This window comes from Vipera ursinii (genome assembly GCF_947247035.1).
Source record: "Vipera ursinii genome assembly, chromosome: 2".
In the NCBI taxonomy this organism is placed as follows: Eukaryota; Metazoa; Chordata; class Lepidosauria; order Squamata; family Viperidae; genus Vipera; species Vipera ursinii.
This window is the reverse complement of record NC_139513.1, coordinates 12,468,733-12,539,239: the sequence shown is the minus strand read 5'-3', so window position 1 is coordinate 12,539,239 and position 70,507 is coordinate 12,468,733. Positions and strand designations below refer to the sequence as shown.

The 70,507-nt window shown below is 46.3% G+C and overlaps 2 protein-coding genes across 8 annotated transcripts in view; one reads left to right on the top strand and one right to left on the bottom strand.

Annotated features, from left to right (window-relative positions):
* Positions 1-9,928: 9,928 nt before the first annotated feature.
* LOC310636478 (uncharacterized protein) lies at positions 9,929-53,709 on the top strand. 6 transcript variants are annotated; one of them, XM_083356361.1, is made up of 12 exons: positions 9,929-10,050; positions 16,911-16,989; positions 17,189-17,326; positions 18,715-18,794; positions 21,722-21,922; positions 25,737-25,759; positions 27,879-27,991; positions 30,503-30,553; positions 31,909-31,997; positions 38,697-38,820; positions 46,198-46,314; positions 49,894-53,709. In XM_083356361.1, the coding sequence occupies exons 4-12, from the start codon at positions 18,756-18,758 to the stop codon at positions 51,531-51,533; spliced, it is 2,397 nt and encodes a 798-aa protein (XP_083212487.1). In that variant the 5' UTR covers positions 9,929-10,050; positions 16,911-16,989; positions 17,189-17,326; positions 18,715-18,755; the 3' UTR covers positions 51,534-53,709. The 6 variants fall into 6 exon arrangements, with proteins under 6 accessions (XP_083212487.1, XP_083212488.1, XP_083212484.1 ...); XM_083356362.1 differs by having other exon boundaries at positions 27,876-27,991; positions 38,712-38,820; XM_083356358.1 differs by having other exon boundaries at positions 27,876-27,991.
* Positions 53,710-66,752: 13,043 nt separating this feature from the next.
* LOC310636514 (uncharacterized protein) overlaps positions 66,753-70,507 on the bottom strand; it is a 6,268-nt gene continuing 2,513 nt past the window's right edge. For both annotated transcript variants that reach the window (XM_083356433.1, XM_083356432.1), the window contains exons 2-3: positions 70,286-70,507; positions 66,753-68,941 (exon numbers count right to left, since the gene is read on the bottom strand). The exon at positions 70,286-70,507 is cut by the window's right edge and continues 4 nt beyond it. In XM_083356433.1, the coding sequence (XP_083212559.1) occupies positions 67,470-68,941; positions 70,286-70,409 (1,596 nt within the window). In that variant the 5' untranslated portion in view covers positions 70,410-70,507 and the 3' untranslated portion in view covers positions 66,753-67,469. The remainder of the gene's footprint in view (positions 68,942-70,285) is intronic.

Genomic DNA, 70,507 nt, shown 5'->3' with positions numbered 1-70,507 from the left:
TGGGACACTGTGACCGTCATAAATATGAATCAGTTGCCAAGCATCTGAATGTAAATCACAAGACCCTGGAGATGCTGCAACATTCCAGCTGATCGGCGCTTCTTCTGGGCTCAGCAGAAGTGCCGGGATCAGCGCCGAGCTCCAGCAGGAGCCTGGTGCTGATCCTGGCGCTTCCGCTGAGCCCTGACAGCCCTGCAGCTCCAGCCGTCTCTCGCTCAGGCTTGTGCGGTGCTGCCACCGGTTCAGCTCATTCCCCTCCCCCGCTACCACTTTTCTAGGATGGTCGTGTATGACCTGCTAGGTGCCAATGTACCACAGGTGGTACCCGTACCACTGGTTGAAAAGCCCAGCTCCAAAGCACCAGAAGGTAGGACAAGAAACAATGGACAGAAACTAAACGAGAGAAGAAACCTAGAAATAAGGAGAAATTTCCTAACAAAACAATTCACCAGTGGAACAGCTTGACTTCAGAAGTTGTGGGGGCGCCAAAACTGTTTTTAAGAAGTTTTTAAGAAGGTGACTGGGCAGCCATTTGTCTGAAGTGGTATAGGGTTTCCTGCTTGAGCAGGGGGTTGGACTAGAAGACCTCCAAGGTCCCTTCCAACTCTGTTATTCTGTTCTGTTAATTATAACCATCGTAGATAACATAAATCATCAGCAAGCAGAAATCAACACAGAAACTGTCCAGGGGATGCTGCTACAAGTGGAGAAATAAGATTTTGATATAACGTCATACCAAACCTGTGATGGAAAAAAATGTATTGATTCTACCTCTTTTTTTTTTAAATGAATCTTTATTTACATTTCGTGTTAAAATCACACCATACACCAACAAAAACAAAAAAAAACCATTTACAATATACAAAAAACGAAGAAATCAAAAAATTGAAAACCATTTCAAAAATTTCACATTATATCTACTTCTAAACTAACAATTATATTCCACTCATTAAGTCTCTTATAACCATTCAACTCCAAAGCTTATTCATTAACAAAGACTATATCACTTCATTTTTGACCAACCTCCAAGCCACCCTCATTTCTTTAATCTTTTATCCATCCAAATATACCATTTATTCCATGATAGAAATGCTGGTGTCTCTTCTTTACCCTTCAACTTCTTGGTCAATGTGTCTGCTTCTGCACAATCAAGTATTCTCCTAATTATAACTTCATCCGGCGGGGTATGATTTGCCTTCCAAAATTGAGCATACCCCATCCTTGCCGCCGTTAAGATATGTAAAACCAAATACCATATTTTCTTCTTAATATTTCCAGGCCTGGAGCCAAGCAGATACGTCTCTGGTTTAAGATCAACTAAACACCCTGTGATTTCCTCTATCCATTTTTGGATTCTCATTCTACCTCTTGTGGGCAGAGACGATCAACCAGGAGTTTGCAGTATCCACCAGGAGCTACTGGTTGCATTTGCATAGAACCAGAGTGTTGTGATTCCGTGCCAGTCTGTGATCCCGGAAGCTGAGTCCGGGGAATCAGAGGAGGAGGAGAAGGTGGGGCCTGGGGAGCCATCAGAGTTGGAGGAAGGCTCTGATGAGTCACCAGACTTATAAAGTGAGGAAGAAACTGGCCCCTCCACTCGTGGTCAAGCTGAGAGCCACCTGGGCTGGGAGGCTGATTCAGACTTGGAGGAAGCACAGCTGGAAGACCTCAGAGATGCTCGGAAACGTAGACAGGTCACACGAGTAAATCAGAGGGAGGCAATGGGGCACCTCCAGGGGAGAAGGAGAAAGCAGTGAAAAGCCATGCCTTGGGGGCTGTGTAACAAAAAGGGAATGTGTTGGTAGGGCTGGTTGCTGGAGGCAACCCTTTGCAAAGAACTTCTGTGTCAAGAGATGATGGTCTGTTTATTTTACCTGTGAGTTATTTCCTGTGTTGGCTCCTGCTCTGTTTTGTTTCTGGACAAGGTCTGTAACTTCAGTAAAAGGGGTTTATTTATCCAGTCTACTGCTAAATTAGGAGTTGCCTCGTGATGTAACAAGGATGTACGTAGGATGGGACAGAACACAGAGCCTATTGGGAGAGCAAGCAGTTGCTCACCGTGAGCTACAAAGAGCTGAAACTTCATCCAGTGGATCAAGCTAGCACTGTCAAGCCAGCACTGTGGTGACCTGGAAAGCGTGTCCTGTTTATATTCCTGCTTGTGGAGGACTCCTGTCCGCACCAAGTGCGCATTGATCAAGTTGTTAGAGGAGAAACAAGAAGGTCTAGAGCAGAGGTGGAGAACGATGGCCCTTTTATGACCTTTGGACTTCAACTCCCAGAATGCCTGAGGCAGCAGGAGTTGGTCCACAGGTCATAAAGAGGCATAGTTCCCCAGCCCTGACCTTAGAGCAGACATGTCAAACACAAGGCCCGGGGGCCAGATCCGGCCCGCGAAGTGGTTTCATGCGGCCCGTGAAGCCATCCTGGAAACAGTGAGGGAACGGCCCCCACTGCCTTGGCCCTGGCCCAGAGACCTTCCTTCTGCCAGAGACCCTCAGATCTGTCCCACTCCTGCTCGGGCCCCCATAGGCACCCTTGATGCGAACGATGTAGAGCTGGCCACGCCCACCCAGTAGGCCATACACACTCTAGCCACGCCTACTCAGTAGGCCACGCCCACCCTGGCCATACCCACCCGGCCCCTTGAGGGCAACCGCAATGCTGATGCGGCCCTCAATGAAATTGAGTTTGACACCCCTGCCTTAGAGGCATGTCTAGCCACTCTCCTCTGTGAAAATGATGAATTCCTCAGAGAGGCAGAAGTCTCTATTCACATTAAACGGTGCAAGGAAACAACAACTACTACTGGGAAAAATGAAGCCGTAGAGAAAAACTGTTGGCAGCACAGGACCAAAAAACACTCCCAAGACAAGTATCCCCTACTACTGGAATTGAATAATAATTAGAACCATTGTTAAAAAGGCACGGCAAAGAATGTTCTTCCTGCAACAACTCAGAAAGCTCAGTGTTACTTGTCCAAATAGCAAACCCCCCCCCCACAAAAAAAGGAATCTTCAAGGCTTTAAATATGAGCCAGCCGTGTGCTGCAGCTGCCAAAAAAGCCAACACAGTGCTAGGCTGCATTAACAGAGGGATAGAATCAAGATCACGTGAAGTACTAATACCACTTTACAATGCCTTGGTAAGGCCACACCTGGAATACTGCATCCAGTTTTGCTCACCACGATGTAAAAAAGATGTCGAGACTCTAGAAAGAGTACAGAGAAGGGCAACAAAGATGATTGGGGGACTGGAGGCTAAAACATATAGGGAACGGTTGCTGGAATTGGGTATGTGTAGTTTAACTCTAATGGCAGAAAGTGAAGAAGAACTAAAGAGCCTCTTGTTGCGGGTGAAGAAGGAGAGTGCAAAACTTGGGTTGAAACTAAACATTAAGAAAACCAAGATCATGGCATCCGGCCCTCTCAATTCCTGGCAAACAGATGGGGAAGAAATGGAGGTAGTGACAGATTTTATTTTCCTGGGCTCCAAGATCACTGCAGATGGGGACTGTAGCCAAGAAATTAAAAGACGCTTGCTCCTCGGGAGGAAAGCCATGGCAAATCTAGACAGCACACTAAAAAGCAGAGACATCACCCTGTCAACAAAAGTGCGTATAGTCAAGGCTATGGTCTTCCCAGTTGCAATGTATGGCAGTGAAAGCTGGACCATAAGAAAGGCTGAGCGCCAAAGAATTGAAGCCTTTGAACTATGGTGCTGGAGAAGACTCCTGTGAGTCCCTTGGACTGCAAGGCGATCAAACCGGTCAGTCCTAGAGGAGATCAACCCTGACTGCTCTTTAGAAGGCCAGATCCTGAAGTTGAAACTCAAATGGCCACCTAATGAGAAGGAAGGACTCACTGGAGAAGAGCCTAATGCTGGGAAAGATTGAGGGCAAGAGAAGAAGGGGATGACAGAGAATGAGGTGGCTGGATGGAGTCACTGAAGCAGTAGGCGTGAGCTTAAATGGACTCCAGAAGATGGTAGAGGACAGGAAGGCCTGGAGGAACATTGTCCATAGGGTCGCCATGAGTCGGACACGACTTCGCAACTAACAACAACAACAGTTTAACGAAGAGAAGGACGAGGGGTGACATGATAGCAGTGGTCCAATATCTCAGGGGCTGCCCCAAAGAAGAGGGAGTCAAGCTATTCTCCAAAGCACCCGAAGGCAGGACAAGAAGCAACGGATGGAAACTAGTCAAGGAGAGAAGCAACCTAGAACTAAGGAGAAACTTCCTGACAGTTAGAACAATTAACCGGTGGAACAACCTGCCTACAGAAGCTGCGAATGCTCCAACACTGTAAGTTTTTAAGAAGAGACTGGGCAGCCATTTATCCGAAATGGTATAGGGTTTGCTGCCTGAGCAGGAGGTTGGAGTAGATGACCTCCAAGGTCCCTTCCAACATTATTATTGTTATTATTATTATTATTATTATTATTATTATTATTATTATTATTATTATTATTATTATTATTATTATTGCCACAAGAGAGAAGCTTTATTGAATACACATCTCGGAGCTGAAAAAGCAAAACCAGCTGACTAGTTAAACAATAGCTTTCCTTAACCCTTACCCACCAGTTGTTCACGTTGCCCAATCATAGATCTTTGGTTTGTTATGGGAATGGTCCACTTCTCCATTAGACACCTGCGCTAGTGACCTTGGCATTCTTGCAGGCTCTCGGGGTCTGTGAACGGCTTCTTAGAATCCCGTTTCCTCCCTACGCTTTCTGCCCCTCCCCCTTCTTTCTATGGCAAGCTGAGTAGCGATAGAAGTTAGCAGGCATCTTAAGTGACACTCAGACTGCCCAAGGAGCTGCTGATACCGTTCTATGGAGGAATTATTGAGTCTGGCTTTTGTACCTCAGTAACTGTCTGGTTTTGCACAGCAACCAAACAGGACAGACACAGACTTCAACAGATAGTTAGGACTGCAGAAAAATACAATTGCAACCAGCCTACCTTCCACTGAGGATCTGTATACTACATGAGCCAGGAAGAGGGCTAAGAAAACATCTACAGACCCTTTACATCCTGGACATAAACTGTTACAACTCCTTCCCTCAGGACGCTACTATGGGGCATTGTATGCCAAAACAACTAAACACAAAGATAAGTTTTCTTCCCCTGTGCCATTACTCTGCTGAACGCCCAATTCCCACAACACTGGCTTAAGCCTAAAGATATTTACCCGTGTAGTAGGTCTGTATTGCTATTATTATTCTCATCTTTCACATTCTCCTATTTGTAGCTAATGATATATCATTTTGTTGTTTGTATCTTATGATTTATTATTGTATCCTACAATTGTATCCTACCAGCCTGATTAATGTTTTATCACTTTGTTGTATGTATGTACACAGAGTTTATGCACCAGAGACAAATTCCTGGTGTGTCCAACCACACTTGGCCAATAAAGAATATTCTATGTTCTGTATCCTCCCCCTGGAAGAAAACAAGGTAGACACCTGGAGTAGGTGTCTTCATCAAGTGTTTGGTGACAGGAAGAAAAGTAGCTCAAAGCTCAAACTGTCACAAAGAAGAAGAATCTGCTAAGTTCCCCAAAGAGAAAATGGTAGGTGGTGGTGATTGGTGACTCACTTTTCAGAGGAACAGAAACAGCAATTTGTAGACTGGACAACCTATCAAGGGGAGTATGTTATTTCCCAGGTGCAAAGATCAAAGATGCAACAGAGAGGCTTATCAAATCTACTGATTATCATCCTTTTCTCCTTTTCCATGTTGGAATGAATGATACAACAACAAAAACAACTGAAAACCATGTCAGGGGACTGTGAGCAGCTAGGCATGAAGGCAAAAGACTTAGGAGCACAGGTGGTGATCTCATGTATACTTCCAACTGAAGGTCAACATCCAATGAGGCAAGAGAAGATTCTAGAAGTAAATCACTGGCTCTCCTGTTCTATCTTGCAACAAACCCTTTCTTCCACCAAGTCCAAACACAGATCTTATCTCTTTCAGGTAAAAATCTCAACACAAAAACCATAGCCTTTTATTTGATCCGGTCTTTTTTGTGTGCACAAAGATTATTCGGAAGAGTGAGTAGAAGGATGCAAAGATGTGCATGAAGCTTTTTCAGTCTGATGTGATAAGATCTAAGTGGTGATCCATAAACAGGCTATTAGTCTGTTCGTAGAACTGGTTAGCTAGTTTTTTCCAGAGAATCCCCATTTCATGGGGTGGGGGGGAACCCTTCACTTTGCATTTAGATATTTCTACTTTGGGCCCCTCATTTTTTGGGCTTCATATCCTAGCCCTAAAATTCCTGGAAGGCTACTTGATAACCTTATCAAGGAACTCAAATCAGGCCAGCATTTTATTCAGGGGTTAGCTTCTCCTTAATGAACACTGGCTGTTGTGGTTAGGAAGCTGGGTTGGAGGTTAGCAAATCTGCATTCAAGACCTGAATGCTGCCATGGGTGAGGTGACCTCCCATCCTTTGCTCCAGCTGCTGTCAGGGACATGAAAGGAGCCCCCAACTGGGCTAATCCCTTCAACCCGGAAGCACCTCAGTGCTTCTAACATGAGTGCAAACATCTCCTTTCCTGTTGCAGATAAGTTAGCTAGAAAGTTTTGCATACTTAATTAGCAATAGCAATAGCACTTAGACTTATATACCGCTTCACAGTGCTTCACAGCCCTCTCTAAGCGGTATAGAGTCAGCATATTGCCCCCAACTATCTGAGTCCTCATTTTACCAACCTCGATGGAAGGCTGAGTCAATCTTGAGCCGGTCAGGATCGAACTGCCAAACTGCTGGCAATCAGCAGAAGTAGCCTGCAATACTGCATTCTAACCACTGCACCACCACAGCTCAGCCTTACTATCAGCCTTATAAGTTAGGGACAGAAGGCGAGGATTGTAATATTTTAGTAATTCTGGGAGGACCACCCTCTACCAGGGCTTGGAATACTTCGTTGTTTGTTGCCTATTGCTTGCTAATGATCATGTGCCTTGGTTTCCCAAAAGTGTATTTAAACGATGCCAAGTTGTGTGTTGGGTGCTCTCGATTTGTGATGTAATCCCGAGAGCTCACCTCTTTGTGCTGTGCAGAATAAACAGGTTGCAATTTCCTGCCTTGTGCAATAATTGGCTGCTTCGCACCAGACGAAAAACAAATTCATCATTTGGCTGGGCCAGTTCACGGCCTTGCCGTCCTGTTTGGGAGGAACATCGGATCTGTTCCCAAGGCGGGTTTCTTTGAAAGAGTGCCAGACAAAGGCGGTTGGCTTGAAGCAGAGGAGAGGTTTATTTCCGAGAGCACCATAGAGGCAGAGGGCCAGATCAGCTATCGGAGGTGGTCACCGGAGTCCAATTTCACTAGGTAGTTTCTCTGATGGTTCCTTTGTTCTTTGGAAGCCCGTGAAATTTAATAATTCTTAGAAAACGTAATTGACTGATGGTTTTAAAAAGGGCCAGACTCTCTGTTCAGGTGCAGTTTTCCCCTGCTTATTTCCTGTGTAATTAGAGTATTCAATAGAAGTAATTATCTCATAAAGGAAAGGGATCTTTTGTGGATTAATGGGTGGAAACTCTGACACCCTGAGTGGAACGTTCACCTGAACAGGCTGGCGTCTTTTGCGAATTTGAACCCTTTTGTCAAGTTTGTTCCCTTTGTTTCCCATGTAATTCTTATCCTCTTTGAGCTGGAAATGATGGGTAGGTTTAAATTAAGTGGAACAGAGGAAAGATTGAATATTAGGGGAGGGTTTGTTTTTTTCTTTCTCTTCCTTCCTTCCTACCTTCCTTCTCTTTCTTTCTTTCTTTCTTTCTCTTTCTTTCTTTCTTTCTTTCTCTTTCCTTTCTTTCCTTCCTTCCTTCCTTTCTTTCTTTCTTTCTTTCTTTCTTTCTTTCTTTCTTTCTTCCCTTTCTTTCTTTCTTTCTTTCTTCCTTTTCTTTCTTTCTTTCTTTCTTTTCATTCTTTCTTTCTTTCTTTCTTCCCTTTCTTTCTTTTCTTTCTTTCTTTCTTTCTTTCTTTCTTTCTTTCTTTCTTTCTCATTCCTTCCTTCCTTTCTCTTCCTTTCTTCCTTCTTTCCTTCCTTCCTTTCTCTTCCTTTCTTCCTTCTTTCCTTCCTTTCTCTTTTGCTTTTCTTCCTTCCTTTTTCTTTTTCCTTTCTTTTTTCGTCCTTCCTTTTCCTTTCTTGCTTTCTTCCTCTTCCTTCCTTCCTTCCTTCCTTCCTTCCTTCCTTCCTTTCTTTCTTTCTTTCTTTCTTCCCTTTCTTTCTTTCTTTCTTTCTTCCTTTTCTTTCTTTCTTTCTTTCTTTCTTTTCATTCTTTCTTTCTTTCTTTCTTTCTTCCCTTTCTTTCTTTCTTTTCTTTCTTTCTTTCTTTCTTTCTTTCTCATTCCTTCCTTCCTTTCTCTTCCTTTCTTCCTTCTTTCCTTCCTTCCTTTCTCTTCCTTTCTTCCTTCTTTCCTTCCTTTCTCTTTTGCTTTTCTTCCTTCCTTTTTCTTTTTCCTTTCTTTTTTCATCCTTCCTTTTCCTTTCTTGCTTTCTTCCTCTTCTTTCCTTCCTTCCTTCCTTCCTTCCTTCCTTCCTTCCTTCCTTCCTTCCTTCCTTCCTTCCTTCCTTCCTTCCACAAATCATATGAGGAACCTACACCCTTGTGTTTGGTATAGACATTTTCAAACGCTCTGTTGCTCTGTGAAATATTATTCATCCCAAAGTCCTATTTACACAGATTCATGATGAGTGTCAAACTCTCACAAAGGTAAATCATGTGTTACGCTACAACATGTGTTGAAATCAAATGAAATAAAGAGCGAGCTAGCCAACTAGTAAAAGTGTATTTCAAGATAAATAAAATGTCAACCTCTGGCACATCAACCTCAATATTCTGCCTCCAGACAGTGACTGACTACAGATCCCTGAATGTTCACTAGCAGGATACGAAGGCTATTAAAAATAGTCGTCAACTTACAACCATCTGTTTAACAATAACAGCAATAACAATAAAGTTGGAAGGGACCTTGGAGATCTTCTAGTCCAACCCCTTGCTCAGGCAGGAAACCCTATACCACTTCAGACCATTCGAAGTTACATCGGTACTGAAAAAAGTGACTTATGACCAATTTTCACGCTTAAGGACCCTAGTGGCAACCCCATGGTCACGTGTTCAGAATTCGGTTGCTTGGCAACTGACATGTATTTATGACAGTTGCAACATCCCGGGGGGCGGTCATGCGATCACCGTTGGTAACCTTCCCAGCCAGTTTCCAACAAGCAAAGTCAACGGGGGAAGCCTGATTCACTTAACGACTTTATGATTCATTTAGTAAGTGCAGTGATTCACTTAAGAACTGTGGCAGAAAAGGTAAGGCTCAGTTGTGGTCGTAATTTGAGGATTAACTGTACCGAAGTTGAGATATGTTGAGCCTTGGTGGAGCAGTGGGCTAATGCCTCCTTAAGTAACACCAGCTGCCTGCAATTAGTGCAGGTTCGCATCCCACCAGGCTCAAGGTTGACTCAGCCTTCCATCCTTCCGAGGTAGGTAAAATGAGGACCCAGATGGTTGGGGGCAATTAAGCTGACTTTGTAATAATGCCGCTTGGGGGGGTGTGTGAAAGCCCTAATAAGCAGGCATATACATAGAATGAAGGCTACTGCTAAGCTTGTAAGCCGCCCTGAGTCTTCGGAGAAGGGCGGGATATAAATGGAATTAAAATAAAAAATAAAAAATAAAATATATTGTTCCTGTGTATGGAAGTGCCATATTCCCTAAGCTGCGGTACTACAGGTAGTCCTCGATTTATGACCACCAACTGGTAAAACATTGGTTGAGTTTTCCCTCTGGCCACCAGGGGGCGGAATCAAAAAAATTCACATCACTGTTTTGTTCCCTCTCTCTCTGTGTCTCTCTCTCTCCTCTATGGTGCCTCTGTTGAGATGAATGTCAGTTTTGCAAGAAGTTTGCAGGCTGCATCCGGTGTTTGCTGCCAGTTATCTGTTTCCATTGTGAAAGTGAGCAGCTGCTGCTGCTGCTGCTGTATCCCAGCGTGGAGAGAAGAGACCAAGAAAAAAAGGTATTTCTTTCCCCTTTTCCTTTCTTTTTTAAAACCTCGTCTCTTTCTTCTTTTCACGAGCCGGCTGGATCCCTCCAAACAGGTTGCAGCATTATTTCAAGAATTTCTGTTCAGAAAACGGAAGGTGATGCAGTTTGAGCATCTGAACGGCTCTTAGAAAGATTTCTTTGCTGTTCGTTAGGGTGAAAATCAAAGCATCATCTCCCTTTTTTTTTAAAAAAAAGTTTCTAGTCCTTAAGATGGTTCTTGGTCTCAGAAACGGGGCTGTCTCCTGGCGATGAATAAACATATCGTCCTGTTGTAGCCTGCTTGCCAAGGAAAAGGCTCTTTGTGTTTTATGTAAATATATTTGTGGCAAAATTGGCTTTACCAAACAAACGAAAAAGGAGATTGAACAGTATTTCTATTAAATAAAGCACAGTCCAAGACTTCTTATATTACAGGTCAGTTGGTGTATTATACTAATCCATCATTTTAAGTCAGGTTTAGTGAATTGTACACAGGTAGCTGGTTTATATAATAAGCCATGATAATTCATGGTATAGCCCATGTGTATTAAATCAGATTAGTAGTGCAAAACTATATTATACTCGAGCAATGTTTTACAAACTTTTAACAGCCAGGCATAATTTCCAGTCTGTATAACTGGTAGTTTTTTCTTTCCTCTAACATCCTCTAAAATCATTCTCCACTTTTCCTTCTTCCACACAAACATGGGTGAAAATGTAATAGCCATCTCTCCGGCAAATATTCCATGGATTTGATATTATAATTTGCCAGTTTTGAAAAGAGGGGAAAGAAGTTAGATGATTTCCATAAAAGGATCTTTGGACTGTGGTGGACTTCTAACAATTTCTATGCTATAGAACAGCATTTTTAAAGTCCTTTGTAAAAAAATCATTTAACCCTCATACACTGGCACCATAAAAAGCAAAGGAAAAATGGGCCATCGATTGGAGTGATAACTGAAGTGCGAGTTATTGGGAAGACTTATTTTAAAAACAGCAGCCCACTAGGGGAAAACCTTTGCCAGCTGTTCCAGCTGCTGATGCAATTGTTGCATCAAGATTGACAAGACTGATCTGGTGGGATCCAAAGGAGCAACACAATAAATCTCATGGGAACAGAAGGAAAAGAAAGATTTGGTTGCTAAATATTTTCAGTATTTATGAAGGAAGAACTAAAAGCTTCCTCCTCTAATATCTTTATATTAAGTTAAAATTTATTAAATATATTTATTTTGTTTATCATAAAAAATAAACACAAAAATAGAAAAACAAAAAAATGCATCCATCACTAACAATGAAAGAGAAAAATGGTGTACAAAAAAGGGAAAAAAAACGAGTAACAAGTATCAAATAAATTTAAGATTAAATATATAGAATCCATCCTGGCTGGATGCTGGAAAAAAAAGAGAGAAGACAAGTAAAACTAGACAATTTTATAAGAGACTGGAAGTCGTTTCTGGACTTTCTATGTGTTAAGTACAATAACAGATGGTTAACAGAGGGGTTCAAAGATTAATATTTAGCCTAACCTATTGACTGTTCTTTTTTAAAGTATATATACTTGCACATATTATGATTAGATGTTGGGTCGATTAGATAGAAACTCCCTCACTTGGAATATTTCTTTATTTAATGTAGGGTTGTTGGGGTTTTTTTGTTAAATAGGGATGGAAAAGCTTGTAACTATTTGTAGACCCACTGTGTAAAGGGAAGAAGAAGTTAAAATTTACAAGCAGCTAGGCCTTGATTTGTTGTTGTTGTTAGCTGCGAAGTCGTGTCCAACCCATCGCGACCCTATGGACAACGTTCCTCCAGGCCTTCCTGTCCTCTACCATCTTCTGGAGCCCATTTAAGCTCACGCCTACTGCTTCAGTGACTCCATCCAGCCACCTCATTCTCTGTCGTCCCCTTCTTCTCTTGCCCTCGATCTTTCCCAGCATCAGGCTCTTCTCCAGTGAGTCTTTCCTTCTCATTAGGTGGCCAAAGTATTTGAGTTTTAGCTTCAGGATCTGGCCTTCTAAAGAGTAGTCAGGGTTGATCTCCTCTAGGACTGACCGGTTTGATAGCCTTGCAGTCCAAGGGACTCGCAGGAGTCTCCTCCAGCACCGTAGTTCAAAGGCCTCAATTCTTTGGCGCTCAGCCTTTCTTATGGTCCAACTTTCACTGCCATACATTGCAACTGGGAAGACCATAGCCTTGACTATACGCACTTTTGTTGACAGGGTGATGTCTTTGCTTTTTAGTGTGCTGTCTAGATTTGCCATGGCTTTCCTCCCCAGGAGCAAGCAAGGCCTTGATAGTAAACTGCTAACATGCAAGAATGATCAGGAATGTTCATCAAAGCAAAGGTGATCAAAAGTGCTTGTTCAAGTGAAACTCCAGATATATTATAGGACAAGGCAACAGCTGGGGAAAAGAGGAACTTGGGGGCGATACGATCGTTGTTACTGGGATAAAATGGGCCGATTGCTGCTAGAGAGAGATAGTTCTTGACTTACAGCAGTTCGTTTAGTGGCTGTTCGAAGTTGCAACCCTGATAAAAAGTGACTTTTGACCATTTTTCAGATGCTTGGCAACTGACTCATATTTATGATGGCTGCAGTGTCTCGCAGTCACCGGATCACCTTCTGACCTACAAAGTCAAAGGGGGAAGCCGGATTCACTTAACAGCCGTGTGACTAACTTAACGGCTGCAGTGATTCCCTTAACAAATGTGGTGAGAAAGGCCTTGTCGTGGAGAGTCTTTGGGCGCTGCAGGGCTGCTGGGGCGAAACAAGCCCAGAAGAGAAAGGAGGAAGATGGCGGAGACAGGAGAGGCTATAAAAGGAGGCAGTTTTGGCGGGAAACGGAGAGAGAGAGAGAGAAAAAAAAAGACTTCTGAGAAAGAGTCAGTAGAGAAAGGGATTTTCTCAGAGAAGCAGTGTGTGAGGCAGAGAGGCAAGGCTTTTGGGCAGGTGTGTGAGGCAGACAGGAAAGGCTTTGGGGCAGGTGTGTGAGAGAGAGAGGCAGAGAGGAGCTTTTGGGCAGGTGTGAGAGAGAGAGGAAGAGAGGAACTTTTGGGCAGGTGTCTGTGTGAGGCAGAGGCAAGGCTTTGGGGCAGGGGTGTGTGTGAAGCAGAGAGGAAAGGCTTTGGGGCAGGTGTGTGTGTGAAGCAGAGAGGAAAGGCTTTGGGGCAGGGGTGTGTGTGAAGCAGAGAGGAAAGGCTTTGGGGCAGGGGTGTGTGTGAAGCAGAGAGGAAAGGCTTTGGGGCAGGTGTGTGTGTGAGGCAGAGAGGAAAGGCTTTGGGGCAGGTGTGTGTGTGAGGCAGAGAGGCAAGGCTTTGGGGCAGGTGTGTGTGTGTGTGAGGCAGAGGCAAGGCTTTGGGGCAGGTGTGTGTGAGGCAGAGAGATGAGGCTTTGGGGCAGGTGTGTGTGTGTGTGTGTGTGAGGCAGAGGCAAGGCTTTGGGGCAGGTGTGTGTGAAGCAGAGAGGAAAGGCTTTGGGGCACATGTGTTTGTGTGAGGCAGAGAGGCAAGGCTTTTGGGCAGGTGTGTGTGTGTGTGTGAGGCAGAGAGGCAAGGCTTTGGGGCAGGTGTGTGTGTGTGAGGCAGAGGCAAGGCTTTTGGGCACGTGTGTTTGTGTGAGGCAGAGAGGCAAGGCTTTGGGGCAGGTGTGTGTGAGGCAGAGAGATGAGGCTTTTGGGCAGGTGTGTGTGTGTGAGGCAGAGGCAAGGCTTTTGGGCAGGTGTGTGTGAGGCAGAGAGGAAAGGCTTTGGGGCAGGTCTGTGTGTGTGAGGCAGAGGCAAAGCTTTGGGGCAGGTGTGTGTGTGTGTGTGTGTGAAGCAGAGAGGCTTTTGGGCACGTGTGTTTGTGTGAGGCAGAGAGGCAAGGCTTTGGGGCAGGTGTGTGTGTGTGTGTGTGAGGCAGAGAGGCAAGGCTTTGGGGCAGGGGTGTGTGTGTGTGTGAGGCAGAGAGGCAAGGCTTTGGGGCAGGTGTGTGTGTGTGAGGCAGAGGCAAGGCTTTTGGGCAGGTGTGTTTGTGTGAGGCAGAGAGGCAAGGCTTTGGGGCAGGTGTGTGTGTGTGTGTGTGTGTGAGGCAGAGGCAAGGCTTTGGGGCAGGTGTGTGTGTGTGAGGCAGAGGCAAGGCTTTTGGGCAGGTGTGTTTGTGTGAGGCAGAGAGGCAAGGCTTTGGGGCAGGTGTGTGTGTGTGTGTGTGAGGCAGAGGCAAGGCTTTTGGGCACCTGTGTTTGTGTGAGGCAGAGAGGCAAGGCTTTGGGGCAGGTGTGTGTGAGGCAGAGAGATGAGGCTTTTGGGCAGGTGTGTGTGTGTGAGGCAGAGGCAAGGCTTTGGGGCAGGTGTGTGTGTGAGGCAGAGAGGAAAGGCTTTGGGGCAGGTCTGTGTGTGTGAGGCAGAGGCAAGGCTTTGGGGCAGGTGTGTGTGTGTGTGTGTATGAAGCAGAGAGGCTTTTGGGCACGTGTGTTTGTGTGAGGCAGAGAGGCAAGGCTTTTGGGCAGGTGTGTGTGTGTGTGTGAGGCAGAGAGGCAAGGCTTTGGGGCAGGGGTGTGTGTGTGTGTGAGGCAGAGAGGCAAGGCTTTGGGGCAGGTGTGTGTGTGTGAGGCAGAGCCAAGGCTTTTGGGCAGGTGTGTTTGTGTGAGGCAGAGAGGCAAGGCTTTGGGGCAGGTGTGTGTGTGTGTGTGTGAGGCAGAGGCAAGGCTTTGGGGCAGGTGTGTGTGTGAGCCAGAGAGGAAAGGCTTTGGGGCAGGTGTGTGTGTGAGGCAGAGAGGCAAGGGTTTTGGGCAGGTGTGTGTGTGAGGCAGAACGGAAAGGCTTTGGGGCAGGTGTGTGTGTGTGAGGCAGAGAGGCAAGGCTTTGGGGCAAGGGTGTGTGTGAGAGGCAGAGGCAAGGCTTTGGGGCAGATGTGTGTGTGAGGCAGAGAGGAAAGGCTTTGGGGCAGGTGTGTGTGTGAGAGAGGGGCTTTTGCAAGCAACGGGTGAGGAGAAAGAGAGAGGAAGCAGGGCCGACCAGCCACCTGACCATTAAGGTAGTGGTGCATATTAATAAATATTGAGAAATTCATCATACATTTGTCAGTGTAAGGAGAAATTCAGCAAAGGAACAGCCATCAAAAAATTACTTTTTTCCTTCTTCTTTTTTTTACAGTTTGTAACATTTTATTAGATTGTAGAATAAAATACAAAAATACAAAAGCAAAGAGTAGGACACAGTGGGGAGGAAAAAGGGGGCAAAAGTGCGGGGGAGAAGGGAAAAATAAAAGGCATTGACTTTTGACTTCCTCTGTTGCAGTAAAAGGAAGCATTAATGCTGAACCTCAACTTTTTACTTTTCCATAATATTATAAACTAGCCATTTCTACAACAACAAATGAATCTAACCAGTAAAACCCAAAATCCCCCCCACCTTTTTTTTTCAGTCATCAAGTTTTTGAGACCTGGCTAAGCACTGTTGGTTCTCAAATATTGTCATGATCTAAAAATGGTACAATCTGTGAAAAGGTTGAAAAGTCGTAACCTTTTCAACCTTTTCACAGATTGTACCATTTTTAGAACATGACAATATTTGAGTGCCAACAGTGCTTAGCAAGGTCTCAAAAACTTGATGTTCTAGTCCAACCGCCTGCTTAGGCAGGAAACCTATACCGTTTCAGACAAATGGTTGTCCATTTGTCTTCTTAAAAACTTCCAGTGTTGGAGCATTCCCAACTTCTGGAGGCAGGTTGTTCCACTGATTAATTGTTCTGTCAGGAAATTTCTCCTTAGTTCTAGGTTGCTTCTCTCCTTGATTAGTTTCCATCCGTTGCTTCTTGTTCTGCCCTCAGGTGCTTTGGAGAATAGCTTGGCTCCCTCTTCTTTGTGGCAAGGCCTACTGGGAGCCCTATTTTTGGGAAAAGGTCTATTGAGAGTGATCCCCCTGTGTCCTTTTCCTGCGCAGAATAGATTCTTTGCAATCTCCACGGTGTGTGTTTCATTGGGCGCGGCACGCCAGGTGTGAGCCCAGCTTTCTAAGGCAACGTTTAAAAGAAAAAAGCTCCTCATCTATTTGGTGAGTTAATGGCACAGGATGAATCCCTGCTAAATCTGGACAAAAGCCAAACTAATCCTGCTTTCTTTTTTCTGCAGGATCCAATCTGAGTCGGTCACCAAAGATTTGTTCTTCCAAGCTTTTGGGCTTGTGCTAGAGGTCATCATCAGGGAACTTCTCTGTCTCCAGAATATTTATTTATTTATTTTATTTTATTTTATTTTATTTATTTATTTTATTTTATTATTATTTTATTTTATTTTATTTTATTTATTCAATTTATATACCGCCCTTCTCCCGTAGGACTCAGGGCGGTTCACAAGGTTTTTAAAAACAGATACAACAATTACAAAACTTAAAATCGATTAAAAAGAATTATATAAACCTTGCTATAAAACCCCAGTTAAAAAACAGTTAAAATCCCAATTAATATGCTCAGACCTGGCCAGAGAGCTCAAATATGCACGCTGGCCTGTTCTATTCATTCGTCTACATCTTAATCAATAACTAGATGCTATACAGAACCGGGATCTATATAAATACAACGCGTAGAACCGCCCAGAGTGCTTATTCTGGACAGAGAGAATTTCCCGGATGATGGGCTACGCAGCACAAGCCCAAAAGCTTGGAAGAAAAAAACCTTTCTTCACCGACTCAGATTGGATCCTGCAGAAAAAAGAAAGCAGGATTAATTTGGCCTTTATCCAGATTTAGCAGGGATTCATCCTGTGTTCTTAACGTTGAAAGCTTGGTGACCAACTCAGATTGGATACTGCAAGGTTATCCTGAGACGCATATATTTACTTTCTTTTTCTTTTCGTTTTTTTTTTCTAACAGTGATTCGTCTTCTCTTGATCTCAACTTCACCTCTTGAATTTAACAGCTCTTGATCTCCATATCTCCGTCTCCTCCACAGGTATTTCCTAGCACTGTGACTGGGGGGAGGGGGGAAAGTGATCCAGCAGAGAGAAGAAAAAAAATGGGGCGGGGGCTGGAGTAGCATCTTGAGACTTCCTGGGAAACTTCCGAAAAGTAGAATCCGAAACCCCCCCCCCTTTTTTTTTTTAAGGGAGGCGAAATCACCACTCTGTTTTCTGTGTCTTCCATTGTTCAAGGAAAATAGCCAGGCAGGGCATTATCCAAGGCACCGGAGCAGAAGGAATGAGCTGCCCTTATTCAAATCGATCAGTTGATTCCAGTTCCGCCCAGGAATCACCTGACTACTCTCATCGCCGCACTGATTGATCAAGCAGGTTAGATTGTACGGTATGGACAGCAAAAGAATTTGCCTAGTAAAAAGGGGAAATCTTTATTTTAACACTGCAACAGTGACAGAGAACCTAAGGCTGCCTCTGGAGACCAGACATTATAGCTCAAAAAGCCAATGCAATCCTAGGCTGCATTAACAGAGGGATAGAATCAAGATCACTTGAAGTGTTAGTACCGTTTTATAAGGCCTTGGTTAGGCCACCCTTGGAATACTGAGTCCAGTTCTGGTCACCATATTGTAAAAAAGATGTAGAGACTCTAGAAAGAGCAGAGAAAAGAGCAACAAAGATGATCAGGGGGCTTGAGACTAAAACATATAAAGAACGGTTGCTGGAATTGGGTATGTCTAGTTTAATGAAGAGGGACGCGGTGGCTCAGTGGGTTAGGACGCTGAGCTTGTCGATCAGAAGTTCGGCAGTTTGGCGGGTCGAATCCCGAGTGCCGCGTAACAGAGTGAGCGCCTGTTACTCGTCCCAGCTTCTGCCAACCTAGCAGTTCGAAAGCACGTAAAAATGCAAGTAGAAAAACAGGGACCACTACGGTGGGAAGGTAACAGCGTTCCGTGCGCCTTTGGCGTTTAGTCATGCCGGCCACATGACCACGGAGACGTCCTCGGACAAGCTTTGAAACGGAGCCGTCCTCTTCGGCTTTGAAACGGAGATGAGTACCAGCCCCTAGAGTTGGAAACGACTAGCACGCATGTGCGGGGGAACCTTTACCTTTACCTTTAGTTTAATGAAAAGAAAGACTGGTGGTGACACGATAGCAGTGTCCCCATGTTTGAGGAACTGCCGCAAAGAAGTAAAACTATTCTCCAAAGCACCTGAAAGCAGGACAAGAAGCAACGGATGGAAACTAATCATGGAGAGAAGCAACCTAGAAGTTAAGAGAAATTTCTGAAATTTCCTGAAGTTAGAATTAGTGAAAGGAGTTTCCTCCAGAAGCTGTGGGTGCTCCGTCAGTGGAAGCTTTTAAAAAGAGACTGGACAGCAATTTGTCTGGAATGGTACAGGATTCCCTGTCTGAGCAGAGGGCTGGACTAGAAGACCTCCAAGGTCCCTTCCGTTATTCTGTTATAGGGATACGGTAAAACAAAAATAGATCGCTGGACCATGTTGCGTTTCAGCTGCAAGCAAAAAGCAGTTTTCAAACTCAGGATGGCTTGTCGAGTTGCAGGCATTATCCACACAAACAAGCAAAACCCGGATATTTTAATGTCTTATATACAAATGGATTAAAGAGTGTCCCCCGGGTTGATATTTAATTCCTCAGAAGCTAAGGTTCAGGGTTTCCTTTTAAAATAATTGCTTTTAAGAACAGAATTCAGCTGTAGTGGGCAAAGGATCTTTAATCTTTTCACGTTTCATCCCAGATCTTCAAGGGCTGCAAGATAATGTGAAAAAGAGCAGAAAAATGAAGCTCCCTTATCTAAGGAAAAGTGAGGATTTGCTGGTAAGACCGATTGTAGCGTTGTGAGTTTTGATCTTCTTCGAATTTTTACACCCTTCTCGTTGCAAGGCTGCCCCGAGAAAGGCCTGTTGGTCCAAAATTTGCTACGAGGTGAATAAAAACTAATTGGGGGATCACAGAATAGCCATCCAGAAAGAGCTGGATTCAAAAGATGGGGCCTGGAGGGGCTGGTACAGATAGTCCTCGACTCACAAACAAGCGGGACTGGAAAATTCACGGTTAAGCAGTACGGTTGTTAAGTGAAGCGTCCCTTCAATGAAGCGAAGCATCCCTTTTAACAACCTTTTAAATTTGTTTAATTTGTTTATAGGTCAGATTTAGAAAACTGCCCATCTCATTCAAAGAGCAACTCATTTTGGCCGCGGTAATTGAGTCGTTAAGCGGGATGTCACATAATCAACAATTTATGACCTTCCCTGCCCCGGGCTTCCTTGCATTGATTGTGCTTGTCCCTGGAAAGGTCGCAAATGGCAGTCGTGTGTGACTCCAGGACGGGGCAACTGTTGTAAGTCCACACCATTTGCCAAGTGTGGGAGTCGCAGTCACAGGACAGGGAGAAAGGACTTGGCCCTGTGTCACTTTGTTCAGACTATTGTAACTTGAAACGTTCGCTAAACAAAACGGCCATAAGCCAAGGACTGCCAGTACTGATCTCTGGCACACCCAAAGGGTTTGACCCAAATTGAGTCCAACATTTCTATGGCTAAGCGAGACATTTGTAAAGTGAGCATTGCCCCACTTTGCAACCTTTCTCTCACAACTATGTGAGTCGCGTTAGTTGTTGAGTTAGTCACAGGGCTGTTAAGTGAATCTGGTTTCCTCCTTGGCTTGGCTTGTCAGGAGGTCGCAAAAGGGGATCACATGACCCCGGGACACTGCAACCATCATAAATAAGGATGTTTTTTAAAGTGTGAATAACAATCATGTCCCTTGTAAGCTGAGGACTACCTGTATTAGTTGGCCCAAGGTATGAAGAAGAGGTCCTTATATTAGGGCAGGGGTACCCAAACCCCGGTCTGTAGACCGGTACCGGACTCTGGCGTGCCAGCAACCGGACCACACAAACAAGGAAAGCCCCACCTGCAGGATGCAGGCAGCACACAAAACGATGCCCTCTCCGGTCCGTGGAAATACCTCTCTACACAAACCGGTCCCTGGTGCCCAAAAAGTTGGGGACCTCTGCGACAGGGGACTTCAGCATTTCACGATCAAATCCAGAAAGATTTTGAAACCTTAAAACAGAGGTCCCCAACCTATATAGGCTGTGGCCCACTACCGGGCCTTGGCCTCTTGGCCACCGGGCTACATGAGTGGCTGGCCAGTGTGTACAGGCGTGTGCATGCTGTCAACCCCCTTGCGCCGGTGCTAGCCGAACCGCAAGCTGCGCGCTGGGAGCTAGCCGAGCCACGAGCCGGCGCTAGCAGCCCCATTTGCGGAGCGCGCACGCTCATGGCCCTGTTAACGCTCACATGCATGCAGCCACATTCCTTTTCCTACCTAGAAAGGTTGGCAATCCCTGCCTTAAAGGCAGAAATCTCTGCCTCCAACCCAGTAAAATGGGACAGTCCTGTTTGTTCTGGGTCACAATTTTCGGACTGGATTCAGTGTGTTGTACAATCATTCATTTTGCAGCTCTATTCAGGTAGTCCTTGGCTTATAGCTGGTCGCTTAGCAACCATTTGAAGTTACAGCAGACCACTAAGCCTCCCAAAGGACTTGCAACCCAGTTTCAAAGTTTTAATGGCCGCCGCCCACAAACCAGTCACGTGACCACATTTCAGATGCTCAGCAACTGGACTGTGTTTACAGCCATTTGACGTATCCTCTCGCATTTCCTTTCTCTCTCTTTTTTTTCCCTTTGAACTTTTTTTCTTTTGAACCCCTTCACTAAGGACCCTCAGCTTATTTTATCTCCCTTCCTCGGCCTAGGAAGCCTAGCTGAGAGTGTGAATCTCGACCAGCTTTTTGGATGTTTGAATAGAGCAGGGGTCGGCAACCTTAAACACTCAAAGAGCCTTGGTGGCGCAGTGGGCTAATGCCTCCTTAAGTAACACCAGCTGCCGTCAATTAGTGCAGGTTCGCATCCCACCAGGCTCAAGGTTGACTCAGCCTTCCATCCTTCCGAGGTAGGTAAAATGAGGAGCCAGATTGTTGGGGGCAATAAGCTGACTTTGTAATAATGCTGCTTGGGGTGTGTGTGAAAGCCCTAATAAGCAGGCATATACATAGAATGAAGGCTATTGCTAAGCTTGTAAGCCACCCTGAGTCTTCGGAGAAGGGCGGGATATAAATGGAATTAAAATAAAAATAAATAAAATAAAAAATAAATAAATACTTGGACCCGTTTCCCAGAGGGGAAAAAAACCACTGGGAGCCGCAAAACTCGCGCACGCAAGGCAGGGGAACTTGATTGAAGAGTTTAATTAAAAAGAAATAGAGGCTGCTGTGCATGAGTTCTCTCTCTCTCTCTCTCTCTCTCTCTCTCTCTCTCTCTCTCTCTCTCTCTCTCTCTCTCTCTCTCTCCTCTGTCTCTCTCTCTCCCTCTGTCTCTCTCCCTCCGGTCTCTCCCTCTCTCCGATCTTCTGCTCACCTGGCAAGCTGGCTTCACACTGTCTGGACAAGCTGACACACATTCTTATTGGGCTGGCTCTCCCGCTGCTTCCTGTGGAGACACAGCAAAGGCAGGAGCCCCGCCCAATAAACTTGTCAGCTTATCAGAGAACAGAGTGAGTTACAGAGAGAGAGAGAGAGAAGGGAAGCACAAGTGCCTCTCTCTGTCTCTGTCTCTCTCTCTGCAAATGGCTGGGAGCTGCAGAAGAAGGCTGAAAGAGCCGCATGCGTCTCCAGAGCCGCGGGTTGTCGACCCGTGGAATATGGTAACGTAATGTTCTGCCGCTGTGTCCTTGCAGAGAAAAACGGAATCGGAGCGGGAGAATATTGTCTGGGAATGGAAGGACCTGCAAAGGTTTGTCCGAGATCAGGAAGAGCTCTTGCTAAGGCAGTTGGAAGAGCTGGAGAAGGAGATCGTCACCAGGAGGGACGAGCACCTTTCGAGAAACGGACATGGCAGAGCCGGCCGGGGGAAAGGAGAAAAGGAACCTCCTGCCAAGGTGGGAGACTGGAAGCCTGCTGCGAAAAATGAAATGGGATTCTTTGGGGCCTCCTTTGTTTCCGCTTGAAAAAATCCATCTGAGGCGTACAGAGGTTGTCCTCAACGTACGACCGCAGTTGGGCCCCAAGTTTCCGTTACTAAGCAAGACAAGCTGTTAAGTGAGTGTTGCCCCATTTGGCGACCTTTCTTGCCACAGTCGTTAAGTGAATCGCTGCAGTTGTTAAGTCACATGGTCATCAAGTGAACCTGATTTCCCCACTGACTTTGCTGATCAGAAGGTGGTTTTTATGACCTCATGACACTGCAACCGTCATAAATGTGAGTCAGTTGCCAAGTGTCTGAATTTTGATCGTGTGACCATCCGGATGCTACCACGGTCGTAAGTGTGAAAAGGAGTCTCTTAAGTCACCTTTTTTCGGTGCCGTTGTAACTTTGAATATGGTCCCTAATTGAACAGTTGTAAGTTGAGGACTGTCTGTACCATATCACTCCACCTCTTTGAGGAGAGCAAGCCAGAGCAGAGGAAAACATAGCTGCAAGTTCCATTGCTGATCCCCACCATTTTTTCAGTGCTGTTGTAACTTGGAACAGTCACTAAAGGAATAATTGTAAATTGAGGACTGCTTGTAACCCTGGGCTAGTTATAAAAATGCCTCCTTCAAAATAATTCTTAAGAGGCATCATTTAGCCAAGGGGTCCCCAATCCCCCGTCCGTGGACCACTACCGGACCGCAGCATGCTAGCAACCGGTCCACACAAAACAAGCAAAGCCCCATTGGTGGGATGCAGGTAGCACAAAAAACCACACCCCCTCTGGTCTGCAGAAAAACCTCTCTCCACGGAACCGGTCCCTGGTGCTCAAAAGGTCAAGGACCTCTGATTTAGCCAATGTATGTGACTTCAAAGGGACGCGGTGGCTCAGTGGGTTAGGACGCTGAGCTTGTCGATCAGAAGGTCGGCAGTTTGGCGGGTCGAATCCCGAGTGCCGCGTAGCAGAGTGAATGCCTGTTACTCGTCCCAGCTTCTGCCAACCTAGCAGTTCGAAAGCATGTAAAAATGCAAGTAGAAAAATAGGGACCGCTACGGTGGGAAGGTAACAGCGTTCCGCCCTGAGTCTTCGGAGAAGGGCGGGATATAAATGGAATTAAAATAAAAAAAAATAAAAAATAAAATAGTCATGCTGGCCACATGATCACGGAGACGTCCTCGGAGAAGCGCTGGCCCTTCAGCTTTTGAAACAGAGATGAGCACCGGCCCCTAGAGTTGGAAACGACTAGCACACATGTGCGGGGGAACCTTTACCTTTAACCTTTATGTGACTTCAAATCCTTACATACAGTAGTGGCCAAAATTGTGGAAACCTTTTGGGAAAATGTATGGTAGAAATGCCATCTTTGGTTAAGTTTCCACCATTTTTTCTTCTAATTTCTTTATAACTGTAGCCTTGTTCACTTAATAATACTATTTTACATCGCTTTCTGGGCAACCGGTCAACTTTTTGCACTGTAACTTTAATTTTATTACGTTTTAGAAGCTCACTAAATGAAAGAACACACCAAAAAAAACCCAACCAACTTGATAAGCGATCACATAACACAGAGACAAATGTCCTCCTCTCAGCTTCAATACATGACATCCATAACTGAATCCTACTGTGATCTGATTGGCTCATTGCCAAAGCAAGATGACACCTGATTGGCTCTCTAAATACTCGTGCTCATTGGCTACAATCAGATGAAGGAAAGCTACCTGATATCAACCTAAGCAAGTTCTGCTTCCTTTTTCTGGTTATTTGGCTATAACTTTTTATAGAATACAGCACAGATAATTGAACAAGCTTTGTTGCATTACATCCTTGATTAAATTATCTTTCCATTGATATATAATTTTATGGTACGACTTCCCCCCAAAAGTGGTGTTATTAGCCATCAGACCTTAAAAATACACTTTTCCCAAAAGGTTTCCACAATTTTGGCCACTACTGTAGAGTCAAGCTGATTGTTGCAGTATCCCCAGGGTCACGTGATTTGCATTTGGATGCCTGGCCACTGACTCCTATTTATGACGGTCGCAGTGTCCCGGGGTCACATGATCCCCTTTTGCAGCCTTCTGACGAGCAAAGACTGGACAGCCATTTGCCTGAAATGGTATAAGGTTTCCTGCCTGAGCAGGGGGTTGGACTAGATGACCTCCAAGGTCCCTTCCAACTTTATTATTATTATTATTATTAAGTCCACGAGCAAGCCAGATTAACTGAACAATCATGTTGTTCCTAACGTCACAATTGCAGTGATCCACTGAACCGCCATGGCACGAAAGGTCATAAGGCTCAATTGTGGTCGTAAGTCAAGTAAAGTGGAAAAATACCGGGCTGTTTGTTTGAAATAAGAAAAACCAGGGTGTTTTGCAGAAGTGCTGAATGTGCATAAGATATTCCTGTCCTCCAGACAGATGCTGAGCTAAGATAGCCATATCCTGTTTTTGCAGCCATATGTACTCCCCTGCAACTGCTATCTGTAAACTGCCATTTGGTAATGCATAGGATATAACCAAATAAGGAGTAATGTACAGCCAGGAAATGAGGGGTATAAATATGTCTGGTCATGAGCCCCTCGGGGTTCAGACCCTTGTGCTCCAATTTGCTTTCTGAACCTGCGCAATAAATTTTCCTTCTCTGAAGAGCTGGCGTGAGTCTCTTCCTTCCACAACAGTTTCATGGCGACCACGAAGGGACTGCATTGCGAGGCGATGTTTCGCTGAGGGCAGCCTGACCCCTTGGACCCGACAGGTGGCCACTCCTGAAACATTCTCCAGGCGCCACAGGGGTAAAACCTCCGGGAGACAGCAGTGACACCTCTGCGGGGCCGACGGTGCTGACGGCTAGTCCAAGATCCCTTGAGAGAAGGAAAGGAGGTCTGAACTGAATCCTGGCCAGGACGTGTGTGAAGACTACCTCTCTAGGTCTACCGATCAAAATGAGTTTGGTGGAGCATTTGTCAGGAAAATATTTTGAAAATTATTGGGTTATTTCACTAATTATGGGAACAATTAATCACATTGCTCTGTTGTTGCTTTAATAAAAACTAGTCCTGTGTTTGTATCAAATATTCACTTTTACTTAAGGGGAAAATGACAAATGCTGTTCAGTAATTTTTTAAAAAGACGCTTGCTCCTGGGGAGGAAAGCCATGGCAAATCTAGACAGCACACTAAAAAGCAGAGACATCACCCTGCCAACAAAAGTGCGTATAGTCAAGGCTATGGTCTTCCCAGTTGCAATGTATGGCAGTGAACGTTGGACCATAAGAAAGGCTGAGCGCCAAAGAATTGAGGCCTTTGAACTCTGGTGCCGGAGAAGACTCCTGCGAGTCCCTTGGACCGCAAGGCGATCAAACCGGTCAGTCCTAGAGGAGATCAACCCTGACTGCTCTTTAGAAGGCCAGATCCTGAAGTTGAAACTCAAATACTTTGGCCACCTAATGAGAAGGAAGGACTCACTGGAGCAGATCCTAATGCTGGGAAAGATTGAGGGCAAGAGAAGAAGGGGACGACAGAGAACGAGGTGGCTGGATGGAGTCACTGAAGCAGTAGGCGTGAGCCTAAAGGGACTCCAGAAGATGGTAGAGGACAGGAAGCCCTGGAGGAACGTTTTCCATGGGATCGCGATGGGTCGGACACGACTTTGCAGCTAACAACAACAACAAATTTTTTAATGGGGAAATGGTTACAGAAATAAAGAACCTAAATTGTTCCCAGAAGACATTTGTGCCTGATACATTTTTCTTCTGTTTTCTTTTTTTTTCTTTGCTGCAGAATCTCAGAAGAGCAACCAAGGGGTACGTTTATATAATTGTCAAGGTGTTGTATTCATTGGGTTTGCCTCGGAAGGATCCCTTAACTCTTCTGTTGTGTAATTTGCATTGACTACATGGTCTGCTTTAACTGTATTTTCCTTGTTTTGCCTTGTATTGTTAGCTTAGCAGCCTGGAGGTAATTTGCTTTGGCTAGGCAATGATGTAAATTTCATAAATCACATCAAATAAATAAACAAGGATTAGAGGAAGGTAAGAAGGAAGTTTCCCTGGCTGAAAAAAAATATTCAGTATCAAATGCTGCCCAGAGTCTTTGCTCTGAATGGGCAGCCATTTCTAATCACATTAACAAACAAATTGGTTTTGCCTGAGGGAAGGAAGAACACATGATTGTCAGAGTAATTCCTACAATCAATATTAAAAGTTTATTTTAACAGAATAACAGAGTTGGGAGGGACCTTGGAGGTCGTCTAGTCCAACCCCCTGCTCAGGCAGGAAACCCTATACCATTTCAGACAAATGGCGGTCCAGTCTCTTCTTTAAAACTTCCAGTGTTGGAGCATTCACCACTTCTGGAGGCAGGTTGTTCCACTGGTTAATTGTTCTAACTGTCAGGAAGTTTCTCCTTAGTTCCAAGTTGCTTCTCTCTTTGATTAGTTTCCACCCGTTGCTTCTTGTCCTGCCTTTACTATTAACTTCTACCCTTCTAAGAAGCATTAGGTAGACCTAATGACCCGTATACAGGCCTTCTTCCACTCACAACCACAATTAAGCCCAAAATATCTGTTGCTAAGCGAGACAGTTGTTAAGTCAATTTGTCCCATTATACAACCTTTCTTGCTACAGTTGCTAAGTGAATCCCTGCAACTGTTAGGTTTGTAACCCGGTTGTTAAGTGAATCTGGCTTCCCCCATTGACTTGGCTTGTCAGGAGGTCAGTAAAGGTGATCGCGTGACCTGCAAGCGTCATAAATATGAATCCATTCTCAAAGACATCTAAACTTTGATCACATGACCATGGAGGCGCTACAACGATCGTAAGTGTGAAAAACGGTCGTAAGCAGTGGTGGGATTCAACCGGTTCGGCAGAACCGGTAGCTAAATTTTGTTGAGTTTGGAGAACCGGCTGAATGCTTTCTTCCAGAAGTCCGTTCTAGGCCTCGGAGGCCCGGAGGAAGCCTCCCAGGCTTAGAACAGCTCGCCGGAAATGCGTGGATGCCACTTCCAGACGTTCGTTCTAAGCCTCGGAGGCTCAGAGGAAGCTTCCCAGGGTTAGAATGGCCCACCGGAAATGCGTGGATGCCACTTCCAGAAGTCCATTCTAGGCCTTGGAGGCCCAGAGGAAGTTTCCCAGCCTTAAAACGGCCTGCTGGAAATGCGTGGATGCCACTTCCGGAAGTCTGTTCTAGGCCTCAGAGGCCCAGGCCCTGCATCCACGCAGAGAACTGGTTGTTCAGGTATTTGAATCCCACCCCTGGTCATAAGTCACTGTTTTCAGTGCCGTTGCAGCCTTGAATGGTCACAAAACGAATGGTGGTTAAATCAGTGAGTAGCTGCACCCCTTTGGCAAAAAGCTTTACGCTGGCATAAGGAGTGTTTCTGTGTGATAAATCCAGTACAGGAGGGATTTGAGTTGATTAGAGAGAGGGAGTCAAAACAGACCAGAAATGAAAACTAGGAAATCGGTACAGGTAGTCCTCAACTTACGACAAACCACTGACGCCCAACGTTTTTGTTGCTAAGTGAGACATTTTTAAAGTTGAGTTTTGACCCATTTTGTGACCTTTCTTGCCACCGTTGTTAAGTGAATCATTGCAACTGTTAAGTCACACGGTTGCTAAGCGAATCTGGTTTCCCCTTTCGACTTTGCTGGTCAGAAGGTCACGAAAGGGGATCACAGGGCATGGCAACCGTCACAAGTATGAGTCAGTTGCCAAGTGTCTGAATTTTGATCATGTTACCACGGGGATGCTGCGAAGGCCGTAAGTGTGAAAAACGGTCCTAACTCACTTTTTTCAGTGATGGAACGTCGAACGGTTGTAAGTGGAGGACTAGCTGTATAAGAGCTTGGAAATCAGCCAGAAACTGTGGTTTGAACCCTAAAAGGCACGCACGTCTTTTTTTCCCCCCCCTTTCATCAGCAGGAAGAATGGGCTGCATTTTAAGTGCAAGAGAGATTTCAAGGAGCTGGAGTACAGGTTCAACCGTTTTTCGAGAAAGAGGATTGAACTAAAAGAGGTTTTATGTACATTTAAAGGTGAGTTCAGACCAGTGAAGGAGATGTTGGTCTAGGAGCAGAAAGACCCGGGCTTGGTCCCTTTGCAGCCACAGAAACCCCTGGGGAATTTGGGGCCAACCCCTCCCAGTCCAAAAATTAAGGGCGGGATAGAATAGAAATAGAAATAGAAATAGAAATAGAAATAGAAATAGAAATAGAAATAATAGAATAGAATAGAATAGAATAGAATAGAATAGAATAGAATAGAATAGAATAGAATAGAATAGAATAGAATAGAATAGAATAGAATAATTAGAATAGAATAGAATAGAATAGAATAGAATAGAAATAGAACAGAACAGAATAGAAATAGAAATAGAAATAGAACAGAGTAGAATAGAATAGAATAGAATAGAATAATTAGAATAGAATAGAATAGAATAGAATAGAATAGAATAGAATAGAATAGAATAGAAATAGAACAACAGAACAGAATAGAAATAGAAATAGAAATAGAATAAGGAAAGAGCAAAGTAGAGTAGAGTAGAACAGAACAGAACAGAATAGAATAGAATAGAATAGAATAGAATAGAAATAGAACAGAACAGAATAGAAATAGAAATAGAAATAGAAATAGAATAATGAAAGAACAAAGTAGAATAGAATAGAATAGAGATAGAATAGAATAGAATAGAATAGAAATAGAATAGAAATAGAATAGAATAGAATAGAATAGAATAGAATAGAATAGAATAGAGATAGAATAGAATAGAAATAGAATAGAAATAGAATAGAATAGAATAGAATAGAATAGAATAGAATAGAATAGAATAGAATAGAATAGAGATAGAATAGAATAGAATAGAAATAGAATAGAAATAGAATAGAATAGAATAGAATAGAATAGAATAGAATAGAATAGAATAGAATAGAATAGAATAGAATAGAATAGAATAGAATAGAATAGAGCTGGAAGGGACCTTGGAGGCCTTCTAGTCCAGCCCCCTGCTCAAGCATCTCAGACAAGTGACTGTCTAGCTAGCCTCTTCTTGAAAATCTCCAGTGATGAAGGGCCCACAATTTCTGGAGGCAAAGCTGTTCCACTGGTGGATTGTCCTCACTGTTAGGAAATTTCTCCTTAATTCCAGGTTGCTTCTCTCCTTGATCAGTTTCCAACCGTTGTTTCTCGTCTGGTGCTTTGGTGAACAAAGTGACCCCCTCTTCCTTGTGGCAGCCCCTCAAATCCTGGAACGCTGCTATCATGTCTCCCCTAGTTCTTCTTTTCTTTAGACTGGCCAAACCCAAAGTCCCACGGCCTTTCTTCGTATGTTGCAGCCTCCAGGCCTTTGATCATCTTAGTTGCTCTTCTCTGATTTTTTTTCCCAAACTCTCAACATCTTTTTTTGTGATATGGTGACCAAAATGGGCTGCAGTGTTCCAGATGTGGTCTTACTAGGGTTTTATAAAGCGGTACTAATACTTCGCATGATCTTTTTGACTCTCTGCCTCTGTTTATACAAGCCAGGATTGCGTCAGGTTTTTTGGGTAGTGAGGAAGAGGGTTGGACTAAGAGTGGGGAAGCCCAGGCTCTGGTTCCCCCCTCAGCCACTGAAACTTCAAGGGGGATTAGGGCTGGTTTCCCCCATCTAAGCCCAGGAGCACTGGCATTACAGCTAGTCCTCGGCTGTCGACCACAACTCAGCCCACATTTTCTGTTGTTAAGAATGCTTTGCTCCATTTTTTAACCACCATTCTTTATTTTTTATTTTATTTTAATTCCATTTATATCCCGCCCTTCTCCGAAGACTCAGGGCAGCTTACAAGCTTAGCAGTAGCCTTCATTCTATGTATATGCCTGCTTATTAGGGCTTTCACACACACACACCCAAGCGGCATTATTACAAAGTCAGCTTAATTGCCCCCACAACAATCTGGGTCCTCGTTTTACCTACCTCGGAAGGATGGAAGGCTGAGTCAACCTTGAGCCTGGTGGGATGCGAACCTGCAATAATTGCAAGCAGCTGGTGTTACTTAAGGAGGCATTAGCCCACTGCTCCACCAAGGCTTTACATAGTTATTAAGTGACTCACTGCAGTTGTTAAATTAGTAACACCAGGGCTTTTTTTCTCATAGAATGCTCAGAACAGAGTTCCGGCACCTTTTTTGGATGGAACCTTGTAGGGTAGGCAAGGAGGGTTGTATGACATGATGTGAGTTCCGGCACCTTTTTCTTTTACAAAAAAAGCACTGAGTAACACGGTTGTTAAGCGAATCCAGCCTTCCCATTGACTTTGCTGGTCAGAAGGTTGCAAAACGGGATGACGTGACCCCAGTACACTGCAAGCGTCACGAGTATGAGTCAGTTGCCAAGCTTCTGAATTTTGATCATGTGAACATGGGGATGCCGCAACGGTCTTGAGTGTGAAAAAATGCTCATAAATCATTTTTTCAATGCCGTTGTAAATCGAGGACTACCTGTAATCCTTTATAAGATCAAACTGGGGGTGACGGGATTCTGATCTGTCTCCTCTCCTCTTTCTCCCCTTTCAGAATTGCTGAAGTTGGAAATGGAAGAAGAGGCAGACACATATGTTTTACCTGGTAAAACCATATGAACCTACTTTGTGTGTGTGTGTCTTTTTTGTCGTGGTTTTGCTGGTATAAGCAGGTCAGAAAGTGAAAGCACCAGGTGCAGAGTTCCAGAAAAGTTCTTTCCCCCCCCAAAAAAAAACAACGTGCAAAGCTGAACTGTTGGTGTAATCAAAAGATTGAAGGGACACGGTGGCTCAGTGGGTTAGGACGCTGAACTTGTCAATCGGAAGGTGGGCAGTTTGGTGGGTCGAATCCCGAGTGCCGCATAGCAGAGTGAGCGCCTGTTACTCGTCCCAGCTTCTGCCAACCTAGCAGTTCGAAAGCACGTAAAAATGCAAGTAGAAAAATAGGGACCACTACGGTGGGAAGGTAACAGCGTTCCGTGCTAGTCATGCCGGCCACATGACCACGGAGACGTCCTCGGACAAGCGCTGGCTCTTCGGCTATGAAACGGAGATGAGCACCGGCCCCTAGAGTCGGAAACGACTAGCACGCATGTGCGGGGGAACCTTTACCTTTACCTTTAATCAAAAGATACCGCTATTCCAGATACCGCTTGTCTTAGATGAAGCATTTATAAACCTTTCTGTGTCATAAATCTTCTTGAGAATCTGGTGAAATCTGAGGTCTTCTCAGAGAAAATATATTTAAAGGCATAAAGTAAAATACACAGGCTTACGTTGTGTTACAAAGGAGACCAGTTATGCTCAAACCAGTTATCAAAATATTTAAGTATCTTTCTTTTAACGGTTCTATGAATCGATTAATTCAATAGGAAACTAAAACCAAGGAGGTAAATAATTCTAGACTGTGAGATTTATTGGAGTTAAATATTTTTTAGAGACTAGGAGGAATTAATTACTTTGTTCCCTACATCTCTTATCAAACGAAAGGCCAAATTTCAAGACAGGGCTTACTGAAAAATAAAGCTAGATTCATTTTTTTTTTAACGTCAGCGGTTCTCAGTCTTAGCAACTTTAATATGGGTGGGCTTCAGTTCCCAGAATTCCTCAGCTGACTGTGGAATTCTGGGAGTTTGAAGTCTACCCACCTTCAAGTTGCTAGATTGAGAGAGCCACTGGTTTGGGTGGAAAGTTGAGACGATGGTGCTTTCATTCACTTTCGTTTCCTGTCATATCATTCCTTTTCGCCTGGACCGTTTCTTTTATGATTTTTCCCCCCTTTTCTTATTTCCTCATTCCTCCCCCCCCCCCCGCTCCCCACCAATTTGCAAGTATCTGACCTTTTCTTTTAATTACGTCTCTTCTACCCCTGTGTTGCAGCGGGAACCTTCTGGGTGGGTGAGTGGAGACAGATGGATGGAATGAGCTTCTGAACAATATTTTTACCCTTTTTTCCCTCAGGAGTCCAAGAAAAATCCACAGGGTACTTTCGCTTTCTCCAATCCTGCAGGAGGACTGGAGGGGGCCTGGCTTTGACCCAGCAGGCTCAGGTGAGGAGACGTTCCAGGTGAGAAAGGGGAGGAGCCAGTGATGGCGAAGAAGGAATCTTGGGGTGGCTGGCAGATCTTGTAGCCTGGTGACTCTCTCAGGGCTCTGCGAAATCAAAATTGGAGTTACTCCTCGACTTACGACCATTCACTTAGTGACCGTTTAAAGTTACAACAGCGCTGAAAAAAAAAGTGACTTACAACAACCGTTGCAGCATCCCCACGGTCACGTGATGAAAATTTGTATGCTTAGCAAATGATTCGTATTCGTGACGGTTGCTGTGTTCTGGAATCGTGTGACCGATCCCCTTTTTACGGCTTTCTGACAGGCAAAGTCAATGGAGAAGCCAGATTCAGTTAACAACCGTGTGGCTAACATAACAACCGCAGTGATTCGCTTAACAACTGTGGGGAAAAAAAGCTGTAAAGTGGGGCAAAACCCAATAAACGTTTCACTTAGCAACATAAATTTTGGGCTCAATTGGAGTCGTAACTCGAGGACTTACCTGTATTTGCCCAACTGTGTTAAAAAAAAAATATTACAATCCCATCAAATAATCCCAAGAAGCAGTAGTGGCAGTGAATGTGGCAGTGTTAATTTTTAATACAATTAATCATCATAATAGTAAAGTTGGAAGGGACCTTGGAGGTCATCTAGTCCAACCCCCTATTCAGGCAGGAAACCCTATGCCATTTCAGGCAAATGGCTGTCCAGTCTCTTCTTAAATACTTCCAGTGTTGGGAACATTCACCACTTCTGGAGGCAGGTTGTTCCACCGGTTAATTGTTCTAACTGTCAGGAAGTTTCTCCTTAGTTCTAGGTTGCTTCTCTCCTTGACTAGTTTCCATCCGTTGCTTCTTGCCTTGCCTTTGGGCGCTTTGGAGAATAGCTTGACTCCCTCTTCTTTGGGGCAGCCCCTGAGATATTGGAACACTGCTATCATGTCACCCCTCACCCTTCTCTTTGTTAAACTACTCGTACCCAATTCCAGCAACCATTCCCTATATGTTTTAGCCTCCAGTCCCCCAATCATCTTTGTTGCTCTTCTCTGTACCCTTTCTAGAGTCTCGACATCTTTTTTACATCGTGGTGACCAAAACTGGATGCAGTATTATTTTTATTTATTTATTTTATTTTAATTCCATTTATATCCCGCCCTTCTCCGAAGACTCAGGGCGGCTTTACAAACTTAGCAGTAGCCTTCATTCTATGTATATGCCTGCTTATTAGGGCTTTCACACCCCTCCCAAGCGGCATTATTACAAAGTCAGCTTAATTGCCCCCAACAATCTGGTATTCCAGGTGTGGCCTTACCAAGGCATTGTAAAGTGATATTAGTACTTCACGTGATCTTGATTCTATCCCTCTGTTAATGCAGCCTAGCACTGTGTTGGCTTTTTTGGCAGCTGCAGCACACAGTTAGCTCATATCTAAGTGATTGTCCACTAGGAGTCCAAGATCCCTCTCACAGTTGCTACTATTGAGCAAGGTACCCCCTACACTATACCTGTACATTTCGTTTTTTCTTGCCTAAATGTAGAACCTTACTTTTTTCCCCGTTGAATTTCATTTTGTTAGATAGCGCCCAGTGTTCAAGTCTGTCCAGATCCTCCTGTATTTTAAGCCTGTCTTCTGGAGTATTGGCTATTCCTGCCAACTTGGTGGAGCAGTGGGCTAATGCCTCCTTAAGTAACACCAGCTGCCTGCAATTAGTGCAGGTTCGCATCCCACCAGGCTCAAGGTTGACTCAGCCTTCCATCCTTCTGAGGTAGGTAAAATGAGGAGCCAGATTGTTGGAGGCAATTAAGCTGACTTTGTAATAATGCCACTTGGGGGGGGGCGAAAGCCCTAATAAGCAGGCATATACATAGAATGAAGGCTATTGCTAAGCACATTGGTTTGTGCTTAAATTGTAAGCCGCCCTGAGTCTTCGGAGAAGGGCGGGATATAAATGGGATTAAAAAATTTTTTTTATGAGTTCCCCATCTATCCCCTCGTCCAAATCATTGATGAATATGTTGAAGATCACTGGGCCCAGAACAAAGCCCTGGGGCACCCCACTACACACTTCCCTCCATGTAGATGCGGTTCCATTGTGTTTCCATTGAGTACGGCCAGTCAGCCAGCTACGAATCCATCTGGTGGTGATGCTGTCTAACCCACAATTAAATACAACTAAAATTGTATTAACCAAAAGTTACAACCAAAAGCTCTTTTGGAGTTCTTCATAAGTTTTAAAAGTGAGGAAGGGTCCTGACAGGAAAAATGGTTTTAAGAAAGTAGTAAAGAAAGTAGCGAAGAATGAAGTAACCCCTGTGGATAAGATTCTCCCCCCAAGAAAGATTCATAGTACACCGATAATAAGAGTCAATGACTTAGCAGCATTTTGCTAAGGAAAAGAATGATATCTTTGAAAAGAAATGCAATTGTTTTATGGTTCCCAGAGGTGAAAAGAAAAAAGAAAAAAAAAGGAAGGGACTTGTGGATTCTAGTCTTGAGTTTTGGGAGATCCCAGTAGGTTGTGGCCAGATACTGATCGATAGGGCTGGGATTTTGATTGGACAATGTCACCACCATGGGACCGTTTTGGGAGGAACGTACGGGTGCTAGGTTTCCATAGAGCAGGGCTTTTCAACTGGTGGTACGCGTACCACTAGTGGTACGCAAGCACCTGGCTGGTGGTATGTGTTCTGTTCCCCCACCCTCAAGGTACAAACAAACAGACAAGCAGGTACTAAGAAAAATGGTTAAGTCTTTATATCACAATATAATTGCTGTCCGATAAAGTCTTGGCAGCAAGCTACCCACAGTCAGCCAAAAATAAGCTAGTTATCTCAAACGTTCGCTGACATGAGATAACTGCCAACAAGTAAGTCCAAGAAAATCCAGGCAAACAAACCAAAATCAGAGATGAAGAAGCGTAGTCACAAAATCCAGACCAGGGTTCACACAGGTAGAGAAATCCGACAGACATGACCAGAAGCAGTGTTGAATTAAATTGTTCGTCACAAAGTTCTGAGAGCACCCACACCCCCTTTTTGTACCTTATGGGGTGTGGCTCAATGACTCAGCTACTCCCTGCCCCTCCTACTCACCCTAAGTTGCTGCAAACGCTTGGCCCTGCGTCTTTCTCAAGGGTCTAGCCATGAGTCATCTTCACTAGACTGTATTTGCTGCAGCTGCTCGAGCTCCATCCCAGCCTGGCACCCAGCCTGGCTACTCCCAGGCTGCTCCTGTCGGCCTTCAGATGGAGACGGAGGCCTTGCCAGAGAGGAGGGCCCCAGAGAGGGAGGCCTTGCCAGTTCCTCCCCATCATCCTTAGAGTCCTCTTCCTCGGTTAGGACAGGCGTGGGGGTCGGGGCCACAACACTATGCGTAGGACGGGTTGAACAGCACTTTAAAAAAATGTAAAAAAAAATGTAAAAAAGCACGTTTTTTTACTAACCTGCTTTCAGCTGCATTCTCTTTCTCCATTCGCTTCTCAGCCTTCGCCACTCATTTGTGGGACAAAAAATAAAAGTTCCATGAGACTTTATAACTTCTCCTGAGATCTCGCGAGGAGTTAGAAAGTCTCATGGAACTTTTTTTTCTTTTTTACCGATACTCCCACAAACATGTGGCGAAGGCTGAGAAGCAAACGGAGAAATGGAATGTAGCTAAAAGCAGGTTAGTAAAAAAAATGCTTGGGGGAGGTGAGGGCATCTGGGTGAGGGTGCCAACCTTACCCTGCATGGTGGTGGGAGGGTTAATGGCATGCGCGGGGGCCCCAGGAGGAGCTGTGCAAAACAGGTGGAGGGGAGGCCAGGCAGATTGCGGGTGGTGGCAGCGGTGGCGGCACAGCGCGGAAGGCGAACATGCACGTGAGCGGGACAGATTCCAAGCGCATTCCGAGCCCCCTGCTCGGGGCTTTCAAGCACCTTCCGAGCGCCCCACATGGGGCTTCCGAGCGCCTTCCGAGCCCCCTACTTGGGGCTTTCAAGCACCTTGCGAGCGCCCCACGTGGGGCTTCTGAGCACCTTCTGAGCCCCCCGCGCGAGGATTCCAAGCACTACGTGCGGGGCTTCCAAGTGCCTTTGAGCACCCCGCGCAGAGCTTCTGAGTGCCTTCTGAGTCCCCTGCTTGGGGCTTCTGAGCGCCCCATGTGGGTGGCTACTGAGCACAGCTCAGCTGTAGCTGCACACACCGAGCCTGGCTTCTGAGCGCCCTGCGCTCCCTTGTCCTTCAGCGAAGGTTGCTAACGAAGCGCAGGTGGCCCAAACAGCCCTGCGCTCTTGCATCCGAGCCCAACACACGGGGCCCTCTTTTCCCAGTTGTGCTTGCAGTCAGAGATCAGGCCTCACACAGAGCCAGGCATGAGAGTCTTTGTCCCTCCAACCGCTGGCAAGAGGGCCGCCCAGAACAAGGAGGTTGGCTCCGGCCCACAGAGGCGCCGCCAGGGATACCCGTAGCCTCCCGCAGGCCGTGCTGACAGTGGCCAGAGTCCCACCCCTTGTGAGAAGGCGGAGAGGCAGCTGGCTGCTTTTCCCTGCTGGGAATGGAAGTGGGAATTGTTCGACTTCAGGCACGGTTACTGAAGCTTAAGGAACTGCCTTCCTACCATACTTCCATGTTCTTCGCCTCTCTGCTTTGTTCCGCTGGAGAAATCCCTGTGTTTGCAAAAGAGGCATAAGTGATGGCCCTTTTGCAAGCAGGAAATCTTGCAGGTCTCCTCGCAAGGAAGGAAACCCCAGATGTGGGGCAAGCCAGGGAAAGACTGTATGTGTGTGTGTGCGTGCGGGGAATCCCCGGCTGCAAATCCAAGATTTCCTGCTTGCAAAAGGGCGATCACTTCTGCCTCTCTTGCAAAGACAGGGATTTCTCCAGTGGAGGATGCCAGCAATACAGGGTGGGGCTGCAGGCAAGGAAGGGAAACCCCTTCTCGGAGCATCCGGGTTTGGGGAAAACCCCTGCCCCACCCCCTGCCTTCTCCTTTTTTCTGCAAGTTGGAGGAGGAAGGAGGAGGCGCAGAAACAGCGGGCGAGATTGCAGCCCAGCCCAGAGAAGGGGAAGAGCCAGTTGGAGAATGCATCCTTCTCCCCACCCCCACCCCTGGAGGGAGAAGTCCCCCTTGCATGCCTGCCACCCCGGCAGTGCCACATAACAGGTTGAGGACAAAAAACTCCTGACCCAAAAGAAGATGGGCGAAGAAAATGGGCAGCCTCGAAGAAGAGGGCGCTATCTAACGAAATGAAATTCTGTGGTGAAAAAAGTAAGGTTCTACATTTAGGCAGGAAAAATCAAATGCACAGGTATAGTATAGGTGGTAGCTTGCTCAATAGTAGTAACAGTGAGAGGGATCTCGGAGTCCTAGTAGACAATCACTTAAATATGAGCCAGCCGTGTGCTGCAGCTGCCAAATAAGCCAACACAGTGCTAGGCTGCATTAACAGAGGGAGAGAACCAAGATCACGCGAAGTATTAATACCACTTTACTGTGGAGTGCTCCTTAACAGCCGGGGAGCGCGCGCGTGCGCAGGACTGCCCTGCCGGCTCCCGCCCGACGCCGGACGGCTCTGCCGATGCTGCCTCAAGAAGGAAGAGCGTGAGGCGCTTGCCATGGCTCCCCGAGGACTCCTTAGGAGCTGGGGAGCACGCGCGTGCGCAGGACTGCCCTGCCGGCTCCCGCCAGATGCCAGCCTGCCCTGCTTCCTTCACAGTGAGAGGGGAGGGCGTGCCTTCCCAGGCTCGCTGATTTTCCAGCGTATAAGATGAAAAATCTTGAAAATCATCTCAAAAATTGGGGGGTCGTCTTATACGCCGGAAAATATGGTAAGGAGCGGTTGCTGGAATTGGTTATGTGTAGTTTAATGAAGAGAAGGGTGAGGGGTGACATGATAGCAGTGTTCCAATATCTCAGGGGCTGCCACAAAGAAGAGGGAGTCAAGCTATTCTCCGAAGCGCCCGAAGGCAGGACAAGAAGCAACGGATGGAAACTAGTCAAGGAGAGAAGCAACCTAGAACTAAGGAGAAACTTCCTGACAGTTAGAACAATTAACCGGTGGAACAACCTGCCTCCAGAAGCGGTGAATGCTCCAACACTGGAAGTTTTTAAGAAGAGACTGGACAGCCATTGGTCTGGAATGGTAGAGTGTTTCCTCCCTGAGCAGAGGGTTGGACTAGATGACCTCCAAGGTCCCTTCCAACTTTATTGTTATTGTGGGAGCCTTCTCTTCATTTCACCCCTGTCCAGCTGCATCGTCAAGTATCGCTTGGAGAGTATCCTGGGAGCCACCAGATTGCTGGGCCCCCTCATGCTGTTTTGCTTTGAGGACCTTATGCACTCTTTCCCCAAGGGGGCTTTAGCACTGCTCCAACATCTCAGCTCCAGCTGTTGCCCTCCAGGTTGACTTTCTCCCATCTCAACTTCCAGGCAACTCAAAGGGCAAAAGATGGGATGGCTGGAATTGGAGAAGGTTTGTGGGTGGTCCCTTTCCTATTTTCAGGAAGTCCTGCTGCCCCCCACTTCCCTGAACACGGCGCTCTCTCGTCTAGTTGATTTCCCAGGTAGACCGTCCTATCAGCAAACTTGGGAATGCAGCGAGTGCTTGTCTCTGATTGGCCACCTCTCTCAATCCACCAAGCTGGTGCTTCTTTTGATTAAATGGCTCACTTTTGCCTGGTTTCTTCCCTGGCTGAATACGCTTCTGGTTGTTTCCTTCTAGCCCGTTTCCTTTCAGGAGGTCGCTGTCTGCTTCTCCGAAGGAGAATGGTCTCTCTTGGATCCCGGTCAAAGAGTCTTGTACAAGGAAGTGATGCAGGAGAATTATGAAAATGTGACCTCTCTCGGTAAGAATCCCTGGGTTTTTGTTTCTTTCTTCTACTTCCAGATCTGTTGGGTTCCAGCTCCTTTCGTAGCCATCTAATTGGCTGAGGTAACATCCTGGAAATTGCTCAGCAGAATCATAGAATCCTACGATTCGAAGAGACCCTTAAGGTGTCAACGCTGCTAACATCGAATGTTCTTGCTTGACAAACCTTATTGCATTCTACAAACCTTATTGCATTCTTTGACCAAGTGACAAAACTAGTGGACCAGAGGAATGCTGTAGATTTAATTTACTTGGATTTCAGTAAGGCATTTGATAAAGTAGATCACAACCTACTACTTGATAAGATAGAAAAATGTGGGTTAGACAGCATAAACCACCAGATGGATTCGTAGCTGGCTGACAGGCCGTACTCAGCGTGTGGTCCTCAATGGAACCGCATCTACATGGAAGGAAGTGTGTAGTGGGGTGCCCCAGGGCTCTGTTCTGGGCCCAGTGCTCTTCAACATCTTCATCAACGATTTGGATGAGGGGATAGATGGGGAACTCATCAAATTTGCAGACGACACCAAGCTGGCAGGAATAGCCAATACTCCAGAAGATAGGCTTAAGATACAGGAGGATCTGGACAGACTTGAACACTGGGCACTATCTAACAAAATGAAATTCAATGGTGAAAAAAGTAAGGTTCTGCATTTAGGCAGGAAAAATCAAATGCACAGGTATAGTATAGGTGGTACCTTGCTCAATAGTAGCAACTGCGAGAGGGATCTCAGAGTCCTAGTGGACAATCACTTAACTATGAGCCAGCAGTGTGCTGCAGCTGCCAAAAAAGCCAACACAGTGCTAGGCTGCATTAACAGGGGAATAGAATCAAGATCACGTGAAGTACTAATACCACTTTACAATGCTTTGGTAAGGCCACACCTGGAATACTGCATCCAGTTTTGGTCACCACGATGTAAAAAAGATGTTGAGACTCTAGAAAGGGTACAGAGAAGAGCAACAAAGATGATTGGGGGACTGGAGGCTAAAACATATAGGGAACGGTTGCTGGAATTGGGTATGTGTAGTTTAACGAAGAGAAGAGTGAGGGGTGACATGATAGCAGTGTTCCAATATCTCAGGGGCCGCCACAAAGAAGAGGGAGCCAAGCTATTCTCCAAAGCACCTGAAAGCAGGACAAGAAGCAATGGATGGAAACTAGTCAAGGAGAGAAGCAACCTAGAACTAAGGAGAAACTTCCTGATAGTTAGAATAATTAACCAGTAGAACAACCTACCTCCAGAAGCGGTGAATGCTCCAACACTGGAGGTTTTTAAGAAGAGACTGGACAGCCATTTGTCTGAAATGGTATAGGGTTTCCTGCCTTAGCAGGGGGTTGGACTAGATGACCTCCAAGGTCCCTTCCAACTACTTCTTCTTCTTCTTCTTCTTCTTCTTCATCATCATCATTATTATTATTGTTATTATTATTATTATTATTATTATTATTATTATTATTATTATTATTATTATTATTATTATTATAGATGAAGATTTGTCTGAAATGGTATAGGGCAGACATGTCAAACACAAGGCCCACGAAGTGGTTTCATGTGGCCCACGAAGCCACCCTGGAAACAGTGAGGGAACGGCCCCCACTGCCTTGGCCCTGGCCCAGAGACCCTCTTTCTGCCAGAGACCCTCAGATCTGTCCCACTCCTGCCCAGGCCCCCATAGGCACCCTTGATGCAAACGATGTAGAGCTGGCCATGCCCACCCAGTAGGCCATACGCACTCTAGCCATGCCCACCCAGTAGGCCACGCCCACCCTGGCCATACCCACCCGGCCCCCCGAGGGCAACCGCAATGCTGATGCAGCCCTCAATGAAATTGAGTTTGACACCCCTGGTATAGGGTTTCCTGCCTTAGCAGGTGGCTGGACTAGATGACCTCCAAGGTCCCTTCCAACTTATTATTATTACTTATTATTATTATTATAAGCAGCTGTTTCATATGTTAAAACTTCTGTATTGCTTTAAGAGATAGGGTTAAGGCTGGGAGGAGGAAGATTGTACCTCAAGGCCCTCTGAAATTAAAGAAGATAAGAACTTGGGTTGTCTAACGGAAGAGAAACTAATTCTTTAAGTTAATTGGAGAATATGATTAATGACAAAAATAGGTGGAGAATTGTGTTTAATATATTGTGCAAGGGGGCGGAGATTTCAGATTCCAGCTTCCTTCAAGCAAGCATTTGCCAAGTGTATTGGGCTAATAAAGGACCTTTAAGGTAAACAATGCCTCAGAGTCACTTGAAAAGCTCATACGTCGGAAACTTGACGTAAGGGTTTTCTAGTCCATAAGGGTTTTCCGTCTTGTCCTTGGGGCACTGTGGAGAATTAACCCCAACCTTCTTCCCTTCGAATATTGCAAGACTGATGTCTCTCCTTAGCTTTTGCTTTTTTCAGCCGTTCTTCATCGGATTTACAGGGAGTCCTTGCCGTGCTTTTTGACCTCTTTGCGAATGAGCTAAGTGTTGTCCTGTTTGGCGAGCAAATTTCCTAAACATACCATATATACTTGAGTATAAGCCGAATTTTTCAGCCCACTTTTTGGGCTGAAAAATCCACTTCGGCTTATACTCCGGTGAACAACAAAAAAAAAGAACTTCCACCCCCCAGTTTGGAGAGCTGCTGCTTTCGTCAAACAAGGACGAAGGCAGCAGCTCTCCAAACGGGCAGCGGCGGTTTGGAGAGCTGCGCGCGCAGCTCCGCCGCCACCTCTGCAAGCCTCCGCTGAGAGAATGGGGCGGTGGAAGCTTGCCACCCATTTTCTCGGCGAAGACTTCTTTCGGGGGATCCAGCCTCTGCCGCCCCTTTCTCTCAGCTGCCCAGATGAGAGAAAGGGGTGACAGAGGCTGGATCCCCCAAAAGAAGTCTCCGCTGAGACGAGAGAATGAGGCATTGGAGCGCTTCGCGAAGTATGGGGCGGTGGAAGCTTGCCGCCCATTTTCTCGGCGAAGACTTCTTTCGGGGGATCCAGCCTCTGCCGCCCCCTTCTCTCAGCTGCCCAGCTGAGAGAAGGGGGTGACAGAGGCTGGATCCCCCGAAAGAAGTCTCTGCTGAGACGAGAGAATGAGGCGTTGGAGCGCTCCGCCAAGTATGGGGCAGTGGAGGCTTGCCGCCCATTTTCTCGGCGGAGACTTCTTTCGGGGGATGCAGCCTCTGCTGCCCCCTTCTCTCAGCTGCCCAGGCAGCTGAGAGAAGGGGGTGGCAGAGGCTGCATCCCCCGAAAGAAGTCTCCGCTGAAACGAGAGAATGGGGCGGTGGAGCGCTCCGCCGAGAGAATGGGATGGTGGAGGCTTGCCACCCATTCTCTCGGCAGAGACTTCTTTCGGGGGATCCAGCCTCTGCCACGCCACCGCGCCAACAGCAAGCCACCCCATTCTCTTGGCGGAGCGCTCCACTGCCCCATTCTCTCAGCGGCTTGCTGCCCCATTCTCTCGTCTCGGCAGAGCCCAGCTGAGAAAAGGGGGCGACAGAGGCTGGATCCCCCGAAAGAAGTCTCCACCGAGATGAGAGAACGGGGTGGCAAGGCGCCGAGAGAATGGGGCGGTGGAGTGCTCCGCCGAGAGAATGGGGCGGCTTGCTGTTTTCTCGGTGCAGCACGGCAGAGGCTGGATCTCCCGAAAGACGTCTCTGCTGAGATGAGAGAACGGGGTGGCAAGCTGCCGAGAGAATGGGGCGGTGGAGCGCTCTGCTGAGAGAATGGGGTGGTGGAGGCTTGCCGCCCATTCTCTCGGCAGACTTCTTTCGTGAGATCCAGCCCCTGCTGTGTTGCACCGAGAGAACAGCAAGCCGCCCCATTCTCTCGGCGGAGCACTCCACCACCCCATTCTCTCGGCGGCTTGCCACCCCGTTCTCTCATCTCAGCAGAGACGTCTTTCAGGGGATCCAGCCTCCAGCTGCTGCATTTCCCAGCCTTGGCTTATACTCGAGTCAATAATTTTTTTCAGTTTTTTGGGGTAAAATTAGGGGTCTCGGCTTATACTTGAGTCGGCTTATACTCAAGTATATATGGGTACTCTTAAAATCCAAGAGTTTGGGGGAAATGAAGAATCCCTGTTTCTGCCCAGAACGAATTGACTTAGATTTTTCCCTTGTTGGAGAAGGAATGGCAGAATGTGGGGATGGAGCCAAAACTGGAATCAGCCTAGAATCAGTACATAGCCACAAATGGTCTTAAGTCCAACCCCTCTTGAATTCTGTTGAACCTTATCTAGTGCGAAAATAGTGCTATCTGTTAACTTGACTAGATTCCTGTGCATAGGCATGAGCAATAAGTCAATTTAATTGGAATTTAACGGGTGGCCCTGATATTTCGAGCCTGACATTATCCTTTCCAGACAGAATTAGGTTTCAGAGATAACTACAAGGGTGCCTACAATAAAATCTTGATTGTTGTTGTTGTTAGCTGCAAAGTCGTGTCCAACCCATCACGACCCCATGGACAACATTCCTCCAGGCCTTCCTGTCCTCTACCATCTTCTGGAGCCCCTTTAGGCTCACGCCTACTGCTTCAGTGACTCCATCCAGCCACCTCATTCTCTGTCGTCCCCTTCTTCTCTTGCCCTCAATCTTTCCCAGCATTAGGCTCTTCTCCAGTGAGTCTTTCCTTCTCATTAGGTGGCCAAAGTTTCAGCTTCAGAATCTGACCTTCTAAAGAGCAGATCTCCTCTAGGACTGACCGGTTTGATCACCTTGCAGTCCAAGGAACTCGCAGGAGTCCTCTGCGGCACCATAGTTCAAAGGCTTCAGTTCTTTGGCGCTCAGCCTTTCTTATGGTCCAGCTTTCACTGCCATACATTGCAACTGGGAAGACCATAGCCTTGGCTATACACACTTTTGTTGACAGGGTGATGTCTCTGCTTTTTAGTGTGCTGTCTAGATTTGCCATGGCTTTCCTCCCCAGGAGCAAGCGTCTTTTAATTTCTTGGCTACAGTCCCCATCTGCAGTGATCTTGGAGCCCAGGAAAATAAAATCTGTCACTACCTCCATTTCTTCCCCATCTATTTGCCAGGAATTGAGAGGGCCGGATGCCATGATCTTGGTTTTCTTAATGTTAAGTTTCAACCCAACTTTTGCATTCTCCTTCTTCACTCGCAACAAGAGGCTCTTTAGTTCCTCTTCACTTTCTGCCATTAGAGTGGTATCATCTGCATATCTTAGGTATGGAGAAGTATTATAAAAAAGGTCCTTGTTCACGAGTCATTTTCCTGCCCCCCCCAAAAAATAGTAAAGAAGTGGCACTCTGAATACTATTTCTTTTACCTTACTGTGCAATTTGTATCCCCTTAGAAAGCCAATCAGTGGCCTCACTTACAACTGTCAGACCTGCCACCACTTAAACTTCTAAATAGAAAGAATCCTTGGCTCCATTTGCTGAGAAAGGCATAGTTTTATTACAAGTCAAGTGTATTGCAGTAGTGCTTAGCCATAAATGAGAATCTCGCACCAAAATACCTAAGTTTCAAGGTTGACTCAGCCTTCCATCCTTCCGAGGTAGGTAAAATGAGGACCCAGATTGTTGGGGGCAATTAAGCTGACTTTGTAATAATGCCGCTTGGGGGTGTGTGTGTGAAAGCCCTAATAAGCAGGCATATACATAGAATGAAGGCTACTGCTAAGCTTGTAAGCCGCCCTGAGTCTTCGGAGAAGGGCGGGATATAAATGGAATTAAAATTAAAAAAAATAAAAATAAAAATAAGTTCAACGTTTCCCTCTCTTATCTGCCTCCCATCGCTGAAAACCTCCTCCCCTCAATGACCAATCAGGTTCAAGCAAGATGTTTTCAGAACGGTCATTTCAAGCATAGGTTGGTATGCAGCTGCCTTCCTCTCCCAGCTGGTTGAAGTGACCTTTAAGTAGCATCTCGGGGACATACAGAAGTTACTTTCGTTTGCCCCCAAGCATCCACCCTCCCCAGAGTTCATGGCATGGTAGCGAAGCGTAAGGTGACAGGGGACAAAAGACATTTAATACTACTTTTATTCTATACTCGCGTTGCCTTTACATTGCTGTTGCTCATTTTTTTTTATTGAAAAGTTTTACAGTACATTTTATCTTTAACAATCCCCCCCTCCCCCCACCCCTACCTAACCCTCCCTATCCCTCCCCCCCATTCCCCCTCCCCCCCCCACTTCCCAGAGCTAAGTACAAGGTATAAAAACAAAGAACAATCATAAACATCCATATGCTAAAAACAATAAACTATTAACTCTATCGCCCTCTAGCTCATATAAAATGGCTACAAGCAATACTAATGTTACATATAAAAAGAAAAAAAAGAAAAAAGAAAAGGAAACTTATTCAAATGCTAAATGAAACTTTTTAGTCCCATATTTGTTCTGAATATAATCAATCCACTTTTTCCACTCCAGAATATAACGTTCTTGCGAATGATCTTTCAAGTAAGCCGAAATCTTTGCCATTTCCGCCAGGTCAGAAACTTTTAAAGTCCATTCTTCTATAGTCGGCAGTTCCTCCTTTTTCCAATATTGACCTATTAATAGTCTTGCTGCTGTAATTAAATTCAACATCAACTTAATGTCCACAACAGTAGCATCTGTAATTATGCCCAGCAAAAACAATTGCGGACAAAACTTTATCCTTTGCTTAAAGATCTTCTGCATATTCCACCAAATTTTTATCCAAAAAGCCTTAACCTTTTTGCAGGTCCACCATATATGAAAATACGTTGCATCTTCACCACCACATCTCCAACATTTTGGCTGGTAATTCGGATACATACTTGCAAGCTTTTTAGGATCTAAATGCCATCTATAAAACATTTTATAAAAGTTCTCTCTTAGGTTTTGGGCTTGCGTGAATTTTACGTTCCTCACCCAGATCTTTTCCCAAATATCCATTGTAATAACTTCTTGGATATTCTGGGCCCATTTTATCATACAGTCTTTAACAAGTTCTGTTTCTGAGTCAATATCAATGCGAGATAAATCCGTTTAATATGTGCTGGACCCTGATTTCTAATTTGCTTTATCAAATTTTCATCAGTCATTGAGAAACCAATTTTCTGGTCTTCTTTCCACCTGGCACGTAATTGAGTATATTGGAACCAAGTTTGAACAATCTCCTCATCTCGCAAGAGATTGTACGGCTTCAGACACCAGACGTTCCTTTCCAAACTTAAGATCTCCTTATACGTAGTCACATCATGTTTGAAGCCTACATTTATGTTTTCTATTGCATGTTTCGGGATTGCCCACAACGGCATCTTGCAATCTAACTTATGTCTATACTTCTTCCAGTTGCTCATTTTATGCTCAGACATACAGAAGGATGGTTCAATAAAACGATCTACATTTTATTTTCTCGGATTTTATTTTTGTACTAGTTCTCTCGCTCACCGGTTTGGGTCCAAACTCCTGGATGGAGGAAGAAGACCAAGCTGTTTTGGGTCTACGCTCTCAACTTTCTGAGAAAGGGGACAATCAGGAAGTCGGCATTGCAGGTGGGAAAAATAAAGCTATGGATCATGTTAACATCAGCTTAGGGTAGACTGTCCCCAAGAAGACAGGAATCTGTCCAAAGGCTGCGCTTGCAATTGTTTGAATGGGAAATGATGGGGATCAGCAAAGGAACTAAGTAAGGGTCTACATTTAGGCAAGAAAAAACAAATGTACAGGTATAGTATAGGTGGTATCTTGCTCAATAGTAGCAACTGTGAGAGGGATCTCGGAGTCCTAGTGGACAATCACTTAACTATGAGCCAGCAGTGTGCTGCAGCTGCCAAAAAAGCCAACACAGTGCTAGGCTGCATTAACAGGGATAGAATCAAGATCACGTGAAGTACTAATACCACTTTACAATGCCTTGGTAAGGCCACACTAGTTTTGGTCACCACGATGCAAAAAAGATGTTGAGACTCAGAGTACAGAGAAGAGCAACAAAGATGATTAGGGGATTGGAGGCTAAAGCATACAAGGAATGGTTGCTGGAATTGGGTAGGTCTAGTTTAATGAAGAGAAGGGCGAGTGGGGGACAGGGTAGCAGTGTTCCGATATCTCAGGGGCTACCACAAAAAAGAGAGAGTCAAACTGTTCTCCAAAACACCTGAAGGCAGGACAAAGAAGCAACGGATGGAAACTAGTCAAGGAGAGAAGCAACCTAGAAATAAGGAGAAACTTCCTGACAGTTAGAACAATTAACCAGTGGAACAACCTGCCTCCAGAAGTTGGGAATGCTCCAACACTGGAAGTTTTTAAGAAGAGACTGGACAACCATTTGCCTGAAATGGTATAGGGTTTCCTGCCTGAGCAGGGGGTTGGACTAGATGACCTCCAAGGTCCCTTCCAACTCTATTATTGTTATTCTTATTGTTAACCTGCAGCTAACAAAGGGTGTTTTCCTCTGCTCTGGCTTGCTCTAATTTTGCATGGGAAGTAGGATGTTTCAAACTCAAAATCATATCTTTCCAATTCAAAGTGTCGATGAAGTTTCTCAGTGATTTTTTTAAAATTTTAATTCCATTTATATCCCGCCCTTCTCCGAAGACCCAGGGCAGCTTACAATTTATGCACAAATCAAATGTGCTTAGCAATAGCCTTCATTCTATGTATATGCCTGCTTTTTAGGGCTTTCGCCCCCCCCAAGCGGCATTATTACAAAGTCAGCTTAATTGTCCCCAACAATCTGGGTCCTCATTTTACCTACCTCAGAAGGCTGGAAGGCTGAGTCAACCTTGAGCCTGGTGGGATGCGAACCTGCAATAATTGCAGGCAGCTGGTGTTACTTAAGGAGGCATTAGCCCACTGCTCCACCATGGCTCTATTTTTTTATAAGGATGTGCAGAGTGATAAGGATGTGCAGAGTACCTCTTGAGCTAACAAGAGCTTGCACAGAAAAAAAGAATACTGAGAGTAGTCAAGTTTACGCAGCAACCACACAGATACACTGAGGTGTGTAAAAAAGTTTTACTTGTGGAATTATACAATAGCACAGTCCAAGAAAAAAAAATCAGTCCAGGTCATAAATGAGTAAAGAGATGATAGCAAATAACATTAGTCCAAGATTATCCAATACAAAGTCTTCTTACCAGTTGGTAAGTCAAAACACAGTTCTTCAGGTTTAGCAAACAGTAGCAAACCCACAAACCACAATAATCAGTAAGTAACAGCAAACGTAACAGAGAGAATAACAGAGAGAAAGAAGCTATGTCTCTAGCTCCCTCTTATGGCCATTGGAAAAACAGTGTTGGCCAATCATCACACATTTAAAGTGATACAATACAGTTTCTATTACAACAATACAATCATAGTTTATATATATATATTGCCAACCCAACCAGTTAGGCCATAGTCATCTACCTAACACTCAGTCACCCAGCTAAAGTTGTCTGGAAATTGAGTCATGGCAACTGGACTTCTTTTCGTGTTGATTCAAAACATTGCGCTGCTTATCCAAGAAGAAGCTGCTTTTCTGAAGAAGCTACTTGGATAAGCAGCAAAACATATTGAACCGACAAGAAAAGAAGTCTAAAACAGAACAGAATAAAAGAGTTGTAAGGGACCTTGGAGGTCTTCTAGTCCAACCCTCTGTTCAAGCAGGAGACCCTATACCAGTGACGGCGAACCTTTTGGAGACCGAGTGCCCAAACTGCAACCCAAAAGCCACTTATGTATAGTCGGGTGCTGGGTGGGTGTGGCCCATTGGGTGGGCGTGGTAACGGCAGACTGGGTGGGACTAAAAAGTTCAATCAATCAATTCCAACTTTCCGAGATCTTTTTTTTTCCTGCGAGAAGTTGAAATTGATTGATTGATTAAAACTTTTTTTTTTTTGGACATGGCGTCAGAGGCCTAAAGCGAAAAGGTTTGATAAAACCCAGCTGAAGGCCTAGGACTGGGGCGACGGCACGCGTGCCCACAGAGAGGGCTCTGTGTGCCACCTGTGGCACCCGTGCCATAGGTTCACCACCACGGCCCTATACCATTTCAGACAAGTATCTGTCCAGTCTCTTCTAAAAAGGCCCTAGTGATGGAGCGCCCACTACTTCTGAAGGCGAAGCTGTTCCACTGGTTAATTGTTCTAACTGTCAGGAAATTTCTTCTTAGTTCTAGGTTGCTTCTCTCTTTGGTTAGTTCCCATCTATTGCTTCTTGTCCTGCCCTCAGGCTCTTTGGAGAATAGCTTGACTCCCTCTTCTTTGTGGCAGCTCCTGAGATATCAGAACACTGCTATCCTGTCCCCCCTCGCCCTTCTCTTCTTTAAACTACACCTACCAAATTCCTTGGACCATAAGAAAGGCTGAAAGGCTGAGCGCCAAAGAATTGAGGCCTTTGGTGCTGGAGAAGACTCCTGCGAGTCCCTTGGACTGCAAGGCGATCAAACCGGTCAGTCCTAGAGGAGATCAACCCTGACTGCTCTTTAGAAGGCCAGATCCTGAAGGTGAAACTCAAATACTTTGGCCACCTAATGAAAAGGAAGGACTCACTGGAGAAGAGCCTCATGCTGGGAAAGATTGAGGGCAAGAGAAGAAGGGGACGACAGAGAATGAGGTGGCTGGATGGAGTCACTGAAGCAGTAGGCGTGAGCCTAAATGGACTCCAGAAGATGGTAGAGGACAAGAAGGCCTGGAGGAACGTTGTCCATAGGGTCGCGATGGGTCGGACACGACTTCGCAGCTAACAACAACAACACACCAAATTCCAGCAGCCGTTCCTTATATGTTTTAGCCTCCAGACCCCTAATCATCTTGGTTGTTCTTTTCTGCACTCCTTCCAGAGTCTCTACATCTTTTTTATAACATGGTGTCCAAAACTGGATGCAGTATTCTAAGTGTGATCTTACCAAGGCATTAGCAAAGTCCATTCGCCATGGCTCAACTTCCAGACTGATTCCAAGTGATTTGAATTTAAAACACTTTGCATACCCTTAAGAAATAGCTGGAAGTGATAAGCTCTGATAGTCTAGTGTGAATGAGCTAAATCGCTTTCAGCTCCTATATGAGATTTGGGTGTCAACTAAATCCTGGGGTGACCAATGGGGTGAACTTACTCACTGAGTTTTTCCCCCCCCTCATTGTTTATGGTAGTATCCCAGGAGCAAGAGAAGAGCAAGGAGAAGGGAAAGACAGAGAAAGAGATGGAGAAGGAGAAGTCAGAGAAGGAGAAAGAGAAAGAGAAGAGGCAGACGGAGATGGAGAAAGAGAAGGAGAAGAGGCAGACAGAGATGGAGAAGATAGAGAAAGAGAAGGAGAAGATGGAGAAGGAGAAAGAGGAGAAGAGGCAGACGGAGATGGAGAAGATGGAGAAAGAGAAGGAGAAGATGAAGGAGAAGAAGAGGCAGACGGAGAAGGAGAAAGAGGAGAAGATGGAGAAGGAGAAGAAGAGGCAGACGGAGAAGGAGAAAGAGGAGAAGATGGAGAAGGAGAAAGAGAAGAAGAGGCAAATGGAGAAGGAGAAGATGGAGAAGATGGAGAAGGAGAAGGAGAAGAAGAGGCAGACGGAGAAGGAGAAAGAGGAGAAGATGGAGAAGGAGAAAGAGAAGAAGAGGCAGATGGAGAAGGAGGAGAAGGAGAAGGAGAAGAGGAAGATGGAGATAGAGAAGATGGAGAAGAAGAAAGAGAAGAGGCAGACAGAGAAGGAGAAGATGGAGAAGGGGAAAAAGAAGGCGAAGAGGCAGACAGAGAAGGAGAAGATGGAGAAAGAGAAGGAGAAAGAGAAGGAAAACAATCTCCAGCCAGCAAATGTTGAGGAAATGGTAGCTCAAGGTGCTTTGAGAAAAGACGTGGGGCTTCGCCCAGAGGAGCCCACAGCTTATCCTCAACGCAAATCTGAAAGACGGAGGGAAGCTGGACAAAGGACCAGAGAAGAGAAATCAATTCTTTCTCCCATTGACCACCAAAATACCAGCGAAGTCCTCCTTCGGCCAGGAATCGGCAAAGGAAGGAAACCAAAAACGTGTCCCAAATGTGGGAAAGTGTTTAATCAGGGTATCCCCTTTCTGAAACACAAGCAGATGCACCAAAGGACCACCCCCTATCAATGTTCGGATTGCGGGAAGGTCTTCAGCCAGCCGTCCCATCTTACCGAACACAGGAAAGCGCACAAAAAGGAGAAACGGTTCAGCTGCTCCGACTGCGGGAAAACCTTCCACCGGAGCTCCCATTTCTATTCCCACCAACGGACCCACCGGGGGATCAAACCTTTCAAGTGTTCGGCTTGTGGGAAAAGCTACACCCGGATGCCCGACCTTCGGAGGCACCAGAAATCCCACACGGGTGAGAAGTCGCACGAATGTTCCGACTGCGGGAAGAGCTTCGGCTTGTACTCGTCCCTCGTCAAGCACGAGAGGATCCACACGGGAGACAAGCCGTACAAATGCTCCAGCTGCAAGAAGAGCTTCTGCCAGAGGACCCACCTCATTGTGCACAGGAGAACCCACACCAAGGACAGGCCCTTCAAATGCTTGCTTTGCGAGGCCGGCTTTGTTCAAAAGGCGCACCTGATTTCTCACCAGAGGTCCCACACGGGAGAAAAGCCCTTTCGTTGCCACAGCTGTGGCAAAAGCTTTAAGCGCAACTCCACCCGCGTGAAACACGAGAAGAGGCACGAGGAGGAAAGCGTGGAGCCTTCGCTTCCTCGCAGCCTCTCCCCGTCACGTGGCCCTCCAAGACCAGACTGGAGGTCCAGACTGAGAAATGTGGGAAGACTTGAAAAAGCTGCTGCTTAGCCCACTTCTTAGCAAAAAAAAAGAGACGGAAACGAGAATGGCGAGTCTGACCGAGGGATAGCTGGGACAGGATTTCCCAGTTAATTTTGGGAAACCTGAGAGGAACAGTGGGAGACCTCAAGTAATGTCTGGAAAAGTCGATGCTAGAGGAAGAGAAGGGTTATGACCACGGAGAAGTCACGGTTGTCCCAATGGTGCTTTTTTCAGGAGGCGACTGGATTTTCTTGTTTTTCTTTTTGCAGACGCTTCGCTTCTCACCCGAGAAGCTTCTTCGAAGAAAACAAGAAAGTCCAGTTGCCTCCTGAAAAAAAGCAGCTTTGGGACAAGGGTTAGGGTTTGCCTTTCTTCTCTCCTGGGTCACTTCCTGGATCAAAATGGTGCGTCTTCCCTGCCAAACTGCAAAGAGATGCAAAGAGCTGAGGAAAAGTCCTGGAACAGGTGTCCTCCGCTCATTTTTCCACCGCAAGTCTCCTACCAGCTTTGTAGGATTTAAATCGGGGAAATTACTTTGTGGAGAATGGGTTAGACGACTCTGCTCAGATCCGTCTTGAAGAATCTCGGGTTGATCTTTATGCACAAATTATCTCCCAAACATTAAGCGACTCGGTGATTGACTAGGATGTGGATGGAAGGAAGGAGAGGGAGGAAGGAAGGAAGGAAAAGGAAGGAAGGAAGGAAGGAAGGAAGGAAGGAAGGAAGGAAGGAAGGAAGGAAGGAAGGAAGGAAGGAAGGAAGGAAAGTGAAGTCCCATCCGCACACATGTGGAGTCCAGGCAGCGCATGAAACCACACACACACACCCCTTAACAACTGTGCAAGAAAGGTCATAAAATGGGGCAAACACACTTAGCAAATGTTGCACTTAGCCACATCAATTTTGCCCTCAACTGTGGTCCTAATTCAAGGACTACTTGTACGTTACGACATCCTATGCATGTACAAAAGGGAGAGAGAGCTGCTGCTTTCCACATTTGGGCCCTGCATGGACCTCCGGAGTCTCTTGTGACTTTTGGTGTTTGGTCTTCCCAACACCACTAAACAAATAACTGGCTTGGATTCAACTCTGGAGTTTATTTCCTTCAGTTTGACTTGAAGGGACATGGGTACCCAGCCACCTTGATCTCGTTTACTGTGTTGGGTGAATCCCATGAATTGTGACTTATTCAGCACGCCAGGGTTCAGCCGTGGAGTAGCACGATACGTGACTGTATCCTATTTATTCATTTCATCCTAACGTAATGAGTAGAAAGCAGTTTTCTGGTCTGGCACTGAGTGGATAGAAGTCTTCCTTCTGCTCAGCTTTTGAGGAGGCTGAAAGGCTTCACAGCTTTATAGCTGCATCTCTTTTGAAAAAAAAATAATACTGTACGTGTATTCTGTTGCTGGATTTTTTTTTCACAAGCAGGCCAGTTTTTTAGAAGAAGGAATGTTTTGACCTGTAGAAATTGCAATAACTTGATTCTAGTGGCCTTTTTTGTATGAACTGTCATAGAGAAGATGTTAGAAAAGTTGGGATTTAGGCAGCTAATTCTAAATGACATGAGGACTAGATTCAGGCTTTTTTAAATTTCAAATTCAAGGGCCCGCATATTAGATCTGAAGGAGGCTGGCACGAAGCAAAACCAATGGATTTACTGCTCAGGGTTGGAGAGTTATTAAAATGCCATTTTTAAAATCTAGCTTTCAATTGGACCGCTCTTGAATGTAGCCACTCCCTTGTGATGAATCGGAACATACTGTAGCTTGAATTAATTATAAATATCCGATGACCATTTCATTATATGCGTTCTGTACGGTACGTTTTTAATTGTCCCATATTTCTCTGGGACGTGGTGGCTCAGTGGGTTAGGACACTGAGCCTGTCGATCAGAAGGTCAGCAGTTTGGCGGGTCGAATCCCGAGTGCCGCGTAACAGAGTGAGCGCCTGTTACTTGTCCCAGCTTCTGCCAACCTAGCAGTTCGAAAGCATGTAAAAATGCAAGTAGAAAAATAGGGACCACTACGGTGGGAAGGTAACAGCGTTTCGTGCGCCTTTGACGTCCAGTCATGCCGGCCACATGACCACAGAGATGTCCTCGGACAAGCACTGGCTCTTCGGCTTTGAAACGGAGATGAGCACCGGCCCCTAGTCGGAAACGACTAGCACGCATGTGCGGGGGTACCTTTACCTTTACCTTTACCTATTTCTCTGGTAGCATCTTGTAAGTGAAGGATCCTTGTTACGATGCCAGTTCGTTGCCTCTTGGTAATTATATGAGTTTGTGCCTTGATCCGAGGCAGTCGATTCAAGGATGTGTACAGAATTGTCCTCGACTTACAACATTTTGTTTAGTGACTGTCCAAAGTTACAACAACAGTGAAAAAAAGTGATATGACCGTTTTTTGACACGACCGTTGCAGCATCCCCATGGTCAGGGGTAGGTCACCTTAGCCCTTTTATGACTTGTGGACTTCAATTCCCAGAATTCCTCAGTCCATAAAAGGGCCAAGACCCCTGCCCTATACCAGGGGTAGGCCACCTTGGCTCTTTTATGACTCGTGGACTTCAACTACCAGAATTCCTGAGCCAGCCACACTGAGGGGAAAGGGAGAGGTTTCCAAGCTGAGCCATGCTGGCTCAGGAATTCTGGGAGTTGAAGTCCACGAGCCATAAAAGAGCCGAGGTGGCCTACCTACCCCTGGTCTAATGGTCATCTGATCAAAATACATATGCTTGGCAACTGGCATGTCTTTATGAAGGTTGCAGTGTCCGGGGGTTGTGTGTGTGTGTCACACAATCCCCTTTTGCGACTTTCTGACAAGCAAAAAGTCCATGGGGAAGCCAGTTTCACTTAACAACCGGGCTACTGACTTAACTGCTGCAGTGATTCACATAACAACACCATGGGAAGAAAAGTCGCAAAAGTGGGGCAAAGCTCACTTGACAAACTGTCTCACTTAGTCACAGAAATGTTGGGCTCAATGGTGGCTGTACGTCAAGAACTGCCTGTACACTGTAACTTGAATTAATTATAGTATCCTATAATCTATTTCGTTATAGGCGTTGTGTACAGTTACGTGTCTTCTTGTTTTCACCTTGTCCATGTTTTTAAGTGTACTGTACTTCTCTAGTAGCATCTTGTAAGCACAGGATCCTTGTTACGATGCCAGTTGCTTGTCTGTTGGTAAATAAATGGAGTTTCTGCCTCCATCCGAGGCAGTAAATTGAAGGGGGTGTGCCGCTGTATTCCTTTCTGTTTCTTTTCTCAGCTAAATACAGCATCTTCCCATTAGAATAACAGTTCGAGCCTTTGGCACCTCTCCATATGTCAAAGACACACTGTTGTGCTCCAGAGAATGCCTCTGCAGTGTCTTTACACCACAAAAAATTCCCGAACGTCCCTTAAAGCAGTGCTCCCCAATCTTCCCAGCTCTGTGGGACTAGCACAGGGGTAGGCAACCTTGGCTCTTTTATGCCTCAGGGACTTCAACTCCCAGAATTCCTGAGCCAGCCACGCTGAGGGGAAAGGGAGAGGTTTCCAAGCTGAGCCACGCTGAGGGGAAAGGGAGAGGTTTCCAAGCTGAGCCACGCTGAGGGGAAAGGGAGAGGTTTCCAAGCTGAGCCACGCTGAGAAGAAAGGGAGAGGTGTCCAAGCTGAGCCACGCTGAGGGGAAAGGGAGAGGTTTCCAAGCTGAGCCACGCTGAGGGGAAAGGGAGAGGTTTCCAAGCTGAGCCACGCTGAGGGGAAAGGGAGAGGTGTCCAAGCTGAGCCACGCTGAGGGGAAAGGGAGAGGTTTCCAAGCTGAGCCACGCTGAGGGGAAAGGGAGAGGTTTCCAAGCTGAGCCACGCTGAGGGGAAAGGGAGAGGTTTCCAAGCTGAGCCACGCTGAGGGGAAAGGGAGAGGTGTCCAAGCTGAGCCACGCTGAGGGGAAAGGGAGAGGTGTCCAAGCTGAGCCACGCTGAGGGGAAAGGGAGAGGTTTCCAAGCTGAGCCACGCTGAGGGGAAAGGGAGAGGTTTCCAAGCTGAGCCACGCTGAGGGGAAAGGGAGAGGTGTCCAAGCTGAGCCACGCTGAGGGGAAAGGGAGAGGTTTCCAAGCTGAGCCACGCTGAGGGGAAAGGGAGAGGTTTCCAAGCTGAGCCACGCTGAGGGGAAAGGGAGAGGTTTCCAAGCTGAGCCACGCTGAGGGGAAAGGGAGAGGTTTCCAAGCTGAGCCACGCTGAGGGGAAAGGGAGAGGTTTCCAAGCTGAGCCACGCTGAGGGGAAAGGGAGAGGTTTCCAAGCTGAGCCACGCTGAGGGGAAAGGGAGAGGTTTCCAAGCTGAGTCATGCTGGCTCAGGAATTCTGGGAGTTGAAGTCCATGAGTCATAAAACAGCCAAGGTGGCCTACCCCTGGCCTAGGCCGCTTTATGACTCGTGGACTTCAACTCCCAGAATTCCTGAGCCAGCCACGCTGAGGGGAAAGGGAGAGGTTTCCAAGCTGAGCCATGCTGAGAGGAAAGGGAGAGGTTTCCAAGCTGAGCCACGCTGAGGGGAAAGGGAGAGGTTTCCAAGCTGAGCCACGCTGAGGGGAAAGGGAGAGGTTTCCAATCTGAGCCACGCTGAGGGGAAAGGGAGAGGTTTCCAAGCTGAGCCACGCTGAGAGGAAAGGGAGAGGTTTCCAAGCTGAGCCACACTGAGGGGAAAGGGAGAGGTTTCCAAGCTGAGCCATGCTGGCTCAGGAATTCTGGGAGTTGAAGTCCACGAGTCATAAAACAGCCAAGGTGGCCTACCCCTGGCCTAGGCCGCTTTATGACTCGTGGACTTCAACTCCCAGAATTCCTGAGCCAGCCACGCTGAGGGGAAAGGGAGAGGTTTCCAAGCTGAGCCGTGCTGGCTCAGGAATTCTGGGAGTTGAAGTCCACGAGTCATAAAAGAGCCAAGGTAGCCTACCCCTGGACTAGCAGCAGAAGGGGGGGGGAGATAGAGGATGGTTTTGTGAGCACGTGCGCTGCTTGCCACAAATGCAGCTTCGTGCTCATGCACTCACCCACTGCTTGTGGGGACCAGTGGGCTGTGGCCTCTCTCCAGGCCACGGACCTATGATGTCTCCCTTGGGCAACTCCCCAGATTCCTCCTTCAAGTCAGTTCAGAGGAGGCTGAGCGCATTCCTGGCACGTCAGGAATTGATTTCATTAAGGGCTCTGAATGGCCATCCAAAAGATATTTGGGGGAGGCTGCAGCTGGGGAAAGTTGCAGTGGCAGACGGCCAGCAAAGATCCGAGAACAATATGTTCCAATATCTCAGGGGCTGCCACAGAGAAGAGGGAGTCAAGCTATTCTCCAAAGCGCCCGAAGGCAGGACAAGAAGCAACGGGTGGAAACTAACCAAGGAGAGAAGCAACCTGGAACTAAGGAGAAACTTCCTGATAGAACAATTAATCAGTAAACAACCTGCCTCCAGAAGCTGTGAATGCTCCCAACAGTGGAAGTTTTTAAGAAGAGCCTGGACAGCCATTTGTCTGAAATGGTATAGGGTTTCCTGCCTGACCAGAGGGTTGGACTAGATGACCTCCAAGGTCGCTTCCATCATCATCATCATCCTCATTATTATTTTTATTAATATGAGAACAATTAATCAGTGAAACAACCTGCCTCCAGAAGCTGTGAATGCTCCAATACTGGAAGTTTTTAGGAAGAGACTGGACAGTGATTTGTCTGAAATGATCTAGGGTTTCCTGCTTGGCCAGGGGGCTGGACTAGATGACCTCCAAGGTCCCTTCCAACTACTACTACTAATTATTATTATTATTATTATTATTATTATTATTATTATTATTATTATTATTATTATTATTATTATTATTATTCAAATCTGGAGAGGACTCAGTTGAGGTCCTCCACTCATCCCTCTTTCTTTTAAAAAGTTGAAGAGGGGAAGGGAAATGCCTTTTCACCTTTGCAGAGATGCTTTTTGGTATCCCTCCTTTACGTATTAGCGTGAAATTTAATCAGACATAAATTTCACTTATAAAAACACAAAAGAACTTGTATCAAAGAAATGAAATCTACAAATTCAATCAATGGACCTATACATCGGTGTCAATTATATAAATGTAAATTGCGTATCAATCAATAATAAAAATTTATCAACGTAAATATATCCGATATAAATACAAAGCAAGATGAATTATATAAATATAAATCGATTTATTTATTTTATTATAAACCAATAGAAAACGTGTCAGTTTAAAACAAACACTCAGCATTCACAGATCTCTGGCAGCTAATTCTCTCCCTGTCCCATCCCGCCCCCACCCGTAGAATCATAGAGTCGTAGGGCTGGAAGGGACCTTGGAGGTCCATCCTGCATAACTGCTTTGTCCAAACTTCCGGCCCCCTCCCAGCAAAACTGCACCCTTTGCATCTTGCATCTTATTTTTGAAGGGGCGCATGGCAGCCCAGCACTATTATTCCAAAGACATCCGGGCATTTTCCAGGCTGACTTCCGCTGCCGCAGCGATGCTGCCAGAGCGCAGACGCAGGAATGGGAAGCCCGAAAGGAGACCAGCAGTCACACCGGCGTTTCTGTAGTGTAGTGGTTATCACGTTCGCCTCACACGCGAAAGGTCCCCGGTTCGAAACCGGGCAGAAACAGCCCTTGAATTTTTTTGCTTTTCCCCTTATTATTTCTCCTTTCCCTAACTTAGAATGGTGCCCCGTCAAAATAACGAGAGGAATCATCATTTCAACTTCGCTAACCACGATGATTCCTCCAAAACAGAGGTCTTCAAACTTGGCCCTTTTATGACCTGTGGACTTCAATTCCCAGAATTCCTCAGCCAGGCACACTGGCTGAGGAATTCTGGGAGTTGAAGTCCACGAGTCAAAAAAGGGCCAAGTTTGAAGACCCCCTGCTCCAAAACGAAGCAGGGTTTTTCAGCCACTTTCAGGAGACGTTCAAGTCCAGCACATGTAAAAAAAGCACTCGGGCTGGTGGAAGTCTGGGAGTTGAAGTCCCCGCAGGTCAAAGTTGCCAAAGTTAGGAAACACTGATCTAAACTGAGAAAAAAATCCTCCATTGGTTTGCTTCATCTTAGCCTGCTGTACTGCTAGACCGGGGGGGGGGGGGTGTCTTCAAACGTGGCCCTTTTATGACTTGTGGACTTCAACTCCCAGAATTCCTCACTCAGCATACCTGGCTGAGGAATTCTGGGAGTTGAAGTCCATGAGTCATAAAAGGGCCCAGTTTGAAGAACCCCCCCCCCCCCCCCGGTGTAAGCAAAGAAAGACAGAACAGATCCCTGCTGTGACGAGCACACAGATGAAACAGCGGAATGGATGTAAAAGAGAAGAGAGAGACGAATGAATGTGAGAATGAAGAGGAAAGAGGTCGGAGGGAGGAGAGGGAGGGAAGAATAAGAAGGGGAGGGGGGAGATGGAAGGAGGGAAGGGCAATGAAGCCAAACAGAGAAAGTCAAGAGCAGGGGTCTTCAAACTTGGCCCTTTTAAGACTTGTGGACTTCAACCCCCAGAATTCCTCAGCCAGCATGCCTGGCTGAGGAATTTTGGGAGTTGAAGTCCACAAGTCATAAAAGGGTCAAGTTTGAAGACCCCTGGTCAAGAGCTTTATGGCGAACTACCCAACATTAACTTCATAAGGATGTAGCAATGTACAGATCTGTCCTGGGGTGGTTGACCACTGTAGTACACAGTGCTTTTTTTGTAAAAGAAAAAGGTGCCGGAACTCACACGTCATACAACCTGCCTTGCCTACCCTACAAGGTTCCATCCAAAAAAGGTGCCGGAACTCCGTTCTGAGCGTTCTATGAGGAAAAAAGCCCTGGTAGTACATGGCAAGATTTCAGTTCAAATCCAGCCTCTCCCCAATCCCAGCCTTGCACCTCAACATCTGAACCACACTGGCTTCTTTTGTTGTTGTTGTTGTTGTTAGCTGCGAAGTCGTGTCCGACCCATCGTGACCCCATGGACAACATTTCTCCAGGCCTTCCTGTCCTCTACCTTCTCCTGGAGTCCATTTAAGATCACGCCTACAGCTTCAGTGACTCCATCCAGCCACCTCATTCTCTGTCGTCCCCTTCTTCTCTTGCCCTCAATCTTTCCCAGCATTAGGCTCTTCTCCAGTGAGTCCTTCCTTCTCATTAGGTGGCCAAAGTATTTGAGTTTTAGCTTCAGGATCTGGCCTTCTAAAGAGCGGTCAGGGTTGATCTCCTATAAGAGTGACCGGTTTGATCGCCTTGCAGTCCAAGGGACTCGCAGGAGTCTTCTCCGGCACCATAGTTCAAAGGCCTCAATTCTTTGGCGCTCAGCCTTTCTTATGGTCCAGCTTTCACAGCCATACATTGCAACTGGGAAGACCATAGCCTTGACTATACGCACTTTTGTTGACAGGGTGATGTCTCTGCTTTTTAGTGTGCTGTCTAGATTTGCCATGGCTTTCCTCCCCAGGAGCAAGCAAGGCCTTGATAGTAAACTGCTAACATGCAAGAATGATCAGGAATGTTCATCAAAGCAAAGGTGATCAAAAGCGCTCAGCCTTTTTTATGGTCCAGCTTTCACTGCCATACATTGCAACTGGGTGCTTTAAATGCCTCTCACTGCAGGGCTGGAGAAGATCAGCGCTAACCTCAAAGAGGTCTGAGGTTTCTTGGGGTCCAAAGAACATGGCAAGAAGAGTTGAACCTCTCTCCCTCTTTCTGCTGGCACTGAGATCCTAGAGCAGCCCAATGAAAAGGAGCCCGTCTGGGAATGCCTTCTCTTTCATTAAATCCCCTTGGTTGGCAGCCCTTTACTCTCCCAGGCCCAGGGGAGGATCAGAGAGGGCCACTCAGAAATGGGGCAGGCTTACCTATGTTGGAAAGTTTGGGGTATGGGGGAAAGAGAAGTTGGAACTGAATGCATGAGCTAATATTTTTACACAGGTACCTACCACTGGTTTAGCAAGGAGCTTGGTGGCACAACCTTGTGCAAAATTGAGGCACACTGCGACAAAAGAGTTCCACGCAGCTGGTTTTTTGAACAACGCTAACCCCAGAAATCTTACCATTGCTTTGCGTTGTGGAACTGCCACACGGTACTTCTTCCGGGTCATCAAAATGAGTCTACGCACCACAGCGAGCTTAAACAGGAAATTCAAAAACTGGAACGGTGCCATCCTCATCATATTTTTGATAAGGTAAAGGTAAAGGTTCCCCCGCACATGCGTGCTAGTTGTTTCTGACTCTAGGGGCCGGTGCTCATCTCCGTTTCAAAGCCGAAGAGCCAGCGCTTGTCCGAGGATGTCTCCGTGGTCATGTGGCCGGCATGACTAGACGCCAAAGGCGCACGGAACGCTGTTACCTTCCCACCGTAGTGGTCCCTATTTTTCTACTTGCATTTTTATGTGCTTTCGAACTGCTAGGTTGGCAGAAGCTGGGACGAGTGACAGGCGCTCACTCTGTTATGCGGCACTCGGGATTCGACCCGCCAAACTGCCGACCTTCTGATCGACAAGCTCAGCGTCCTAACCCACTGAGCCACCGCGTTCCTTGATTAATTCTATTCTGGTTGGATTGTTGCCTACTCAAGTTTAGAGGTATTTTGGGGGGGGGGGAAATGGCATCCAACCACAGAAAACAGGGGTCTCCAACCTTGGCAACTTTAAGACTTGTGGACTTCAACTCCCAGAATTCCTCAGCCAGCAAAGCCAAGATTGAGGACCCCTGGCCTAAAACACATTGACCTAAATGACCAGGCTCAATTTATCCTACCCGAGACACATTATTAATAGACCCAGCTGTCTTAAAGCCCAGAATACTGGGCTTGGAACTTTGCTCTTACATATGTTGACAGCAGCAAGATTATTGTATGCACAGAAATGGAAGGACATTTCGATTCCCACTATGGATGAATGCCTACAGAAGCTGATGGGAGTTGTCAGAGATGACTAAATTGACCATTTTGATTAAAGTAAAGAATATAAGCGTTTTTGTTTCTACTTGGGAGACCGCTTCTGGATTTTGTGCTTGAGGTGGGGAAAAAAAACAACTTTTGATTTTAGGTTTAACTGATTAGATTGATTTGTTATAGAAATGGCTGGTTTATACTATTATGGAAAAGTAAAAAGTTGGCTCTAAATGCTCTGCTCTATTCTACTTCGACAGAGATCAGAATTCAACGCCTTCTCTTTTCTTTTTCCCTTCTCCCCCTCACTCTTCTTTCCCTTTTCCTTCCCCGCGGTGTCCTATTTGCTTTTGTATTTTTGCATTTTATAATCTCATAAAATGTTATGAATAAAAAAGAAAAGGAAGAAAGACCCCAGAATGCTGGCAAGGTGAAAGGAGAATGAAGAAGAGGATGATCAGCTGCAAGGGATGGATTCAGTACCGTAGTGATGGCTGCACCATTGGAAGACCCAAAGGAGCCAGTTGGGGACAAGAGTGTCTTGGAGTAAATCTCAAGCTATGTAGTTACTAGGGTTAGGACGCTGAGCTTGTCGATCAGAAGGTCAGCAGTTTGGCGGGTCGAATCCCGAGTGCCGTGTAGCAGAATGAGCGCCTGTTACTCGTCCCAGCTTCTGCCAACCCAGCAGTTTGAAAGCACGTAAAAATGCAAGTAGAAAAATAGGGACCACTACGGTGGGAAGGTAACAGCGTTCCGTGCGCCTTTGGTGTCTAGTCATGCCGGCCACATGACCACGGAGACGTCCTCGGACAAGCGCTGGCTCTTCGGCTTTGAAACGGAGATGAGCACCAGCCCCTAGAGTTGGAAACGACTAGCACGCATGTGCGGGGGAACCTTTACCTTTTATGTAGTTACCGATCTGATGACTGATGGATAATCAATCCATCAGTCCCAGGACCCATTCTTTGTATCTCCAGCATAACGTTGTCGAAAAGGATCTTGTTCAACCCAACTGTGGGTACGCTGGCTGAGGAATTCTGGGAGTTGAAGTCCACAAGTCATAAAAGGGCCAAGTTTGAAGACATGGTTTAAAGCAGGGGTCCCCAACCCCTGGTCCGTGGACCAGTACCTGGCCACAGCTTGCCAGCAACCGGTCTGCACAAAAAAGCAAAGCCACATCCATGAGATGCAGGCAGCACACGAAACCACGGACCCTCCAGTCTGTGGAAAAAAACCTCTCAACGGAACCGGTCCCTGGTGCCCAAAAGGTTGGGGACCTCTGATTTAAAGTACAAGTACTCCTTGACTTACAACCCATTCAGAGTTATGACGGCATTGGAAAAAAAATGACTTAGGACCGTTTTCCCCACTTACGGCCATTGCAACATCCCCAGTGTAATGTGATCAAACTTCAGACGCTTGGCAATTGGCTCGTATTTATGACGGCTGCAGTGACTGCAGGAGTGTGTGTGTCATGTGATCACGCTTTGCGACCTTCTGACAAGAAAAGTCAATGGGAAAGCCAGATTCACGTTAACAACGGTGTTACTAACTTAACAGCTGCAGATAATCGCCCGGCCGCCTTGTTTAGGGTGACTCGCTCCCTTCTTAATCAGGAGGTGAGGGAGGATCCCTTGCAGGGTCGTGCCGAGGATTTTAGTCAACATCTGTCGGATAAAATCGCTCGGATTCAGACCGGTTTGGACTCCAGCTGGGCAGAGTCTGGCGAACAGGACGCGGGCGGTCTTGTCAATGTTATCTGGGAGGAGTTTGATTCTGTGACCCCTGATGAAGTGGACAGGATTATGGGGAAGCTGAGTTCCACCACATGTTTATTGGATCCGTGCCCTTCTTGGCTGGTTTATGCAGCTAGGGAGAGGACACGAGGCTGGCTCCAGGCGGTTATATCTGCTTCTTTGAGCGAGGGTTATTTCCCCACCATCTTGAAGGAGGCGGTGGTGAGACCTCTCCTCAAGAAGCCTGCCTTGGACCCAGCTGTATTGAACAACTTTCGTCCAGTCTCCAACCTTCGCTTTCTTGCGAAGGTTGTTGAGAGTGTGGTGGCGCATCAGCTCCCTCTGGTCCTGGATGAAGCGGATTATCTGGACCCTTACCAATCGGGTTTCAGGCCCGGGCACAGCACGGAGACGGCATTGGTCGCTCTGGTGAATGATCTCTGGAGGGCTCGGGATAGGGGATATTCCTCTGTCCTAGTCCTATTAGACCTCTCGGCGGCTTTCGATACCATCGACCATGGTATCCTGCTGCAGCGTCTCAGGAGATTGGGAGTGGGAGGCACGGTTTTTCAGTGGTTCTCCTCCTATCTCCTGGGACGCTCACAGTCGGTGTTGGCAGGGGGGCAGAGGTCGACCCCTAGGACTCTCGCTTGTGGAGTTCCTCAGGGGTCGGTCCTCTCGCCTCTCCTGTTCAACATCTATATGAAACCGCTGGGTGAGATCATTCGTGGTTTTGGAGTTGGGTATCATCAATATGCTGATGATACCCAACTTTTTATTTCGACCCCAAACCACCCCAGTGATGCCCTCGCTGTGATGTCCCGTTGCCTGGAGGCGGTTCGGGTCTGGATGGGGAGGAACAGACTTCAACTCAACCCTGACAAGACTGAGTGGCTGTACATTCCGGCTTCCCGGGACACCTGGGATGTTCCATCTCTTTCTATGGGGGGTGAGCTTTTACCCCCTGTGGATAGGGCTCGCAACTTGGGAGTCCTCCTAGATTCACGACTCACTTTGGAGGATCACATAGTGGCCGTGACTAGGGGGGCTTTTGCCCAGGTTCGCCTGGTGCGCCAGTTGCGGCCCTATCTGGACCGGGAGGCCTTATGTACGGTCACTCATGCGCTCGTGACCTCTCGCCTAGACTACTGTAATGCTCTCTACATGGGACTTCCCTTGAAGACTACTCGGAGGCTCCAACTGGTACAGAATGCGGCCGCGAGAGTTGTCTTGGGAGTTTCCCGGTACTCCCATGTTACACCTTTGCTCCGTGAGCTGCATTGGTTACCAGTTGTCTTCCGGGTAAGGTTCAAGGTTTTGGTTATGATCTTTAAGTCCCTACATGGCATGGGTCCGCGATACCTCGAGGACCACCTGCTGCCGGCGTCGACTCCCCTCCGCCCTGTGCGCGCCCACAGAGAGGGCCTCCTCAGGGTGCCTCCTGTCAAGGAATGTCGACTGGTGGCCCCCAGGGGGAGGGCCTTCTCTGTGGGTGCTCCGGCGTTATGGAACCAACTGCCGGTTGAGCTCCGGATGGCATCAGACCTCCGATCCTTCCGTCGCGGGTTGAAGACCCATTTATTTGAACTAGCGGGTCTGGCCTGATGGGGGTACATGGGTTTTTTATAGGCTTGTTTTATTATTTTTGTTTTAACTTGGGCACTGATTTAATTGTCTTTTAATGTTTGTATTGTTATTTATATTTATGCCCTGTGAACCGCCCTGAGTCCCTTTGGGAGAAGGGCGGTATACAAATCTCAATAAATTAAATTAAATTCATTTAACTGTAGCAGGAGAGGGCGTAAAATGGGGCCAAATTCACTTAACAAATGTCTCACTTAGCCACAGAAATTTGGGGCTCAATTGTGGTTGTAAGTTGAGGACTACCTGTAACCTGATGTTCAAAAGTACAGCTTTGGCTGTCAGTTTTGACAGCCTTCTGGCTTACCCAGATGTATAACCATAATTCAACAGTCTTTATTTTAGTATAACATGTACTCCGGATAATTCTATCACACACACGCATACAGCTGTTGGCGTGTAGAGAAGCAGAGGCACACATACCCAGACACGTTAAGAAACATGCACAAAAACTGACTACAGAGAAGCATGTACATATAGACCAGGGGTCTCCAAATTTGGCTGCTTTAAGCATGGCTGGCTGAGGAATTCTGGGAACTGAAGTCCACAAGTCTTAAAAAGAGCCAAGTCTGAAGACCCCTGATATAGACCCTCAAAGTGGGCATAGCACCCAAACAGGCCAATTGAGAAAGATGACTCAAAGGTAACAATATATTTAAGATGTTCTCCAACCCTCTGAAAATCTGCCCTGTACCCACATAGAGGTAATCCTTGACTTACAACCATTCCAAGTTACAATGGCACTGACTTATGACCGTTTTTCAGCCTTACGACTGTTGCAGCATCGCCATGGTTAGGTCATCAACGTTTGAATGCTTGGCAACTGATTCATATTTATGACTGTTGCAATGTCTTGGGGGGGGTGTCACGTGATCCAACTTTTGCAACCTTTTCACAAGCAAAGTCAATGGGGAAGCCAGATTCACTTAACAACTGTGTTATTAACTTAATAACCGCAGCGATTCACTCAACAGCTGTGGCAAGAAAGGTTGTAAAATGGGGCAAAACTCACTTAACAACTGTCTCGTTTAGCAACGGAACCTTTGGGCTCATTCATGATCGTAGGTCGAGGACCACCTGCATCCTAGGAATCTTATTACAGCTTCTTCTCTTTTGTTCTGATCATCCTACTGCACCCTCTGAATGAACTGCAGATCGGTCGTCCCCAAACTTGGCACCTGTTGCGATTCCTCGCCAGCCAGGGGATCCAGCAGCTGAGTCTGAGGAATCAGATGAGGAGGAGGAGGGGCCTGGAGTGACATTAAGAGTCAGAGGGAGACTCTGGGAGCTCCAAGACTTACAGTCGGACAAGGAGCCTGGCCCCTCTACTCCCGCTCAGGCTGAGACACAGCTGTGCTGGGAGTCTGAGTTGGACAGTGATGAAGCACAGTTGGGACAAATCCAGGATGCATGAAAGCACTGGCAAGAGAAGCGAGTAGGACAGAGGAACGCAATGGGGCGGCTCCAAAGGCAAAGGAGAAGGCATTAGGAAAGCCACGCCTTGGCTGAATTATAAAAGGAAAGGTGTGGGAGGTGCTGGTTGCCAAAGGCAACTGTTCGTATTGAGGATCAAGTTTCTGTGAACTGTGTTTGTTTGCCTTGGACATTGACTCAGGTCTGTGAATAATGAAAAGGGTTGGTTTTTTCCTGCGGTTCCTGCCTGTTTCTTGGAAGAGGGGTTTCTCCTTGTGAACATAACAAGGACTCAACGTAGGCTGGAACAGAACAGTACCTTCTAAAGGTGTGGATTTTCAGCGCCCACCATTCTCAGCCATGGTTGAGCCATCAGGAGGAGTTCCAAGGTTGGGGGAAACCCTCGTCCACCATCAAGTTTTAGCCTAGTGGTTTGGTTTCCTTCCTAGATTTTCTGAACACAGCTAAGAAACACGGACACGTAAGCGTATCAGCGAAGAGAATTCAAGGAACAAGACTTGAAATAAAAACCAAAACGTGTGGGACCTGAAACAGTTATGACGATTAGTGTTGTCCTTCATTTTATTCTCTCTCTCTACGCTCAGTTCTCTACACCCTCCCACTAGTATCCCCAATAATCACCGAGTATGCTTAGTTCTCTCATTCAGCTGTTTGGGAGGTGGGATTTTCCCGTTCCTGGGTATCTCCACCTTCCAAGATTTCTGTCCTTCTTCAAACAGGGATCTTCTGCTGGGCTGAACCTCCCTCTTCCTTCCACAGAGGTGGCGCTACCTTAACTGCAACATTCAGACACTCTGAGCCCGGATGCCTGCGGAGATTCTCTATCATCCAGGTCACCGGTTGTCTCACAGGTGCTGATGACCCATCAGATGACTGCAAAGAACATAAATCCTTCCATTCGCCACCATTCAAGTCAGAACTGAAGAAGCTTCCTTGGATGAGGAGCGAAACGTTTTCAAGGAAAAAAAAAACCAACTCCAGTTGCCTTTTGAAAAAAAAAAAAAACCTTGGAGAGTCTTGAGTGTGAATGATGAAAACAGGAGACTTGGTGCGGCGTCTTCAAGCTCTCCAAAGATCAATCACTAACCACTGTGATGGAGAACATTTTGAAGGGTCCTCCCTGATCTGACAAAACACCTCTCTAGTTCTAGTTCTCTGGCCAGGGCAGAAAATTGGTTGTCCACATCCTGGATCTCTTACGGTGACGGTTCTGATTTCGGCGTGAGTTTTCACCTGTGTGGAGGACGCAAAGCCAAAAACGTACCTATTTTCCCCCTACTTTATGGATTCCCTGATGTCTAATAAGGGTGGATTTGTGGCTAAACCCCTTTCCACATTTGGAGCAAATGTAAGGTTTCTCTTCTGTGTGATTCCTCTGGTGCCTAACGAGGTGATGGCTGTAAACGAAGCCTTTCCCACATTCCGAGCACTCAAAGGGTTTCTCTCCGGTGTGGATTCTCTCGTGCGTCTTCAGCTGCGATGGCCTGTTGAAGCTTTTCCCACATTCTAAACATTTATGCGGCTCCTCGCCCTTGTGGGTTCTCTCGTGATTGTGAAGGCTTGACGTCTGGTTGAAGCTCTTCCCGCACTCGGAGCATCTGTACGGTTTCTCTCCAGTGTGGATTCTCACGTGGACCACCAGGTTTGATTTGAGGCAGAAGCTTTTCCCGCAATCGGAGCATTTGAACGGTTTCTCTCCCGTGTGGATTCTTTCGTGCCTGCCGAGGCTGGCTTTCTCTCCAAAGCCTTTCCCGCAGTCAGAGCATTTATAGGGTTTCTCCTCCATCGGCATTTTCCCTTCCGGGAGGTGAGTCTGGTGATGCTTCATAAAGTAAGAGATTTGCCTGAAGCTTTTCCCACAGTCTGGACACTTATACGGCTTCTCTCCGGTATGAGTCCTCTCGTGTTCTTTCAGGTTTCCGGCCTGGCTGAATCTTTTCCCACAGTCGCAGCATTTGTAGGGTTTTTCTCCAGTGTGAGTCCTTTGGTGGGCGATCAGGTTAGAGCTGGTGCTGAAGGACTTCTGACAGCCTGAACATTTATACGGCTTCTCGCCCGTGTGAAACCTGTAATGGGTAGCCAGCTCGGAGTTCTTTCTGAAACTTCTCCCGCAGTCCAAGCAAGTGTACGGTCTCTCACCGGTGTGGGTTTTCTCGTGTTCTTTCAGGGACCCAGATCGGCTGAACCTTTTCCCACAGTCCGGGCATTTGTAGGGTTTCTCTCCCGTGTGGGTTCTTACGTGCAAAACGAGGCTTCCTTTGTGGCTGAAGTTTTTCCCACAGTCAGGACACACGAAGGGTTTTTCCCCGGTGTGGATTCTCACGTGCGCAATGAGGTTGCCTTTTTGGTCAAAGCTCTTCCCACAATCCAAACACTTGTACGGTTTCTCCCCAGTGTGGATTCTGTGGTGTCTAATCAATTTAAAGTGGGCGTTGAAGGACTTCTTACAGTATAAGCACTGGTATATGGCCTGCTCGTCTTGAGCGGTGCTGCAGACCGAACTCTTCTCACGTTCACATGCACGGAGTCCCTCCTGGCTGGGGAGTTCACTTCCCCAGGAAGAAACAGAGTTAGTTGCGATCTTTTCCAGACAGTACCCCTGATGCCTCCACAGTTCTTGGGCACCTTTCACGGGTTCTTTGTGCACAACATTGCTGCACCCGTTCTCTTCAGCTGCCCCTTCCTCAGGTTTCCATTGATGGTCCTCACCTTTTACCTCAGACACGTAGCTTTTGCCTGAAAGAATAAAGCAGAGACTTTTTAAAAAAAAATAATTACAGAATGTCAGTTGTCACCTTATGCTTGCTTGTGTGCTTCACTACCATGTGGTGATAGTCTGCCATGAACTCTGGAGAAGGGAGAGGGGAGGGGGTGATGCTTGGGGGAAAGCAAAAGTAATTGCTGTATCTGCCCAAGATGCTGCTTCAAGGTCACCCAGCTGAGAGAAGAAAGTATCCCCTGTCAAATTTGGAAGCCCAGTTTTGCTAGTGCGACAGACGTTGCTTCTCAACTTGCCAACAAACTCGGGGGGAGGGGAGAGGTTGGAAATGCAAGACTTCAGAGGTCAAAGAAGCAGACTGTGGGAATCAAGGATAACAGCCAGGTGTCTGGCGAGCCCAGAGATGCTCTCTCATAACAAAATTTTCCAACTTGATTGGGCAACGTGACCTGATCCAGAGGGAGAAGGAAGAAGTTAATGCTTTTGGGACGGGACCAGCCAGAGCTGGTTTTACTTTCATATGTGCCAATATGGTGTACTCAATAAAGCTTTGCCTTAAGAGATCAGAGAGTCTCGAAGGTGGTTGCTTGGTTGGGTTCGCCAGTCAGAACTTTGACAAGTCCATTCTGAAAACATCTTGCTTGAACCTGATTGGTCGGGGGGGAGACAGAATCAGTGATGGGAGGCAGTTAAGTGAGGGAAAAGTTGAACTTAGGGATTTTGGTGCAAGATTCTCAGCTCCGGCTATGCACTACTGTAATATACTATACCAGGGGTAGGCCACCTTGGCTCTTTTATGACTCGTGGACTTCAACTCCCAGAATTCCTGAGCCAGCATGGCTCAGCTTAGAAACCTCTCCCTTTCCCCTCAGCACGGCTGGCTCAGGAATTCTGGGAGTTGAAGTCCACGAGTCATAAAAGAGCCAAGGTGGCCTACCCCTGCACTATACATTATACCTTTCTCAACAAGCGGAGCCAAGGATCCTTTCTATTTAGAGGTTCAAGTGCTGACAGATCTGACACAGATAGTCCTCGACTTATAACAGCAACTGGAATTTCTGTTGCTAAATGATGCAGTCTTACAGCATAACGACATGACTTAGCGATGACAATCCCCACAGTCCTGGTTGCTGACATCAACCAAATCCCACGGTTGTTAGGCACGGCAACTTCCTCTCAGCTTCCCACAACCAAAGTCAGTGGGGAAGCCAGCATGAAGTTGCAAGGCCCAGGCCAATAGGCATTTCCAACAATATACAGCCACCCAGAGTCATCTATTTGAGATGGGTGGCCATTTAAATTAAAGGAATACAACATTGCTTCTCTAACTTAAGATCATCTATGGATTTTTTTTCCCTCACCTTCAGGATCTTTGGTCTGGTCAAATGTGATGGTTTCCTCTTCCTTTTTAACTCCATCTGGGTCAAAAAGAACAATGCCAGCCTGCAACTTCTGCAAATCTTCCTTTTGACTCATCCTGGACATCTGAACATCTTCATGGAAAATTCTTTTGGAAAGAGGTCACCAGTTTTTCATTCGGCCTGTTCTCAACTTCTTTGGGAGGGCCGTTATTTCACCTATGG

Coding starts and splice junctions, on each gene's coding strand:
- LOC310636478 (XM_083356360.1), top strand. CDS start 18,756: ATGAAGCTCCCTTATCTAAGGAAAAGTGAGGATTTGCTG. Junction 31,998..38,696: donor CTTTGACCCAGCAGGCTCAG/GTGAGGAGACGT, acceptor GTTTCCTTCTAG/CCCGTTTCCTTTCAGGAGGT. Junction 38,821..46,197: donor TGAAAATGTGACCTCTCTCG/GTAAGAATCCCT, acceptor TTTTTGTACTAG/TTCTCTCGCTCACCGGTTTG.